Source organism: Hibiscus syriacus, unplaced genomic scaffold, assembly GCF_006381635.1.
Source record: "Hibiscus syriacus cultivar Baekdansim isolate YM2019G1 unplaced genomic scaffold, ASM638163v2 tig00110676_pilon, whole genome shotgun sequence".
Lineage (NCBI taxonomy): Eukaryota > Viridiplantae > Streptophyta > Magnoliopsida > Malvales > Malvaceae > Hibiscus > Hibiscus syriacus.
The window spans coordinates 3,362-75,450 of record NW_024062820.1 but is presented as its reverse complement, the minus strand read 5'-3'; the positions used below and the strand labels follow the sequence as shown (position 1 = coordinate 75,450).

The 72,089-nt window shown below is 35.2% G+C and overlaps 5 protein-coding genes and 4 pseudogenes across 6 annotated transcripts; 5 read left to right on the top strand and 4 right to left on the bottom strand.

Annotated features, from left to right (window-relative positions):
- The first annotated feature begins 7,443 nt into the window (after positions 1-7,443).
- LOC120137751 lies at positions 7,444-8,412 on the top strand (annotated as a pseudogene).
- A 7,282-nt stretch (positions 8,413-15,694) lies between these two features.
- On the bottom strand, positions 15,695-18,387 carry LOC120137852 (annotated as a pseudogene).
- Positions 18,388-24,789: 6,402 nt separating this feature from the next.
- LOC120137750 (auxin-induced protein 22D-like) lies at positions 24,790-25,820 on the top strand. Its single transcript, XM_039153436.1, has 5 exons — positions 24,790-24,805; positions 24,990-25,241; positions 25,347-25,432; positions 25,519-25,626; positions 25,740-25,820. The coding sequence occupies exons 1-5, from the start codon at positions 24,790-24,792 to the stop codon at positions 25,818-25,820; spliced, it is 543 nt and encodes a 180-aa protein (XP_039009367.1).
- Positions 25,821-26,742: 922 nt separating this feature from the next.
- LOC120137676 lies at positions 26,743-31,137 on the bottom strand (annotated as a pseudogene).
- Positions 31,138-41,147: 10,010 nt separating this feature from the next.
- On the top strand, positions 41,148-41,894 carry LOC120137953. Its single transcript, XM_039153589.1, has one exon. The coding sequence runs from the start codon at positions 41,148-41,150 to the stop codon at positions 41,892-41,894; it is 747 nt and encodes a 248-aa protein (XP_039009520.1).
- A 5,727-nt stretch (positions 41,895-47,621) lies between these two features.
- LOC120137656 (tRNAse Z TRZ4, mitochondrial-like) lies at positions 47,622-52,930 on the top strand. The gene is made up of 12 exons (XM_039153352.1): positions 47,622-48,035; positions 48,260-48,349; positions 49,168-49,212; positions 49,301-49,355; positions 49,504-49,547; positions 49,749-50,141; positions 50,248-50,516; positions 50,626-50,770; positions 50,871-50,921; positions 51,212-51,612; positions 51,701-52,343; positions 52,585-52,930. The coding sequence occupies exons 1-12, from the start codon at positions 47,658-47,660 to the stop codon at positions 52,891-52,893; spliced, it is 2,823 nt and encodes a 940-aa protein (XP_039009283.1). The 5' UTR covers positions 47,622-47,657; the 3' UTR covers positions 52,894-52,930.
- A 2,121-nt stretch (positions 52,931-55,051) lies between these two features.
- LOC120137662 (putative methylesterase 14, chloroplastic) lies at positions 55,052-57,690 on the top strand. Its single transcript, XM_039153361.1, has 5 exons — positions 55,052-55,519; positions 55,951-56,190; positions 56,261-56,404; positions 56,629-56,763; positions 57,211-57,690. Exons 1-5 carry the CDS (start codon positions 55,271-55,273, stop codon positions 57,481-57,483), a joined length of 1,041 nt encoding a protein of 346 aa, XP_039009292.1. The 5' UTR covers positions 55,052-55,270; the 3' UTR covers positions 57,484-57,690.
- Positions 57,691-57,807: 117 nt separating this feature from the next.
- On the bottom strand, positions 57,808-63,318 carry LOC120137661 (regulator of nonsense transcripts UPF3-like). 2 transcript variants are annotated; one of them, XM_039153359.1, is made up of 14 exons: positions 63,110-63,318; positions 62,512-62,618; positions 62,259-62,354; positions 62,028-62,126; positions 61,848-61,927; positions 61,361-61,456; positions 60,496-60,610; positions 59,641-59,741; positions 59,223-59,463; positions 58,963-59,124; positions 58,751-58,810; positions 58,540-58,655; positions 58,396-58,451; positions 57,808-58,238 (listed from the first exon to the last, which is right to left on the bottom strand). In XM_039153359.1, exons 1-13 carry the CDS (start codon positions 63,247-63,249, stop codon positions 58,413-58,415), a joined length of 1,452 nt encoding a protein of 483 aa, XP_039009290.1. In that variant the 5' UTR covers positions 63,250-63,318; the 3' UTR covers positions 57,808-58,238; positions 58,396-58,412. The 2 variants fall into 2 exon arrangements, with proteins under 2 accessions (XP_039009290.1, XP_039009291.1); XM_039153360.1 differs by having other exon boundaries at positions 58,751-58,807.
- A 1,646-nt stretch (positions 63,319-64,964) lies between these two features.
- LOC120137660 lies at positions 64,965-68,991 on the bottom strand (annotated as a pseudogene).
- Positions 68,992-72,089: the final 3,098 nt, after the last annotated feature.

The window sequence follows — 72,089 nt, the reverse complement described above, 5'->3', positions numbered from 1 at the left end:
CGACGAAAGGTTTGAGGGGTTTTGTTCCTCGATTGACAACGAACACGATGGTGGTTTCGGCTCGTCGTTTGGAGGTCGGACGGCGAGTAGATCGGAGTTGGAAGTTGGGTCAACGGAAGAGAAAAACTGGAAAATTATACATTCTGCAGCACGGGGAGGGGTTATAAATTCTCTCATAAAGGAAATTGGCTAAACCAAGAGTTTAGTCACTGAACTTCCTACACTTCTTAAAACGGTCTGCTAACTTTGAAATCTTACAATTTAATCCCCGATTCCTTCCAAAAATACCAATTAAATCCACCACTTTATAATTTCTTAAATTTAGCCCCTAAATTGGGGTGTTACAAGTCACCACCAATCACCCAAGGAATATAACCAATCTCACTCTCCAGAGTCCTCAGATGCTCCCAAATATCTCTCCTCTGCTGACTGTTATTACTCCCATATACTGCAGTTATAATTAACAACTCTATGACCAGCCACATCCCCTATAATGGAGATAGCTTGGTCACATCCCCTTAACACTGAAAAAGACAAGATTCTCTTCTACAGAATCCATAGTCTGCCACCATCAATGTAATCATAATTTGCAGCACTATGCCACTCATCAGTAACACCAGTAAACACCTTAGAATTATTTATGCTTCTAACCCTGGTTTCCATAAAACAAGCCACATCTACTCCAATATTCTCTAACCTCTTTATCACTTTTCCTTGCTTAAGGGTATTGTTAATACCCCTTACATTCCAAAAACAGTAGACCATGAAGCATGATTAGGAGGGCCTCCACTTCTAGCAACCTTCTCAATCATATCTTTCTTCTTAGCTTTGATCTCATTAAGAAGCAAGGAAACACCCAAAGCAGCAGCTCTAGGATTCCTAATGCCTTAAATCCCTCACACTTCAGCCAATTGTTCCAGCTTACTGGTAGAACCAGAATTATCTATCTTTCTCCCCTTGGACTTCTTCTTGTTCATAAAGTCTTGCAAGGAGGGAAACTCTCCACCATGTTGATTATGGGTAAGAATAACTTTAGGCTTATCCATCCTCACCACATCACCAGTATTAGCAGTCTGCTCTACCCCCTTATCATCTACCTTGACAGGACTTACCATTTCTTTGGAAGTGTCTTCACTACACTCTTGCAAGGCTTTCACAGTCAGCTCCTCAGCAGTGCCAACCTTGTAACATCCGCAATACCGGGTTAGTGACCAAATTGTAAAGTTTCAGAATTTAGTGACTAAAGTATAAGAATGAAATAGTTCAATGATTATTGGATATATAAGATGAAGGTTATTTAGTAATTAGTAAAGGAAATAAAGGGCAAAAGGGTCAATTGACCAAGAAATGAATAAAAAATAGGATTGGTAAGGATAAAGGCACGTGGAAAGGGAGAGAATTCTCCAGAGTTCTCTTTTCCTTTCTTCTTCTTCTTCTTCACGTGGAAGCCAAGAGCCAAAGGTAAGTTTCTTTGTTTATAATTGAATTGTTGATTTTAAGGTTGGGTTTTAATTATTAGATGATAACTAAGCTTAAGGAAAGCTTAAATCATCTTTAAAGCAAAGGATGGTGGAGTTAGGAGAGATTAAAGATTTAGAGTTTACAAATGAAATCTTGGAATAAAGTTCATTTCTTAGATTGGAAGTTAAATTTGACTTGTCAATGGTTAAATTAAGAGATTTGGAGTGATAGAATTGGATTTAGATCATATAGAAAATTTGGTATGATTCTTGAATCTCATAAAGAAGATAGGATTTTGAGGTTAAAGATGATTTACATGGATATAAGTTGGTTCAAGTTATAGTAGTTGAGTTTAATGTCAAAATAGGGGCTTAAAATAGAAGAATTAAGGGAAGAGTTGACGATTTACGTGTTAAAATGTCAGTTCTGGGCAATGTGCATCGATGCACATTCATTGTGCACCGATGCATCGATGATAAATACCAGAAATTGTTTAAGGTGCATCGATGCACATGCAGTGTATCGATGCATGAATTTAAATAGAAAACATCGAATAGGATTTATGCATCGATGCATAAGGATCGATGCATCCCCATTAAATAAAAACATCGAATGCATTTTATGCACCGATGCACAAGTAGTGCATCGATGCATACATTCATTGAAAGAGGAAATGGGCTTTTCTCTTAACCTAAGAAGTGACAGTTTAGAATATATCAATTGGAATATTGATATGAATCTGTGTATTGTTATGTAGAGATAGAAAGTGATCCGTTTCAGGATAATTGAGGAATTAGAATCGAATCAAAGCAAAGCTAAGGTGAGTGCAATTTATTTTGTACTTTTTTATTGAATTAACATTGGCTTGTGATGAGCCAGTGATGGAGTTACTATGGTAAGAAGTAACTTCTAAATTGTTATGTGATTACCATGTATGCATTAATACATAGAAATAGATGGATGCTATGTTATATGATTTATATGCTTAAGTGAAAATGCAACATATGATATATGTTATTTGACATGACATGCATGGTTACATGAAAGAAAGCTATGTGACTACATGTATATGTGAAAGAAGCTATAAGCTTATATGCACATGTGATATACGTGATATGAATTACATGAAATGATTTACATGAATACATGTATATATATAATACATGTGATATGATATGAGATATATGGTTACACATACATGTGATATGTGACAGAAGAGAAAGAACAAGTGATATGAAATGTATAAATAAATGCCCATAGTATATGATACGAGAGCTATAGGTATAGTTGGTATGCCAAGAGTCGAGGGTTTTACCTATGTCTTTCGAGACATATGGACAGTATACCTATGTTCTAAGGAAATATGGACAGTTTACCTAGGTTCTTTGGGACCTATGGACAGTTGCCGAGGTTCTTTATGACCTCTGGATAGTTACCGGGGTCTGTGTGACCTCTGGATAGGTCCTTCGGGACATTTATACGAGCTGTGGTGACAGCATTAGTGCACAACCTCAATGTACTCACATACCTCTATTCTCAATAATACATGGGCAATGAAATTGAAAGACAAATAAAGTGAAAGTGATAAAAGAAGGTAAGTTGCATGTGTGCATGACCTGATTGTATATTGTTATCATACCATAGATTCATGCATATTGATATGTAGTGATTCAATGATATGAATGCACATACATGAATTATATGTGTTATATGATGAGTATATGGTAAGTGGAAAGGATTATTGATAGTGTTTGTATGTATGTCTTTTATTTATATGAAATGATATATGGTTATATTATGTTTAATATGCCTCACTAAGTCTATGACTTAGCGTGTAAGTGATTTACACGTAGGTACCAAGAACGAGAAGTGAAAGAATAGAAGTGGCAAAGACAGTATCACTACTAAAAGATCAGATCAGAAGTATTTGACAAAGTATGTATTTGGTTATGTATAAAGTGTTGGCATGTAATAAGTCATTAAGTACGAGCACTCTGATCAAGTCTGTATTTTGTTTTAAATAAAGTTTTAAATTTCCCGGGATTTTTCTTAAGAGTCAAGATTTGAAAAGTCAATGTGACACGTCGGACTCGTATCCGGGTCGGGTACGGGTTGGGGGCGTTACATTTAATGGTATCAGAGCTATGGTTTAGCCGATTCTCGGCATAAACCAAAGTCCAAAGTGTCATAAAAGGTGTACATGCCAACATAGATTGAAAAATTTCTGATCTGATAGTGTAAGGAATATGTTATCTTGCTAATAGAATAAGAATAGTTTAATACAGTAGAAATCCGATCGTGATAATTTTGAAGTAAGTGAAAGGTGATATTCCTGATTGTGATAGCTTTTCATCTGCCCTGGCCAGGCATGATGAAGAGCGAACACCTCAGGAAATGCCTAGTAAGATCAAAAGTTGATTTCAGAAAGTTGAAATCATATCTGAATAATGATAGAAAGTTTTCATCGTTTGGAATCGGAAACACGATAGAGAGTAGTTTTGTTATTATGTGGAATAAGATAGAATATGGTGAACAGGTGTCACCATAAGAATTTAAAAGATCTAAGGATGTGATGAGTACGTATAGAAGAAACTCAAGGATAAGTGCATCAGTGACAAGGGTATAAGAGGTATAAAGTCAGAGCTTATGAGTTTGAAACGAAGTAATAGTATTGCGCATAAACAAGAGTATGTTTATGATAAGGGTTTGCAGTTAAGATGGAAAGAGTTATCATTGGCTAACTAGAGTATGTGATAAAACGTACTGGAATTATAAGATTATAAGATATTATCAGGATATGATAACCAGATCTGCAATGGATCTGGATATAGTTGCATGTTTGGATCATAGTAATGTGGTATAGTAAAGGAAAAGGAAGTAAGAATTTGTATATTTGAATAAAGCTGAGGATTGATAAGAAGAGTTTGAGAATGTGTATATCGATGATCAGATTATAGGACACAAGAAGTCAGAAAGTTGAGTTAATTGATTATGTTGTGAATTTGAATATAGTTGTATATTCTGAGCAGATAGCTATGATGTAGAAACAGAGATAAATATTTGCATGGAACCTTCAGGAAAGAAAATACAAGTATAAGAAATGAAAAAGAATGAAGTTATGTATAAGAAATGGGTTATCAGAGTAATGAGGATGCAATGAAGATTGGTACATAAAGAATAAGTTAGGGAATCAACATAAGAACATTAGAAGATATGTTCTTACTAAGATGTTCAGTGAAAATTCGAGGGCGAATTTTCTTATAAGGAGGGGAGATTTGTAACATCCGCAATACCGGGTTAGTGACCAAATTGTAAAGTTTTAGAATTTAGTGACTAAAGTATAAGAATGAAATAGTTCAATGATTATTGGATATATAAGATGAAGGTTATTTAGTAATTAGTAAAGGAAATAAAGGGCAAAAGGGTCAATTGACCAAGAAATGAATAAAAATGGGATTGGTAAGGATAAAGGCACGTGGAAAGGAGAGAATTCTCCAGAGTTCTCTTTTCCTTTCTTTTCTTCTTCACGTGGAAGCCAAGAGCCAAAGGTAGTTTCTTGTTTATAATTGAATTGTTGTTTTAAGGTTGGGTTTTAATTATTAGATGATAACTAAGCTTAAGGAAAGCTTAAATCATCTTTAAGCAAAGGATGGTGGAGTTAGGAGATTAAAGATTTAGAGTTTACAAATGAAATCTTGGAATAAAGTTTTCTTAGATTGGAAGTTAATTTGACTTGTCAATGGTTAATTAAGATATTTGGAGTGCTAGAATTGGATTTAGATCATATAGAAATTTGGTATGATTCTTGAATCTCATAAAGAAATAGGATTTTGAGGTTAAAGATGATTTACATGGATAAGTTGGTCAAGTTATAGTAGTTGAGTTTAATGTCAAAATAGGGCTTAAAATAGAAGAATTAAGGGAAGAGTTGATGATTACGTGTTAAAATGTCAGTTGGGCAATGCATCGATGCACATTCATTGTGCACCGATGCATCGATGATAAATACCAAATTGTTTAAGGTGCATCGATGCACATGCAGTGCATCGATGCATGAATTAATAGAAAACATCGAATAGGATTTATGCATCGATGCATAAGGAGTGCATCGATGCATCCCATTAAATAAAAACATCGAATGCATTTTATGCACCGATGCACAGTAGTGCATCGATGTATACATTCATTGAAAGAGGAAATGGGCTTTTTCTTAACCTAAGAAGTGCAGTTTAGAATATATCAATTGGAATATTGATATGAATCTGTGTATTGTTATGTAGAGATAGAAGTGATCTGTTTCAGGACAATTGAGGAATTGAATCGAATCAAGCAAAGCTAAGTGAGTGCAATTTATTTTGTACTTATTTTATTGAATTAACATTGGCTTGTGATAGCCGTGATGAGTTACTATGGTAAGAAGTAACTTCTAAATTGTTATGTGATTACCATGTATGCATTAATACATAGAATAGATGGATGCTTATATGATTTATATGCTTAAGTGAAATGCAACATATGATATATGTTATTGACATGACATGCATGGTTACATGAAAGAAAGCTATGTGACTACATGTATATTGAAAGAAGCTATAAGCTTATATGCACATGTGATATACGTGATAATTACATGAAATGATTTACATGAATACATGTATATATAATACATGTGATATGATATGATATATGGTTACACATACATGTGATATGTGACAGAAGAGAAAGAACAAGTGATACGAAATGTATAATAATGCATAGTATATGATAGAGAGCTATAGGTATAGTTGGCATGCCAAGAGTCGAGGTTTTACCTATGTCTTTCGAGACATATGGACAGTATACCTATGTTCTAAGGAACTATGGACTACCTAGGTTCTTTATGGACAGTTGCCGAGGTTCTTTATGACCTCTGGATAGTTACCGGGTCTGTGTGACCTCTGGATAGGTCCTTCGGGACATTTATACGAGCTGTGGTGAGCATTAGTGCACAACCTCAAGTACTCACATACCTCTATTCTCAATAATATACATGGGCAATGAAATTGAAAGACAAATGAAAGTGAAGTGATAAAAGAAGTAAGTTGCATGTTGCATGACCTGATTGTATATTGTTATCATACCATAGATTCATGCATATTGATATGTAGTGATCAATGATATGCACATACATGAATTATATGTGTTATATGATGAGTATATGGTAGTAGAAAGGATATGATAGTGTTTGTATATGTATGTCTTTTATTTATATGAAATGATATATGGTATATTATAGTTTAATATGCCTCACTAAGTCTATGACTTAGTGTAAGTGATTTACACGTAGGTACCAAGAACGAGAAGTGAAAGAATAGAAGTGGCAAGACAGATCACTACTAAAAGATCATATCAGAAGTATTTGACAAAGTATGTATTTGGTTATGTATAAAGTGTTGGCATGTAATAAGTCATTAAGTACGAGCACTCTGATCAAGTCTGTATTTGTTTTAAATAAAGTTTTAAATTTCCCGGGATTTTTCTTAAGAGTCAAGATTTGAAAAGTCAATGTGACACGTCGGACTCGTATCCGGGTCGGGTGCGGGTTGGGGGCGTTACAAACCTGCAGCTCCAATCCCTTAGTACTTCCCTAACATGCATTAATGTTGATAGCAGCATGGCAATCATAAGAGATAGCCTGACTCAAATCAGATCCCTCAATGCCCTCCAACTGCTTCTTTTCCATTGGTTATAAAAGAGTCATTAACAACTCTCCTCCAAATATGAGTTTCCTTGCTCTTTAAATGAGCTTGATTCTCAGTACAAGCACTAGATGGTGCCCAAATCCTACAGTGAGAGCAGACCTTAGGCAACCAAGGCACATACAAACGTATCTTCACAACAGAGCCATCACTTAAAGCCACAATTATAGTCTCAGGAATGACTGCATCTATCCCTATTTTCATGCAGACTTTAGCATATTCGAGTCTCTCCTTGGATGCAGTAATGGAGTCCATGTAAAGAGGACAACCCACAACACTCGCAATATAGTTGATTTATTGTCCTTTCAATTTTATTATTTGTCATATTTTATTCTCTTAAGTTGATATTTTAATTCTGTAGATTAAAATAGATTTAAAGTTTGTAAAAAGAAAAAATCAAAGCAGCCGCCCACAGATAGCAGAACAAGTCAGAGGAAAGTCTCCAATCGCTTCATCTTCGGACCCTGTAACATCACGAAATGCAAAGGGTCTGAAAATGGAGGAACAGGTACAAACTCCATGAAGTGGTTAGATGATCGATCAAAGGGAGACATAAACCAGAAGCTAGAGGCACTCACCCTCAAAGGACTGCAAGTCGTCCACGCCCAAGAGAGTTGCATACGCGCAGTTTCGTCGTTCCCAGTCGCGCATCAGTAAAACAAGTCTCAATCTTCACTTCTACATGTATATATTGGTCAAGATATAAGATGAGGGTGTGACTTATCTATAGGATCCAGATGGGAATTGGCATGTCGGGGCCATGGCAACGTTGATCGACGATGTTGCAGCTGCTGCCATTTACTCCGTCGTTGACCATGTCAAAGTCTCCTTGATTTCTGCATTTCGTTTCATTCGACGGCCAAGATTCAAGTCGTCCTCATTGATGAAATTTTAAGCTGTTTCGTTTTGTTTGAATTTCGATTTTGATTTTAACGACACAGGAAGAAGTGGAGATAGAAGCGAAGGTGGTGGCGACCAAGGGAAACTTTCACAGGCGGTGGTGGAGATCAGAAGAAAACGAAACGGAGAGCTAATTGCTTAGCTAAACAATGGATGGCTCATAAAGCAAGTGTTAAGCCACCAAGTTAGTAAATTTGAATTCAAATGAGCAAAACAACTTTTTCTTCTGGTTTTTTCAAACTAATGAATCTTGACATTTTTGTATGAACTCCTAATAGTTTCTTGAAGAATTGAAGAAACATATGTAGTGATTCGTTAGGTGTGCATAATCTGCGTGTTATGTTCCATTGTGCATTCTCTTCATATTAGATTAAAGTCTAAACCCAACCACCATCACAAACATCCATAACTTTTGTGAAAGCTCAATGATTCGTTGAAGCCACATGTTCAGCGACATCGATTATCTAACCTTCCTTTGCTTTTGTTTTTATCTAACTTGGTCAAATTATTTTTTACTCCCTCTACTTCAATTGTTCTTCTACTTTTAGAATTATATTACTCATACAAGATAGTATTTGTAATTAAATACTTATTAATATGTAAATTTATTTTTTTTTTATTACAGACTTTATTATATGTGAAAAACGCTGATGATCAAACACATCTTTTATGAATCTAAATTTTAAATTGAAATTCATTTGATTGATCACGCTTTATATATATCGAGAATATAAAAATTTTTTTTAAAATTTCTAATATTTAATTATATATATATATATATTTTAAAAAAATCATAGAAATCAAAAGTCGTATGTTTGACGAAGCTTTTGTTGGGGTTATTGGGACTACCTACACAGGGTAAGGGATGGGTTAGGCGGGCTTGGTGGGGTGTCGTCTTTTCTAAATATTTAAAAATATTATAAATTTTAAATTCTTTTATATATTTTTTATTTAAAAATTTTAATTTCGTTTTCTAAAAAATTTATACATTTAAATTCATCTTCTTAACATAAAATCATATGTATAGCATTGTCTATACCATAGATATGTAACAATATGTCGATTTATTTTGGGTTAACACAAAAATAGTGTTTAAATTATACTCAAAATTAACTTTTAGTGTCTAAAGAAATTTTCGTAAAAAATATGTGATTAAAGTTTTTTCTGTAACACTTTTAGGTACCTACCTTTAAAATACCGTTAAGTGACTTGTGTCATATCCAAAAAAAAATTTAAATCTTTTTTTTTATCAACTTAAATCCCATTAACCCAAACCATATGACCTAAAAGCATAACTTGCTATAACTAGAAAATAACAGCCTTGTGGTTGCTGATGGGCAAAATTAGGCCCAACAGGGTCAGGACCGGTTCAAGCCGAACCTCAACTCGTATCTCCGAAAGCAGTGAGTGGTGATGCTAGAAACAACGTCAGGCTTACGACGGCAGCAGAGGAGGCAAGCGGGTTGACCCGTCCCGCCCCGACCTAAAAGGTGATTTAGAGACCCCACCTGAGCCACCGGGAGGGGGTCCATTTTAGCATATTCGACCGGGTCTGGTGAGTGGTCTGGCAGTACTGCCACCGGGTCGTTCGTATTTCAAGCATTCCCTTTCCAGTCGGATATGGCTAAGAAACAAATAAGGATTGCAATAATGAGTATTCATGGAAAGTTCTCCTTTATTATTCAAATATTTCATTTCTTAGGAGGGACCGAAATGCATTCTTTCCATTATTAAAGATCCAATAGAGATTAAATTAAACTGATTAAATTTCAAAAAGGTTTACCATGGTAAAATTACCATTAACAAAAAAAGTCAAGGATAGACATTTGACCCGAACTCAACGGATTCCGACTCAATCCGATCGGGTCATTTTTTTTAAAATTTGAGTTTAGATCATATCGTGATTTTTAAGGATGAGATCATATTATCTCAAATTCTGGTTTAAGAAAAAAAAAACTAACACAATCTCATCTCGATATAATATCATAATTATCTCTTAATTTTAGAGTAATACTCTCTATATGTTATTTTTTTCAATTAGATCTTTATTCTACCTAATAAAAGACTGGATCGCATTTTTACCTCAGAAATTAAGTCGAATTTCGAATTGATGATATCCTTATAAATCAAATAGGGCCTGATGAACTCATGATCATTTCTAGGCCAAGACCCTACCTTATCTGTGATGCATATATAATATTAAAATTAGGTTGGAAAACTTATAAGCATACCCTAACTCCATTTATGAATACATAGCTAAACTTTTATTTTAGTATTAGGGAAATGGATATTCTTATCCATGATTCATGTCATCATGTGTTTTCTTTAGCTTTTCCCTTTAAATATTTATGAAGGAAGAATATATCAAATCATAACCAATTTTAAAAAGTGAAAGAAAATGTACAGCAATCATAATTATTAACCTAATATACATGTGGCTCGTATTTTAGCATTTTTTTAATAATAAAGTTGGTAGAGGTCATTTTAGGTAAATATAATAATAGTGATTGTATATACATATGTGTGTATAAATTGTTCTAGCTAAAGATGTCCTAACCAAGAGCATAATGAAAAGGTGAAAAGAAGGGAGAAAGAAGGTATAACTGAATGGTACATGGAGTGTACTCTCATTGTCAATGCCTAATTATTGTCAAATTGTAAAGTTTGTTTTAAGTGTGTGAAAGAGTTTGATGCTTTGTTTTAAGTGTGTGAAAGAGTTTGATGCCAATGCCCAATGTTCAAGAGGGATCATTATTTATTTATTTATTTTGCCTTTTCTTTTCATCACCATCATTGCTTTTCCAACATTCTTTCCCTTCAATTGAGATTATTCAATGCTTCCATATTTCAAATGGTAAAAGATTATTGCTTTGGATGGGGATATGGGCATAGTTCTTCATGTAACTTGTAAGTAAGTCTCTTTTTCATTTTAAATAATTTTTTATGAAAGTAAACATAAAAATAAACATAAATAGCTTATTTCATTTATAAATCAAATTTTCATAAAACTAAATATTGTAAGATGATCTGGATTCAAGCAACATAATCGACAAGATATACATTAATTTTATTCAAACCCATACAAACAAATACTATCACAACATCATTATTGAATTCAATTTCTACTATCATAAATCTTATTTAAATATCTACATGTTGTTTTCTTGCATAGTTAATGAAAATTATTTATTTAATGTAATGGAAATTCTTCAATTTTTTAAATATTAAATTTAATTATTAAAATACGAATTTATGTATTGCTTGTATACTATATGAGTAGGGGTGTAAATGACCAATCGAGCTCGACTCGAAAACTCTGAAATGGAGCTCGACTCGACTCAAAAACTCGCGAGCTTAAATTTTCAAGCTCGACTCGAACTCGAAATCCTGAGCTGAAACTCGTGAGCAGCTCGAAAAAGCTCAAATGAAAAAAAATTCTTAAACTTAACTCAATTGAAGCCTCTCGACTCGAACATTAACATTAAATACATGAAATCTTACTATATTTTTAAAAAAAATCAATACATAAATATTATTATTATATATTTTTTTTTAAAAATAAAATCTTAAATATTATATTTCGAGCTTCTCACGAGCTTTTTGAGTCGAATATCGAGTAGCTCGTTTCGGCTCTTAAGAACTCGAGTCGAGTCCATTCGATCCGAGTATTTATCGAGTCTTGATCGAGTCGATCTCGAGTAGCTCACGACCTGTCTCGTCTCATTTACAACCCTATATATGAGTATTAGGCTAATTAGAATTGCATCTTTCTTGTTTTGCAAAAGTTAATAACTCTACTTTAATTGGTCAGAATTTGATCTTCATATTTTATAATAAAAAAATGAGAAGGTTTAATGGTTGGAAAATACAACATTTTAAAATTTTACTTTTGCTAATTTGTTACTTATAAATTGTTGAAATATTGACTTTTGCTAATTTTAATACATATATTTGTTTCTCAGCAAAATTATGTTTTATTAAGGATTGAGGGAGACCCAAACCTAGATTGTGTGTCTCGTTAAAACATCCCTATACCTAAATGGAGAAAAGAGTACACAAACTAGGTAACAAAAACAACTGGACAATTCAACATATCACAAAAAATCACTTGTCGATACATATGACAATTCAACATATCACACTTACACCCATGATTATTACTAAAGAAGGTTCCTTAACAACATATAAATTATTAAAAGGTTAAGGGTTTCATAAGGCTTTAAACCTTTTTAAAAAAAATCAATTAAGTAGAATGATATAAGTAAAATAACTTATGAACAAAATATGAAGATACAAGACCTAGTTTGAATCACTATGCTGATGTGATTGGTAATTATAAGTTGAGTATCTTTAATTCGTAAAGTTATTGATAAGATTAATTCAGTGAACGACACACAGTTGACCATTAGGGTGCTACACGGAACCACTGAGTGGCTGACCAATTTTTTTTACTTTAAACGATTATTTTAAGAACCATTTTACAAGAAAAAGATTCATGAAAATATAAAAAAACTTTACACTCGGGAGCTCCCAAATAAATATTTACATTAAAAATATACAACCAACTCCTGATTACTTTACCACTCAATTTTACAACAAAGTTTACAAATATATATGCCCAAAAAACGTGAGACGTACTCTGGGTCTGGACCTTGGTCTCTCTGAGTCTCCTCGATGCTCTACCTAATCTGCATATGGAAACAAATTCCAAACGCTGAGCTAACTAGCTATGTCCACACTAGCAACTAAATCATACTAATTGTACATCACTGAAATGCTCAAACTATCAAGTCTACTGCTTTGATTTAGTGAGATACTTGTACACTCACTCTCTACTCTATGGTAGACATCATGGTGCGATTGAGGGTTCTGCATCTCAGAGCTCACACACCCCTCTAGTCTTCCGAAGATGGCCCGAATCTCTGCATCTGACATCACCCTCGACTAACCACCCCTGCGAGTGTTAGGCCTTGGCCTTAGTTAGTCAGCTTAAAGTATGTCTTGCGCGCTCCCTAAGGATATATTCGGACTGAATCTATAATTTCAACTCTGCTATTTTTCTAAAGGAACTCGAGTATCCTGATCGTTCCTAAGCATTCAAGCAGGCTAGTCTTATTTCATCTAATTATTCTCGTTGCTACGTTTGGATTAATCATTATTATTGTTCTCACTTGTAGTCTTATTTGGGAGTATTTAAAAGGTCTTGGAAACCTCAACTCTATTTAAAACCTTTAAAAATTCTTGCCCAAACATAACCCTTGTATCGATACCAGCCTTTTGTATTATATTGCCCTTTGAGTTCGATACTCCCACTAGGGTCTATACTCTACACTAACTTGAAAGGAAGGAAAATAATGGAAGTAGTATCGATATTCTCTTGAGTACCTAAGCGAAAAAGGGTATACTGGAATCTAAAATATGATCCGGTATCGATACCAACCCTGTAGTATTTATACTATTTGCACGAGTATCGATATTTCCCTTTACTTAAGCATGTTCTTGTTCTGCTGAAGAACATATCGGTACTGACTCATACAGTACCGATACCCCAGCTCGAAAATGCCCTATTTGGCTCGAAAATCATACTTAAACTTTCCATTTTGACTTTTTGAGGTTTTCAATTGTGATTAATGTCTTATGCGATATTAGAGGGCATAAATAAGGTTTTAAAAACATGCTGAAATACTTTATTAAAGAATCTACCATGGATTCTACTCAACATGCTTAAATCTTACTTTCTAGCTAAAATTCATTTCTAATGATCTACAACTGGTACAAGGAAGCTGTGAGTGTGTTACATGACTTTCTTAGCTGCTAGAATCCTCTCGAATCACTAGGATTCATTTTCTCTTTACCTCTAACCCTTGAACTTTCTCCTACCACTTTAGCTAGTAAAGATAAGAAAAGGGTTTACTAACTTATCTAAAGCTTAAAACAAGGTTAAAGACACTCCAAACAACTCAAATTTACTAGAATAAACTTGAATCCTTTGAATTCCTTAACTTTCCTAAAACTCATTTTCTAAAATCATGCTCAAACTAAAGATTAGGCTTAGATTAAAGCTTAAGGGGTGGGGATTAGGATTATTACCTTAGTTACTTCAAACTATGCTTGGAATTCTTAAAGCTTCTACATTTGCTTACTAAAGAAGAGAAAAAAGAAGAAGAAATGGAAGTGATCTTTTGGGTAAGGGTTTCACGTGAAATCCCTTTAAAAGGAGTTTCTATCCCTTTAAAACCAGCTATTGTTAAACTATTTTTTTGGTCCTTCTCCTTTAAAATCCTTTCTAAAATCATCACTTAACTTTAGTTATTGGGCCAAACTTAGGCCCAATACCCTCTTGCATAGGTTCAACTGACATAGGAGATCTAAAAGGCTTAATTTATGGGTCTCGGGTTGACCCGAACTACTAACCAAAATTCGGGGTATTACAGAGAAGGTCTAAAGTAATTGCAATCAATATATTCAAAAAGAATTTAGATAATTTTACGTTGAAATCAATTATCGAATCATCAATTAAACTTTACAATTTACCTTAACTAGGCACATCTCATCATTAAATTCTAATTTATTTTCAATTGTATTCTTTTTCATTAAGTATTTTAATTTGATTCGCATTACACAAACCTCCCATTTTTTGCTTATTTTTTTGATAAATTAATTTAACATCTCTCTTCAAGGGATCCATCATATTTATCTAGGGATGGGCATGGATCAGATTGAATCAGGACGAATCAGAATTTCGGTTTATTCGGCCCAAAAATTATGAATCCACCATCCGATCCGAGCCCGACCCAAAAAATATGCACATTCCACCCGACCTCAACTTGACCCGATTTTTTATAAAATCAAAACCCGACCCGAAATAATATTTATTAAAAATAGGGATTTAATTGAAAGAAAATAATATAGATATGAGTATTATTGTAATTATCCTTAAATATATAAGGTAAAATTACATTTTTTCAGGTCGGTTTTGGGTCGGATATTTTTACCTTAAACCCTAACCCATTTTTTTATTAAAAAATCGATCCAATCGAATTGAAACTCGTATTCAGATCTCATGTCCATCCCTATTTATCACTACTTTAAAGTTTATATGAACATGATTTTTTTTAAGGCTTCGACAACTTGTTACCAGCTTTATAAGAAAAGGTCAATTTAATCAAACAAACGTAATAATCTCTCTCTCTCTCTATATATATATATATATATACATAATAATATGATTTTATCAATCAATTCATCTAATAATTTTAAAATTAAAATTCAACCACCAATCAAAAATCATTAGAACAGATTAAATTAGTCAAAATTAAAAAAAACTAAATGGGTCAATATTTTAATTTTTTCAATCATAACGAAAAATTGTTCACCTTTACATTTGCGTGCTTTACCAACTTTTTCTAGAAGAATAAAAATTGAAGTGAACTTCGAATATAGATGAAGCAATGTCATATAGCTCAAAGGAAAGAACTAAATACAAGCTATCCTACATCATAATAATAATAAGGGAGAAAAAAAAGATACAAGAACAATCAATATTAGCTACTTGGGATGCAATAGCATCATGAGCAATCAGCCTTATGAATTTCAGCAGAGTGACTGCTCATGATGTTATATCATTCCATCCCATTAAACCATACTTTAATTCATATATATACATACACATACATCCTTAAAAGCCACCGCCCCCTAAAGCCGGCGGCGCCCAGTAATCGGCACCGTTTTCGCTTCCGACTTGTTGGGTGCAAGACACAGGAACCAAGCACAGCCCTCTACTCCTCAAGTCCTTTGGCTTATGCTCTTGCTTTTCCTGTTATTATTATTATCATCAAACGGATGAACAAATTTAAACATAGTAAGGGATAATAATAGCAGTAATGATGATGATGATTCATGCTTATGATAAATAAAGACAGTATAAATCATCAGTTAGTCAAATGCAAGAGAGAGAGGCTTCATGGCTAAGGAGCCATCTCCCTTTTACTTCTCTTTTTCTTACTTTTTTGTTCCTTTTTAGATTACTTATGCAGTTCTAAATTATGCTTCAAATGTGCTTTATCAGAAAAATCACTCCTTTTATTCGCTTAAATGTGTTTTATAGCTGAGAACAATGTTCTTTCAATGTTTTCCTTTATAAATTAAAATAATAGTTCCAAAAACATAAAGTGCTTTCCCATCTATCCCATCCCCTCTTACTTTGCCTTTGTGAGGTGATTGATCCAATAAAGTTTTTACCTGTCCATCTTCAGGAAATGCACAACCCCTTTCCCCTTGACCCTAAAAAGATAATCATCCGTTAACATAATTCTAAAAAGTATTCAAATTTGAATTAATCGACTAATGAATTGAATACGAGACGGTAACAACAAATATATATATAGGGGTACTTACAGATTGTTGGTTTCTCATGTTTGGAGTTGCAGTGCCCATGTAAGGGGAGCTAAGAGCCTGCATTTTCATGACTTCCATAACCAAAGATGATATTTTGAAAGAAGAAGAAGAAAAAAAAGCATGAAGCATTGGAACTTTAAAACTATGTAAGTGATGCATGCTTGCTTTCTTCATACTGATTTCTACAGAGAGCATGTTGAAGAAACATCACCTCTATTTGACCCTGAAGGAATCTGATATATCCAATAGCTTCCAACAACACAGATGCTGTGTCAGTCTGCAAAAAAACACAAACCCTCAAACCGCAGGTTTCCTTTATGTTAAAAGCCAATAAACCAGAATGAAAAAAAAGAAGGTAAAAAATTATGATTCCAACAGTAAAAGCTCTATTTGTTCACGTTAAAAACAACATATAAAAAGAGGAGAAATTTTTTTATGGGTTTTATCATAGAATAGAACTGCTTCTGCAAAAATGCAGTACATTAATATATAATATTATTCTTTTTGTAGGTGATGGAGGAGGATTAAAGGAATTTTTGTGTTTACCTTTCCAAATGGGGAAACTAACTGGTGAAGTGTTGTTATTCTATCACCAAGCTTCTCCTTTCTCACCTGGATTTATACCATATAAATATACTGATTAAGTGATCTGAATTTATTATTATGGGGTCTGATAAAAAGAATAAGATATGGTTGAAAGTGGACAATCAAGAACGACATATATATGTGCCATTAACGTTGTAGACAGACAACACAGAAAGCACAAGCATCCAGAATTAAAAGAGAAAGGAAAGAAAGATTCTGTGAGTTTATAATACTTTTAAAGGCGGTTGGCTTGAAGATGGTTGAACCCTAGCCTTCTTCCACACCCCACCACCTGTGCTGCTGCCTTTGCTATTACACTGCCCAAAAAAAAACAAAGAGATAAATGCATAGATGAACACGAGTTTAAGATTATCGTGTGTTCTGATTAATGCATTGAAAATGGTGATTTACCTCAGAAGAATGGTCTAGGGGTGGTTGAGTATTGGAGTTGGATCCATCTGCCGCCATGTTGTATAAGAGAAGTCTAAAATGTTGCTCCTTGACCTTGTAATACAAGACCCAGGCTTGGGGAGGAAACCGCCATGATTTGAGACCAAGCGGCGCCAGAGGCGGTGGCAGTGGAAGAGGAGGTCTAGGTGGCTGAAATTCTTCATTGGCGTGATAACCGTACAAGTTGCTATTTGATGTTGCTTTAGGATTGGTTCTCCAATTTTCCAACTTCTTCGGCTGGAAAGTACCCGGACCGTCGTACCGGTCTTCTCCGGTGAATCCACCCCTATAAAGTAAAAAACCACCAAACCCCATAATCAACATAACCATATAAAAGCAAGTCAAAGAGACAAAGTTGAGAGAGAGAAAAAACTCACAGGAGAAGTTGGCTCCATGATTGAGGAAACTGTTCTTCATGGTTATCAACCAAAGAATAAGAAGAAGAAGATCCAACAACATATTGAGGGAAGATAGATGACGATGATGGAGTATTCGTTAACAAAGCCGAAGGATGATGCAAATGCATGCTCCACCAGCTAGGGTTTCCTGCCATCATTTGTTTACAAAACTCTAAAAAAAACAAACTTTAATTCAATTTCATATCCCACTTATCCTTCAAAAAAACAACTTTAAGTTCTCCACAAGCGCAAGAAAGAAGAAAAAAAATGATCTTTTTTCTCTTCACTTTGGTGAGTTTCCTTGTTTATACACCCAACCAACCAAACAGGCCTTCGTTAAAGAAAGCTTTATCACCAGTCCCCTCGACCCTTTTGTTTGCTTTCTCAGATGAGGATCATGAAGAAAACTTTGAAGGAGTTTTTTTTTATATATATACAGGGGGTGGGGAGCCTTTGCTCCTTTATTTTTTTTTCATTCATTCTTTCATTTGTTTATAGTATTCTTTTTTATTCTTTGCTTTTGCTAAAGTGGGGGTGTAGAAAAAAAGGTAGTGGGGGAGTACTTTCAGTCCTACCATCTATTTCCTTAATTTGGGGTGCTCTCTATTACCTTGGGATTGTTTTAATTTTTGGGGTCTTTAGTGCTAGGGTTAGGGTATATAATGATGGGTTTCCTATTTTGTTGCAAATTATTTGTAATATGAGTCACAATAACATGGGAATGAGTGTGCAAATACTCATATGTGTATATTAGTTATCGATGACGGATGCTATAAATTTTATATTATTTAAGTTTTATTGACATTTGTTAAAAGGAATGAAATGGATTGTGACAGTTATAGTTCACTCTTTTCAATTTGGATGGAGATTTATGTGGTGAAAGATTTTATTTTTATAAGGAGACGGATGAGAAGAGTTAAGGTGAGATGATTGTTAGAACCAAAATCATATTAAATATAAAAAACAACTTGTAACACCCTAAACTCGATTGAGCTTAAATTATCACATTGACTATTGAGGCAACCCCTGATTTTCAAAACTTGTTCATTTCTTTTTCAAACATATGAATGGTATCTTAAATAAAACATAAATAGCTATTATAAAAATTTTGCAAAACCGGAGCTCCGTGACATATAATTTAAAATCAAATTAATATAAACTCTTTTTTAAATATGAATACATAAGTAAGGTCTTGTGAATATACATGCCCTCTAAACTACAACACAGTACTCAGAAAGAGATATTGGACGTACTGCGACGGTGCCCCATGAATTGCCCAAGCTACTGACTTGCCCACGGAAAACATCCGAAGGCTGAGCTTACAAAGCCCAACAGTATAATCGTTAATCTAGACCATCATTAAGAGTTTCATAAACATACATGATCTAGATCAAGTACTACTTACTTAAGACTTTACAGTTCTATCGATGAAGTAAGGGTCTCACGCTTCCCTTAGTCCTCAGACAAGGGCCTCGCCATGAGGATACCTCTAAAAGGTCTCTAACCCTAAAGAATAAAACTGCTACGCATTACCTAAATATGATATTAATTATGGTATGCATTATCTGAATGCAACACTAGCTCTGCTATGCTAGTATATGGTATCACATAGCATCAAACACTAGCCTACTAAGAGGGGTACCGATATCACATAGCATCGGTAAGGTCCAACTAAACTGCTAGATGATCTCCTGTATCACGTAGCATCAGGTATACCATCGAGAAGGAATCCCAGTATCACAAAAACATCGAATATTTCCCCTTAACTGAAGTATTAGCTTGGTATCACACAACATCAAGCCAAGCTTTTATGATAACTGAGGTACCAGACTGATGCAACTAGACATGCATATCTATAGTTCTTGAAGTGCCTCGCGTACTGACAATGGCCCACTAGGGCATCTAAGTTAGTTTGACTACACTCTAGCATAGCTAGGCACACTCTAGCATAAATAGCAATGCGAGATTGTCTATTTTTTTGTGATGATAATCCCTTATATAGTTGATTTAAGAATTGATTATTGTTTGTACTTATAACTCTACCCCTTATCGAATTATAGATACAACTTTAATAGTATCTACACTTTTATTTCCATGACACTTCTAATACCTTAGACTTTATAACATTTGGTCACTTAATTTATTCATATTTTATGATAACAATATACACTATATTGTGTACCATAATTATGGATTTTAATCCAACAATGATTTTATGTGGGTTTTATTTTATCTATCGATCTTACTTGAGATGTTTTATAGCGAACCTTAGTATGAATGTCAATCGTAGGGTCGTCATGACTAGAAGTAGGCTAACAAACTATGTGGATACGATCAACTAATGGTGGATTTGGCTCTGATGGGTCACATGGGTCTGTCAAAGGTCATGGCAACATGTTGACGCTTCCCAATGGGCGTTAGATATTCTAGATTCTTCTTCGATATGTTCTCTCTTTGTCTTTAGAAACTCCCTAGGTGTCATATATTTGAAGATGATGTTTACCCTTCAGAGACTATGAGCAGAAACACCATATTCTTATGTTAAGGGATGAACTTCTAAAATTTAGGAAGAACGAGGTTATAAAGTTCCAGGGGTGAAAATATAAAGAAAATATTAAAATATATTAATTTGATTTTTCAGGGGATTGTCCCCATCCAGCCCATTCAGTTCATTCCTGACTATGACACAAGAATGATACGAGGATGACTTTCGATGGGTATAACGACATTAAATGTCTAAATTTAAGAACTTTGTTTTAATATTCATGTCTCTTAAATATTTATAATTTCATATCCTAAATTCTACATTTCCTGCTTGATCCATTTGTATATAATTTGTTAGCCTGATTTCATACCTTGGTATTAGTTACCATGGTTTCTCTATTATCATGCAATTATTAGTTCAATTCATCATCCAAAATCGATACTTTTAAATTTTAATATATATATATATATATGGAGAGGATCCAAGTGCTCCAAACATTCTAAAAAGATGATAATAGTATCAAAGTAAACATTATTGGAGAAAATTTAGGAACCGTCAAACCAATAGTTGCACCATGTTTATCTTATTTTCGTTTGGCTTTGCTAGGTTTCACTTTATCCACCTGCTTCCAACATGGAAGTGGGATGGGTATTTATTAAATATCAATTTAATCAACACATTTTCAACATTTGGCTATTTAGTCCTCAGATGATTAACTCTCATTTTTCACAAACTAGATTTAGTTTATTTAATTGATATGCGTGCATGAATAATGAACAAGTATTGGTCCAATTGATGCTGTTATTATAGTAAGAATTTGAAGGGGTTATGGGTATTATTAAATATCAATTAATCAACACATTTTCAACATTTGGCTATTAGTCCTCAGATGATTAACTCTTTTTCACAAACTAGATTTAGTTTATTAATTGATATGTGCGTGCAGAATAATGAACAAGGTATGGTCCAATTGATGCTGTTATTATAGTAAGAATTTGAAGGCTATGAATTTGAGTATATTTGTTTACTAAGTAGAGAGATAATATATTCTCATAATCACTTGATTAACTATTTTTTAATTTAAGTTAACAACATACAATAGCATTGAAGCATAAAACAAAGGTAAAAATACTGGGGGACTCTGGAAACAAAGAAAAAAGAACGAATTAAAGAAACAAAAAACCACATTGCCAAAATTTATCAAGGAATTTTTAGAGTTTTCAATTATTTAATTTCTAGGTGAAGAAGATGGAGAGAATGGTTTTTTTTTGGGTTAATTAACTTCAAGTCCCTTAAAATATGTGAATTGAAAAAAATTGACAAAAAAAATAACACATAATAGGGGTTCACATATCCTTAATGTTAGAAGTTAACACTTAAACGTGTATTAAATACTTAAAGGTATACTTATTTTAAAAAAATAGACTGTCAAATTAAATGATTTGCTAAAGTATAGGGGACAACTGTTTATCATTCTTTTTAAAGTATTTTATTGAGTAAACTATTTTTATGGATTTATTTAATAATATATACTTTGTTATCTTTAAGTTGAAATTTGAAAATGAGTAGCCCTTTTTATTTGGAAAACAATTGCTAATTTTGAAATTAAAGTGTGCACCTGGGGCATGGAAAAAGCAGAACCAAGAGGGCCATCGATTTGATGTTGATTTATGTTTTAGACCGTAATCATCTTTAAACAGGGTAAGGGAAATATATACTATATTTTTCAAAATTGGGTTAATTGATCCTTACGATTGTGTTTTGTCCACTTTTGATCGATATTTTAAAAAATATAAGATAGGGTCCTCTTGTTTTTATTTATTAAGATATGATCACTTTCGTTTTATTTAATTAAGATGTGTACCCCGAGTTAACCGTCGTTAACATCAGTTAAATATTTGATATAATCACATATTTTGTCTATGTTATTTACATTCTCTCAATTTAGTCATACTTTTAAATCTATTATGTTAGTTTGTTAACTGTAAGATTTATTCGATGATGTATAATAAATTCTAATTATATTGTTTATCAACTATCATTTTATCACATTTCTCATATATTTGGTCACTCTAGACACATATAAATTGTTTTATTATCGTTTTCAATTTATTTTGTCAAAATATTTATAAAACTCACAAACTTAAGCACTTGTCTCTTTTTTTTTCCTTATAGGAGTAAAAATTTTGTTGGATTTAATGGTTTTGGTCATGGTCAACCGATAATTTAAATGGTAAGAAACATTATTTCAATAAGAAACATAGTTTGTTATGAAACTAACTTCATCGGGCCATTATTGATAGAGATTTGAGCATTAGAAGATTAAAATTCTGACTTGATTTCATGGATTTCGAATAAATTTTGAGAAAAAAAAAATTATTGAGAAGAAAATGGGGATAAAGGTAAACATTGTTGTATATCTATGTCACGCACGTTGGTAGATGATAATTGAAAGGATTTAAGATCTTTTATAAAAGAAAAAATTGCATCATAAACCGCGTTAAAATATTAACGGTTTGATGATAAAAAATAATTAGAAAACTTTAGTACTATAATGTTAACTTTTTATACATGGCATGTATCGTAGAAACTTCCCAACGAACAAATCAGTTAGCAACGGTGCAGATACACACTATCCCTGTTGGTGGTAGCTTGTTTGTCTGAAAAACATGACATGTTCTGTTGTTCTTCTAGCTAATTTGTAAGAACATAGAAAGATCTCCATGATTCTGTTTTTGTTTCTTTGTCCACTCATTAACAGCTGTGGTGTTTTATTAATGATATTCTTAATGAAATGATGGAAATGTCAATTTCAGGACTGGGGTGGGCTTCAATTATTTATGACTACAGTCAGAGCCCATACTTGTTGAATCAAACTATAATTGACACAGAGAAATGAAAGACAAGGAAATTCCAACCATATTATTACAAGCAATTTTGAATTTATATAGGGATAATCGTATCTTACGTCTGCAATCTATGACCCTCATTTTAAATTGGTTCTTACACTTTTAAACATTTTAATTCCGTTCTTAAACTATGAATACATTCTAAATTGGTCCTCAAATTTTGAGTATTTCATTTTCATCCCTAAACTGTTATTTTTATTCTAAATTGGTCCTCAATCTTTTGAATATTTCAATTTTATCCTAAATTATATGTATATGATAATCACATCTCGTGTTAATAAAATCATTAGGTCAAGTTATGTTATTATATGTTTTGGGGGAAAAAATAAAATTTAGGTTAAACTATAGTTGAAATGGATTACTTTGGATGGATTTGGGGATGAAATTGGAAGATTGAAAAGTTTAGGAACCAATTTAGTATGAGATTCATAGTTTGAGGATGAAACGGAATGTGCAAAAGTTTGATGACTAATTTAAAATGATAGTCGTAATTGAAAGATGAAATTGAAATGTCTAAAAGTTTAGAAACTAATTTAAAATGATATCATAATTTGAAGAAGTGTGATGCAATAAAAGGATAAGGGCAACCAAATATCAAACTCAAAATTAGTGTCAATTGAACACAATCATTACTACTCTACTTGTGTTTCAGACGGTAAAATTAAAGCATTCAATATACAAGGATTACAATCAACACACATCCTACATACGTAATTACTTGAATTTGAGTCCTTTAAAGAATAACATATGTACGCGAAAATAACGGCTCGATTTATGTTTTTTTTTGTTGATAATTTTTCCTCTAAAATCTTGTCTGTCCCTGTGCGTGAATCAAATTAGACCAGACCCAAGTTTCTACTTCCACCCCTTATTGAAGGGTTTACGTGCGTGCAGCCAGAAATTGAACACTACATCTTGCAGTGCAAATGAAATCTAAGTTCATGATTCATGGACTATAAGTAATCAATATTTTAGGCTGTAAGGGTTGCATGTCTGCTGAGAAACCCCCAAAGCCGGGAAAAAAACCCAGCAAAGATCTGCCAAATTTTCCCTGTTTGTTGTTTGGCAAGGATGGTACCTTTTATGTCTTGATTCAGTTCCCCCATGAATTAACAACCAAGAAATGTTTCGTTATCTCTCCATGAAACCAAGACAAAGTCCATAACTTCTGCTGATACAGTTTAGAATCCTCACAAGTTAGGGTTCATTTTCACTAGCTTGTCGTCCAAACTACTGTTTTAGATCAAACAAAGAGAAATCGATTAGTCATTTTAGAAAAGGAAGTTTGAAGGAAAGATAGTTGTGGCAATTTGAGGTATTCAAAATGAATTCCATATGCTTCATAAACAAACTGTTCATTGAAAGAAACAATACTGAGAAAAGATTGATGGAGAGAATGAATGAATGAATAATAATTAAGACATGATATAATATACAACTAAAACAAATTTGAATATACACAGTATATGTATGTGTATGACTGTATGTATATATAGAATTACTTACATTAAGGCCAAAGAGGCTTATTTTTCTATATCATGAAAATCCAGCTCTTCCCATAGCCTAACCTGACAGTTTCTGCAGATCTTTTGCTTTGAGTGTTTCAAACTCTGATGTCTACGCCTTTGGAACGGAGCTCTGAGAAGATATCTTTTTCCCCCTTCAGTTCAGTCCATTGAAGACAAAACCAGAAAAACAGCCAATAATACTTCTCTCAATCTCAAAGAAACTGAGTTGAGGCTTGGTTTACCAGGTTCTCATCCTCGTAGAAAAATCTGCCTTTTTGGCAAAGATTTACAGATCAATGATGATAAAAGTAATGGTTTTGCTGTTAGTCCTTTCGAGAACCTGGCGTATGGAGCCAAAAGGGGTTTCTCAGATGCCATCAAGAGGTGCCTGGTGTTCCTTCAGGTGCAAGGTATGTTCATCTTCAAAGCCTTCTTTTTCACCCTTTTTTATTTTATTTTGGGGATTGTTTTTCAATTTATTGAGCAGGATTTGTGAAACAGGGCACTGGTGGTAGGATGGCCACCGGTTCGATCATTCCGGAAGAATACAATGGCCAGCGATGAGGCCACTGCGGATGAAGGCCATTGCCAGTATGTAAAGGTGAGCATGGATGGAGCACCATACCTGAGAAAGGTGGACCTGAAGACGTGCAAAAACTACATGCAACTCTCATCGGCTTGGAGAAGATGTTCAGCTGTTTCACCATGTCTGAATACGTGGTCACTTATGAAGACGCGACGGTGATCAGATGCTTGTCGGCGATGTTCCGTGGCAGTAAGAATCTACGTCCATCGGCATATAAAAGAAGAATGATGTTAATTGAAATAAAACTCAATCGGTGTAATATTTATTTTAAGTACAATTATTCATATCTCTGATAGTGTTCTATCTATGTTTTGTTACTCAGGATGTCATCGATTCATGTAGGAGAATAAGGATTACGAAAGGTACTAGCTCCAAGGGCCATGTAGAAATGCAAGAATCATAGTTAATGCACAAGAAGAATCTTCAAAGGCTCCCTAAATTATACACATATCTTGTGAGATATCTTTAGTTTTATGTTTTTTTTTGTTATGTTTAACACGGGGTAAAAATATTATAGGTTATTTAATTTTATGTTTATTAATAAATGGCTAAATGAAATATTAGATTTTATAGAGTTATTTCAACGATAAAAATAAATATTCTTCTTAAATGATTCGAGTTCAAGCAATTACAAAAAATAACATGAAAATATTATAATATTTTTAGAAGTACAAACAAATTAGAAGAACAAGAGTGAAAATCATAGTTTTTAAATATGAATGATTAAATTAATTGAATTATTTTGATTTAGGATATTGATGATTAAAATTGTTATAATATCAATTCACGTTACTATTTATCTATGATTAAATTATCAATGATCCATTTATAATAATTTAATTGAATAATAAATTTATAAATTTAATAAAAAATAATTCATTTATTACCAAACATATAATTGAGTATAATTTTTTATTAAGCTAAGGTAATTACAAAGTAATATTTGTTCTAAATACTCTCAATCATGTGATAATAAATGCTCAATCACTCTATCACAATTGTCGGTGCTTAAACTCTTGACATCTAAGAACAACAAAAATTCCTTTAACCATGAGTAAGATAAGACATATTTTAATATTTTTACATATAAAAAATTGAATAAGCTTATTTATAATTAGAAAAATTAAAAATATGTTTAAGTAGTGGATATTTGAGGAAATTTCAAACATTACTTTCTCATTAGTACAAATCAACAAGTCCTTTATGAGAAGTGATAAACATTGATTCTCTCATCAGTAAATTACATTGGAAAGGCACCTGATCCTAATATTTACTACAAAATTTTTCTAAAAAAAAAAATAACAAGAAAATCATTATAACATGCTATGAAGAATGAAAACGTGTTTTCATCTACTGAAGTTAAATCAGATCTGATCCAGGATACTTTCAAGATTCAGGTTCAGAAATTTGCAGATATACCATCTGTGTATATCCGTTAAATACAGATCTCTCGAGCCTATCTAAACCGAGCCGTTGAAACAAGCGATATCGACCATCTTCGACAATAGGAGGAGGTGTACGGCCAGGATCATATCGAGTTTGGTGGGTGAGAGATGGGCCAGCCGTCGGTGGCAGCTCCCAATAAACATCAAGAATCGATTCAACGAACCTGCTGTTTGAAAATGCTCGCCATAAGAGATTATGGTCTATTGTGGTTAAAGTTATCCCGCATCTCTCTATAACACCCCACCATGCTTCATGTGGCCCACAAAGTCATCTGTATCCACAGCCTTCTCCCAGAATTCTTTCTTTTCGATCGAATCTGGCTCATCGCTGTCCCTAAAGCAGCTATGGCCACCTCCTGAATAAACAAAGCTCATAATCAGGGGCAAAAGTGCCCAAATAAGGCATGTGGGAATGTTTAATTCCCAAACTAATACATTCATCAGATTAATTTTTCATCTAGTGTATTTTTTACCGTACGTTTTCAGGATATCTCGGCGTCTTCAAGCCTAAAATTTTGTTCCATGGATTATCAGGCATCTTTTTTTTCTTCTGATTACTGTGATTTTTGGAGATTTTTCCGAAAAATCACATTTTCTTTAAATATTTACGTGTCAGACACCATTTGAAATAATATTTCTGATTTAACACTCTTTGTATTATTTAATTTTTTTAGTATTTTATTTTTTTCCTTAAATCATTATGTTAAAATCTGTACTGAAGTAATGTCATTCTTCTAGTACTTCTAAATGAACATCTTTGAAATCTTCATTATTACTTCCTCAAGAGTTATGTTCTCTTGAATGATATTTTAACATAATGATTTGATACGAAAACAAACGTCAGTTCATCTTCCTGAATTTCTCCATCATAATAAATATAGTGAATTCGCTTCATTCTTACACATTAACGTAAATAATTTAAATAATATAATTTTATAATATTACCGTATCGACAAAAATATTTCGACGTATGCTCTCGCTTTCTAATTTTACAACTACAAAAATTAATTGAAAATAATTACTATAATATTTTTTCAAATAATCATATATAATTATAAAAAATATTATATATTAAAAAAATTATCTTACAACGAAAGATCGAACGAACTTTTGAATCAAAGATAAGAGGATTGTCAGGTGATATTTAAGGAAATATTATCTCAAAGGGTGTCTGACATGTAAATATTTAATGAAAATGTGATTTTTTGGGAAAATTTCCAAAAAAATGGACAGTAATCATAAAGAATTTAACTAAAACGTTGGGTAATCCTATGGAGCAAAAACTAAAGACGCCGTATAATCCCATGGAGTAAAATTTTAACTTGAAGACGCCGAGATATCCTGAGAACTTTAGGAGGTACAGTAAAAAATACACTAGATGGAGAATTAATCGAATGAGTACATTAATTTGGGAATTAAATATTCCCGCATGCCTTATTTGGGCACTTTTGCCCATAATCAGGTATAGAACAAAAACACTTCAGAACGCACAATTTGAGTTATCGAAATTTCAGGGACCTTATGAATGAAAGTCGAGGCTGTAAATTACGACAAAATAAAAGAAGATAAAAGCGAATATGGGTCAAAAGCATGGCAAAAAGGGGGGGGGGGGACACTCACAAACCGAGAAATGAATTAAAGGAAAAAGTGTGGAAGGAGCATCTACCTCTTATGTAGAACTGGTCACAAATCTGCCTCAATGAGTAATGATCTCCAGTCCCAGTATCATAATTGTCTTCAAAAACAAGATGACGAAACCCAGCTTTCAATGCCTGCTTTAGCCTGTTCATGAAAGCGCATCATATCGGAATATGCACAACAACTCGAAAGTAAAAGGTAACCTTCAATCAGCTCCAGAAAAACCTAAAACTTGTTGGGGGGGGGGGGAGATCATCAATGCATAGATGCACCAAGTACCTTTTCACTTCATTTTGATGGTCATCAAAGAAGACAAGAACCCGGCTGAAATCGAAATTCCACGAACCTTTAGTACCTTCTAACACTTCCAAAATCCACAAAATCTTTTCCAGCAAAGTATGTGCAATTTTCATCAACAAAGCAGACCCCTTTTTCAAGTACTTCTCGGGATGCCGGGGTGTGATCGAGATAATTGGCGTGTCAGGCATTGCTTACCGCAGAACCCAAGTGGAATGTCCCTTGAACGCACCACTCTAATCATTATATCCGGTTTTAGCCACCGGGCAATGAACCAAAGCCCAAAGCTGTGGTCAAAACCCATCCCATACATGTTTTTGATTGGTCGCATTTCATATATTGGTACAAACTCCTCCAAGCCACTGATTAAATCTTTGGATGTTCATTCAACTGTTTTTCCATGTTTTGATCTGCCTTTTGCCAAGGATACAAATTAAATGGGCACAAACCATGCGAATTAAGAATCTAACACGCAATTGGGCCTTAGCAAGAAATAAAATAGTTACATAAAAAGTCAAGTTCCACCTTCAAAAAAGATTTCATCTTTAACACCATGAAAAACTTCCACAAACCAAGCGGAGGAGGATAACCAGGCTTGCAAATTTAAGAGGCGAAACATTGATAAAAGTAAAGAAAGTGGCCGCAATTTTGAGATGGGCAATTAAAATGCGTATGATATAACAATTGACCACAAGGAAATTGAAGATTAGTTCTTGACTTCTCGTTAATCAACAAAAATCAATAAAACAAGGTCAAATCTCTTATGAACCTAATACAGATTTAAGTGTCAAGAAGAGCATATTCAAATTAATTCTTAAAGGTTTTTACAATGAAAATGTAAAGTTTTAGCCAAATTTTGACAAAAGATAAGACAAGTTCGAAATTATCAACCCACTCTCCATTTATACAGCCCAGTGAATATTTCACCAAGAAATCAAATACACTAAGAGCGTGTTTGGTTCGGGGTATGTGGGATTACCATGAGAATGAAATCCTCATTTCCTCGTTTGGTTTGCCAGTAATCTTATTCCCGGTAATCTTTTATTCCCAACAGTGGATTTTTTGGGTATATTACCGGAAATGTGATTACACATTCCCTTAGGTATTGTTGGATTACCGACTTTTTTGATTAAAATGCCCTTAATTTTTTTTTCAAAAATATCATTCTTTTATCGTTAAATAATAAAAATTCTACGAATGTTAAATTACAAATTTATCCTTAAACTATTTTAAATTTATAAAAAAAAATCTATAATTAAATTTTATATGAAACTCAAGGGTTAAAATAAAATTTTACCATTTAATTAAACCTATTTATCTTTTTAATTTTGTAAAAATATTATATAAATTATATAAATTTAAATTTTTTAAAATATATATATAAATTAATTATAGTAATATTATAATAGAATTCTACTTGTTAAGAAATAAATATATAATAAGAATAATTTGATAAAATATACATTCCAATAATATTTTATTCCAAATAACAAACACTGTAACAAAATACAACATTCCAAATAATCTTATTTCCCGATAATCTTTTATTCCCACTTATACCTTTCATTCCGTGAACCAAAAGTAAGAGATAGTTGCATGAAAAATTAGTACAGAAGCTTAAGCTTTTAGGAAAACACCTAATCTTTACATTTAAGCTTTTGATAAATGCAAAAAATGGAAGATTTAATAGTAGAATCAAAATTTTCAGTTATATAATTACAATCGAGAAGAAATATTGAACATGTTAATAGAAACAAACAAACTTCTGAACTAATAATCAACTAAGAAACAAAAAGGAAAAATGGAAAATGCAGCAATGCGACCTAACGGCTACATCATTCAGCTAATGCAAAATGAAGGCAGCAAATAAACAAAGGAAGATTACAGATCCGATCTAAAGCCCATAAATACACCAGAGTAAAGCAAAACTTACACCAAGGAACGCCAAGGGAACCGAAATCGGAGTCAACACCATCGAGACCGAATAGACTGAGCCAAGAGATCGGGTCATAAGTCGAAACGCAAACGAAGGAGCGAGAGTTCAGCAGCAAAGAGAAGATCCCGAAAACGATGAAAATTAGGCAGAGAGAAAGGCAGAGGCACGTAGATTTGACAAGTCCGAAGCGGGAAATGTAATTGGTGGCCAAAAGATAGAGGTGAGGCTTCTTGGTTTTGGACTCGTCGTCAGAGAGAAAGGTGGGGGATGCGGAAGAGGAGGAGGCTGCTGCGCCGGCGGAGGATGAGGAGGGGAAATCGAAGTCGGACTGGGGCTGAGAGCGGCGGGAAGAGAGGGGCGGTTGGGGATTTGAGGGACGAGAGAGAGTGAGATGTTGGGTGGGAGTGATTACGGATACTCATTTTTAGGAAGCTAAACAGTGGTGTGTTTATATCAATTTTATTTTATTTTATATTTTAATTTAATAAATATTATATATTTAATAATTAAATTTGAGAATGTTTATTAATGTACATTTAATTAAATCGTTATGAAATATTTTTTTTATGAATCAATCGATAATGAAAGAAGATAAAGGAAGAGATTAATTGACTTTCTTTTTCTTTTATTCTTAAGCGATCAGTTAAATGTATATTAAAAATATCAAATGTGTAATATTTATTGCATTTGTGTATAAAACTAGACAAGATATTCATCCACTAAATGATGGATGCCTTTTAAAGAAAAAAATTGAGAGAACTGAAGGACCAAATATATATTTAACCCTATTACAGTTTATTTTCGTCCGGGAAAGTGAAATGGGTTCTTATCTTCGAATCAGAGTTGGCTTAAATATCTCGAAGCCGTTGCGGCGATGCCTACCAATTAGACGACGTGAAGATGGTAGTCCGAGGTTATGTTTGGTCAAGTATGAGCGACTTCTAACTTTCTGTTCTAGATGTGGTTGTATTGGACACGCGGTATTAAATTGTTCTCAGCCAGCAGATCCTAGTCAGGGTGTTCAATTTGGAGATTGGATGCATGTACCTTTTGCCATTAACACTAGTTTGCCACCAGTTCCTCGTCCTGGGATTGTGCAGTTCACGTCCTCAATGTCTTTTTCTCTTACTGTTCATGTTTCAGTTCCTGCTGTGGTTTCGGCTTTACCTCATTCATCTTCAGGAACGACAATTTCAACAAGTTCTGTACCAGTTTCCACACCATTGGCTATTTAGTCTTCTGACTCAGCTTGTATCCACTCAGATTCCTCGAAAGTGGCTGAACCTCGGGCTCGTGGTGTGCGCTCTCATCAGCGTGTGGCTTCCAGAGTTGATAATGGTGCCCTAGCTACATCCCCAAAAAGAAGTCGGGTTGCTGTGCCTGCTAATGACCCTACTGCTAAGCTGTCAAATGTATCTTCATGCTCTCATCTTTGTGTTCCGGTGGAGGCTGACCTTCAGCCCCACCGATCATTATAAAAACCTTGTGTTGGAACTGTCGAGGGCTTGGGATCCTTCGAACAGTTCGTGCTCTTGAGCAAATGATTGCTCTACAAGATCTTGACATCCTTTTTTTTTGTGAAACTCGACTTCAAAGGCCTCGGATTGATTCGCTGAAAAATCCGATTGGGGCAAAAGTGCCCATGGGAATGTTTAATTCCCAAACTAATACACTCATCCGATTAATTTCTGATCTAGGATGTTTTCTACAGGGTTTTGGGATCTTTCGGAATCTTCAGGGGTGTTGATTGTTTCTTGGGATCTCTAGGCGTATTTAATTAAAATCCAGGAAAAAAATTGGTATTTTTACACAAATATCACCTTAACAGAAATTAAATACTTGTTAGGCACTGTTTAAGAATATTTTACGGATCTAGAAAATTTTTAAATATTTTCTATAAAATTATTCCAGCATTAAATTACACAATACAATTATGTCTACCAATTACCACTTGACACTTTCTGATGCATTTTTTACCCTTTTAAAATCCTATACGTATAGTATATTCTAGGAAAATTTTGGGGGTAAGTAATTTAAAATATAAATAATTTTATAAAATATTACGAATCATCATCATCATTTTGAAAATAATTTTGCAGAAAGACGCGGTAAATGCACCGCATAGGATTTTGAAAAATATTTATAAAAGTTTTATAACTAATATTTATTTTTCAAAATCCTATGCGGTGAATGTGTCGCGCCTTTCTGCAAAATTATTTTTCAAAATCCTAGAATATATTATACGTATAGGATTTTGAAAGGGTCAAAAACGAATCAGAAAGTGTCAATTGATAATTGGTAGACATAATTGTATTGTGTAATTTAATGCATAAATTATTTTATAGAAAATATTTAAAAATTTGCTAGATCTGTAAAATATTCTTAAACATTGTCTAACAAGTAATTAATTTCTGTTAAAATGATATTTGTGTAAAACGCCAACTTTTTTTCTTTTTCTAGAGATACCGGGATTTCAACAATGAAATTCACCCTAAAGATGCCGAGAAATCTGGTCCAACTCTGAAGACGCCGAGAAATCCCAAAACCCTGTAGAAAACACCTTAGATTAAGAATTAATCGGATGAGTGCATTAGTTTGGAAATTAAACATTCTTACATCTTTATTTGGGCACTTTTGCCTGGGAATGTATGGATGTCTTTTTATGTGGCTAGTTGTTCTGTTGGGATCTTTTATTTTGGAAAGCTAATATCTCTATTCAGCTTCTGACTTATTCGGAAATGCATATTGATGCTGAAATTTTGTATCAGTCTTTGAGATTTCGTTTTACTGACATTCACAGGCGCAGTGATCGTCGACATCATTCTGATACGTGGTCTCTTATAGATCATCTTGGTGTGCGTTCTTCTCTTCCATGGGTCCTTTGTGGGGATTTCAATGAGATTTTATCTGATTCTGAGAAGGTTGGGGGTCGTAGGCATAATCGAATGGATATATTATGGGGGAGTTTGGGAAGGCTCTCTGACGTAATAATTTATAGGACATTCGACCCATTAGTGGCTGTTTAATTGGCACAAGGGTGGTTCTAACTCTGAAAAGATTTGTGAAAGATTGGATAGGTTTATTTCAAACTCGGATTGGCGGCAATTATTTTCGAATGTGGTAGTTTTTAGTGAATTTTCTGCAGCTTCTGATCATTGTCTATCACTTTAGATACTTCGCCTTTGTCATCAGGTTCTCTCCCATGTCGACAGGATTATTTCCGCTTTGATGTTTGTTGGGATTCTAATGTCGAGTGTGTTCAGAAAGTTAAACAAGCGTGGGCTCCTATTAGCTATTTAACGTTAATGAAAGTGAAGAACGTTGGAGCTGCTCTTCAAAATTGGCAGCGGAATCAATATGTGCAGAATAAAGGGAGAATTCAAGTCTTGAGGAAGAAGTTAATGCATTCCTTCATAGGCCTATGACTAATGACCAGATTTCTATATTTGCAAAATGTAAGGAGGATCTTCAGTTGCGGCTGAGGCATGATGAACAATATTGGCGACAACGGTCTAGGGTGTAGGGGCTTGCTCATGGGGATAAAAAACACTTCTTATTTTCATTCAAGGGCAACAAGTAGACGTAAGAAGAATCGTGTTGTCAGGCTGTATACTTCAACTGGAACTTGGGTTGATGAAAGGACGATGTTCATAGAGAGGTAGTTGCTGCTTTCTCCCAAATTCATCCTAACAAGGCGCCGGGTGTGGATGGTTTACCGGGCAGCTTCTATAGGAAGTTTTGGCCGATTGTAGGTAATGATGTTACTGCTCTTTGTTTGGATTTGCTTAATGGTCGGATTTAAATGTCTGAAATTAATCGAACGGTTCTTATTTTAATTCGTAAAGTTTTGGAGTTGCGGCTTATGACACAATACAAGCCAATCGCCTTTTGTACCGTGATTTATGAGGCTGTTTCCAAGGTGTTTGTGAATCGGCTTCGACCTTTATTGTCTGCTTGTATTGATGAAAACCAAGGAGTGTTTGTCCCAGAACGATTGATCTCTGATAATGTTGTTATTGCCCATGAGTTATTTCACTACTTAAAATGCAGTTCTCAAGCTTCTCCTAGGGGTTGTGTTGAAATTGGACATGGAAAAGGCGTATGACCGGATTGAATGGCCTTATTTGCGTGCAATTCTTCTTCAGCTTGGATTTGCTAAGAGTTGGGTGAATTTCATCATGTCCTATGTTTCTTCTGTTTCATATCAGGTTCGTGCTAACGGTAGCTTAACTGAATTATTTCATCCGAATTGTGGCCTTAGACAAGTTGATGAATTTACATGTTTGCAAGTTATTTTGAATTTATATGAAATGTGTTCTGGGCAAAAGGTGAATTATTCAAAGTCACGCCTTTTCCGTTGCCCTTCAATGCCTGCTGCCATGAGAGATACATTGAGTAATATCCTTGGTGTTGAGCTAACGGATGATTCGGGATCATATCTTGAGATGCCTCTGATTATTGGGCGCAATAGGACTGCTATTTTTGGCTACCTCCGGGCTAAAGTCGCCACTCGGGTGCAAGGTTGGACCAAAAATATATTATCATATGGAGGACGTGCAGTGTTTATAAAATCTGTAGGTTAGGCTCTTGCTACGTATACGATGGGTTGCTTTCTCATTCCCGATGGTATTGTGCATGAGATCTCAACCATTCTTCAATATTATTGGTGGTCGGAAGATCTTGGAAATCGAGGTTTGGCCATTAATTGCTTAGAACACTATATGCCAGTTGAAAAGAATGGGAGGTTTAGGGTTCATTGACCATGTTTTTAATTTAGCAATTCTTGCTAAACACATCTGGAGATTCCTTCGACATCCGCAAAGTCTTTTGGCTCGTTTTTTGTCGGCCAAATATTTTCCTTCGGGGGACATTGTTAATGCTCAATTGGGGAATAAACCTTCGTATGATTGGAGAAGCATTTGGACAGTGCTGCAGCACTTTTGACCGGGATTTTATTCATAAGTGGGAATTAACAGTAATGTCCGACTGCATCAAGACTTATGGGGAGGTATTGTGTCTGTTCAGCTTTCGGATGTTTATTTGGACAACCCGAAAAATCTGATCCGTGTAGGTGACTTCATGGTGACAAATGAGCCTCACTGGAATGAAAAAATAATCCGAGAAGTCTTTGCCGCGGAGGATGCATCTACGATATTGTGAACTCCGATCGCCCTAATCCAATTAGATTTAATCATCTGGGCTGGTCACTCTTCAGGAACGTATTCTGTCAAATCTGGTTATTTGTGGTTGTCCAAACGCAACAGAATTCAGCTTTCTTCATCACGTTTGTGGCTTGTGCATTCTCGTTTATAAATGATGCCTAGAATGCGTGTTTTTGGTTGGAGAGCTGCTCTGTTAAAAGTTTCAAAGTTTGGCAACCAACTTTGAAAAATGTTTTTTTCAAAGTTTGGTAAATGTTTCTTTGAAAAATGTTTTTCAAAGTTTGGTAAAATTTTGGTAGATGTTTGTTGAAAATAGGAATGGGTAAATTCACTTTAGTCATTGCACTTTAGGGTATTTTCAAAGATTAGTCCCTAAGTTTCTACTATAAATACCCTTACCCATTTAGCTTCAAAATCATCCCAAAACATTTCTTTCTTCCTATACTAGAGAGCTTTCTTGTGAGTAGTGAGTGTTTTGTAAACACCTGTAAATTTTCTCTCTTAGTAAAAGATCTGCAGCAGCCCGGAGACGTAAGCATAATTGGCTGAACTCCGTTATCAATTTCGGGTATTATTTTTCCGCTTTATTTTGCATTCTCACTAATCTGGTTATAGGGAAATTACTTGTACTCGGTTTATTTTCCTAACAACTGGTAATCAGAGCTTTTGGTTGTGAATTTTGCCAATTTTTCTGCGAGGTTACTATTCATTACTATTCACGTGAATAGTGAATTTCGTGAATAGTGAAATTTCGGTCGACGATACGAGTTTGTCGACAGTGGTGTTCTAATACACGGTGGTTCGCAAGAATTGTCAGAAACGATCCAAAAGAAGCCAGATTCGAGTGGAAGCGATGGCTGCAGACGAAGGGAAGGTGAAAATTGAAAGTTCGATGGTGCGGACTTTGGCTTTTGGAAGATGCAGATTGAAGATTTTCTGTACCAGAAAAATCTTTATCAATCTCTCTCAGGAAAGCAACCAGAGGGCATGAAGAATGAAGACTGGGCTCTTCTCGACCGACAAGCCCTCGGAGTTATCCGACTGACGTTATCCCGCAATGTTGCTTTCAACATAGCAAAGGAAAAGACCACGGCGGGTCTTATGGCGGCTCTCTCCAGTATGTATGAGAAGCCATCGGCCTCAAACAAAGTTCATTGATGAGGCGATTATTCAATTTGCGGATGGCGGAAGGGGCATCGATGGCACAACACCTAAATGAACTCAACACAATCACAACCCAGTTGAGTTCAGTGGAAATTGAGTTCGATGATGAAGTTCGAGCTTTAATTCTCTTATCATCTCTACCAGACAGTTGGAATGCTACTGTTACAGCAGTCAGCAGTTCGTCGGGAAACAGCAAATTAAAATTCGACGATGTTCGGGATCTGGTATTGAGTGAAGAAATTCGACGAAGAGAATCGGGTGAAGCATCAACCTCCTCAGCCTTGCACACCGAGTCTAGAGGGAGAACTTCAGAAAGAAATTCAAATCGTGGCAGATCAAAATCCAGAAGGGGAAAATCAAGAACAGGAAATAAAGATTTTATCTGTTATAATTGCGGCAAGAAGGGTCACTTCAAAAGAGATTGTCGAGCACTGAAGAAAGATACCGGTGCACAGGAATCTGCCAACGTGACAGAGGAGACAGGTGATGCCATGATTCTAAGCGTCAACAGTCCGATTGAATCATGGATCTTGGATTCAGGGGCATCTTTCCACTCCACCCCATACCAAGAAATCATGGAGAACTATGTCAGTGGTGATTTTGGGAAGGTTCATCTTGCTGATGATGAAACCTTAAAGATCGTCGGAAAAGGAGACATCCGACTAAAGTTGCCAAACCAGACCACCTGGAAGCTGACAGGAGTGAGACATATTCCTGGCCTCAAAAGAAATCTGATTTCTGTTGGACAGCTTGATGGAGAAGGATATAGCACAACCTTTTCAGGCTGTGAATGGAAGATTACCAAAGGAGCACTCGTCATTGCTCGTGGTAAGAAGACTGGTACTCTCTATGTAACCTCAAATTTAGAGAATATCATTGCAGTAGCAGATGCTGATGGAAAATCAAACCTATGGCACCAAAGGCTTGGCCATATGAGCGAGAAAGGGATGAAGACACTTTTGTCAAAAGGGAAGCTGCCGGATCTAAAAAATGTAGATGTCGGACTATGCGAGGATTGCATCTTTGGCAAACAAAAGAAAGTCAGTTTTGCAAAGATTGGCAAGACACCCAAGGCAGAATGGTTAGAATTGGTTCATACTGATGTATGGGGACCATCCCCAGTTCCATCTCTTGCAGGCTCACTATATTATGTCACCTTCATCGATGATTCAACAAGGAATGTGTGGGTTTATTTTCTGAAGAAGAAATCAGAAGTCTTCGATATCTTCAGAAAATGGAAGGCCATGGTGGAAAATGAGATTGGTTTGAAAGTCAAGCGGTTGAGGTCTGACAATGGAGGAGAATACAGAGACAGTAGATTTAGAGATTTCTGCGCAAACAATGGGATCAAGATGGAGACAACAGTTCCCATAACACCGCAGCAGAATGGCGTAGCAGAGCGCATGAACAGAACTCTGAATGAACGTGCCAAAAGCATGAGGATACATGTCGGATTGCCCAAATTTCTATGGGCTGAAGCTATCAACACTGCAGCTTACTTGATCAACCGTGGGCCCTCAGTTCCTTTGGATGGCGGAATACCAGAGGAAGCTTGGAGCAAGAAAGAAATAAACCTTTCATACTTAAGAGTGTTTGGTTGTATTTCTTATGTACACATAAACTCTGCTGAAAGAAGTAAACTTGATGCCAAGTCCAACAAATGCGTCTTTGTTGGTTACGGTGGTGATGAGTTCGGTTACCGGTTTGGGACTACGAAAATCGAAAGATCATCAGAAGCAGAGACGTCATTTTCAATGAAAATGTGATGTACAAAGATAGGTCAACCGCAGAATCAAGTAATACCGAAGCTGAAACAAAGGAATTTGCTGAGTTCGAGGAGATTTCTGGAAATGATGTTCAGATCAATCCTGAAGCAGTTCAAGAAGAACCAGGCACACCAGAACTGAGACGCTCCTCCAGAATTCCTAAACCAACCCAACGGTATTCTCCTTCTTTACACTACTTGTTGCTGACTGACAATGGTGAACCAGAGTGCTATGATGAAGCAATGCAAGTGGAGGATTCAGTCAAGTGGGAGTTTTCCATGAAAGATGAGATGGACTCGCTTATGTCAAATCAGACATGGGAATTAGCTGAATTACCACCAGGCAAGAAAGCGCTCCACAACAAGTGGATTTACAGGATCAAAGAAGAGCACGATGGGAGCAAACGCTACAAAGCAAGATTGGTTGTCAAAGGCTTTCAGCAAAAAGAAGGTATTGACTACAATGAAATTTTCTCTCCAGTCGTAAAATTGTCTACAATCAGACTGGTGTTGAAAATTGTAGCTGCAGAGAATTTACATCTTGAGCAGTTAGATGTAAAGACAGCTTTCCTTCATGGTGATTTGGAGGAAGAAATCTATATGAGGCAGCCAGAAGGCTTCATAGAGGCAGACAAGAAAAACCTGGTATGCAGGTTGAAGAAGAGCTTGTATGGTTTAAAACAAGCTCATAGACAGTGGTACAAGAAGTTCGATAGTTTCATGAGTAGCTGTGGTTTTATCAGATGCCAAGCAGATCATTGTTGCTACATCAAGAGGTTCGACAACACTTCATTATTTATTATTGTACGTTGATGACATGCTCGTTGCAGGCTCAGACATGCAAGAGATTATACACTTGAAGCAAAAATTTTCGAAGCAGTTTGCTATGAAGGATCTGGGCGCTGCAAAGCAGATTCTTGGGATGAGGATCAAGAGAGACACAAAGTCGGGGACTTTGATGTTATCACAGGCTGAGTACATCAACAAAGTACTCTCCAGGTTCAACATGCAAGATGCTAAACCAGTAAGTACACCTTTAGGTGTTCATTTCAGACTCTCCAAAGACCAATCACCAAAGACGGAGGAAGAACGTGCACACATGGTGAAGGTGCCGTATGCCTCAGCAATTGGAAGTCTGATGTATGCCATGGTTTGTACCAGACCAGATATTGCTCATGCAGTGGGAGCTGTTAGCAGGTACATGAATAATAAGGTACACTGGGAAGCAGTCAAATGGATCCTCAGATATCTTCGGGGTACCACAAACAAAGCACTTTGTTTCAAAGGTGGAGATATGATACTGACAGGCTATGTAGATGCTGACTTAGCCGGAAATGTCGACATCAGAAGGAGCACTACAGGGTATGTCTATACTCTAGGAGGAACTGCAGTGAGTTGGGTTTCTCAACTACAGAAGATAGTTGCTCTCTCCACAACTGAAGCAGAATATGTCGCTGTTACGGAAGCCATCAATGAGATGGTTTGGCTCCAAAGTTTCTTGGAAGAGTTAGGCAAGAAACAAGAAAACAATATCTTGTATTGCGACAGTCAAAGTGCTATCCATCTAGCAAAGAATCCGTCTTTTCATTCCAGGACAAAGCACATACAATTGAGATATCATTTTATCCGGTCTCTTCTGGAAGATGGGATTTTGAAACTTGAAAAGATTAGTGGAGCTCAAAATCCGGCAGACATGTTGACAAAGACGGTGACTACGGATAAACTGAAGTTGTGTTCAACTTCAGTTGGCATGCTAGAATAACAAGACCAGACATGCTGCTGCATTGATCGAGGTGTGAAGACATATTAAAATCAGTCTTCAAGTGGGAGATTGTTAAAAGTTTCAAAGTTTGGCAACCAACTTTGGAAAATGTTTTTTTCAAAGTTTGGTAAATGTTTCTTTGAAAAATGTTTTTCAAAGTTTGGTAAAATTTTGGTAGATGTTTGTTGAAAATAGGAATGGGTAAATTCACTTTAGTCATTGCACTTTAGGGTATTTTCAAAGATTAGTCCCTAAGTTTCTACTATAAATACCCTTACCCATTTAGCTTCAAAATCATCCCAAAACATTTCTTTCTTCCTATACTAGAGAGCTTTCTTGTGAGTAGTGAGTGTTTTGTAAACACCTGTAAATTTTCTCTCTTAGTAAAAGATCTGCAGCAGCCCGGAGACGTAAGCATAATTGGCTGAACTCCGTTATCAATTTTTGGGTATTATTTTTCCGCTTTTATTTTGCATTCTCACTAATCTGGTTATAGGGAAATTACTTGTACTCGGTTTATTTTCCTAACATGCTCATGAGGCTCTGCCGGTCGGACGTAGAATGTTTCTTGCTGGTATTGCTGATGGTTTATGTAGTCTTTGTGGTCAACGGGAAGAGACGGTGTTGCACGCTCTCCGTGAGTTCTCGGAGGTTCGGCCATTGTTTCAGGTTGCTGGTTTACCTTCATTTCTTAGGGCTGGGGAGTTTGATTCACGTGGATCATGGTTGGAGTCTATTCTCTTCTTAACTGATGCCAACAATTTCACATATTTCATTATCCTTCTTTCTCAAATTTGGCATATAAGGAATGTGCTCGTGCATGAAGGACGTCTTTTTCCTGGTTGGTATGTTGTATCATCGTCCCAATCCATGCAAACTGCTTTTGAACGTGCTGTTGCATCCATTCTAGAGAACTCCAATGTTGCAAGATATCAGGATTATTCTTCAAGTTGGCGTAAACCACCTGCTGGATATGTGAAAGTCAATGTTGACGATGCTTGCCCTTTTCAATCAGGTTATCTAGCAGTGGGAGTGGTTATCCGAGACTCGGAGGGTATGGTGCTCGCTGGGAGGGGAAGCCGTTTAGATTGTCCCCGAGATTCCATGCTTGTTAAAGCCCACGCTCTTTGCGTTGGTCTCCGTTTAGCGGTGACGTCAGGTATAGCCAGAGGTTTAAATAGCGTTCGCAGTCACGTTTTCGGTCACGTCGTGTTTATCACGGTTGCGGACATAACGGATGTCATGCGGGTATCGCGTGTCGGAACCGCCTTTCGGTTGGACCCCGAATTAGACTTCGACTTGGATTAAATGGTTAGAGTCGCCACCGACCACTTTAAAACAAATTTAGGTGGGTCGAACACCATCTTACCTGATCTGCGTTGTATCAAAAACGTGTCGGGTTTGGGAGTCGGTTACGGTCAAGGAAGGATTAGCACCCTTGAACCGCCCTTTCGGTACCAATTAATTTTCGGTTGTCTTTATTTGCGAAAATTGAAATTTAAATTGAAATTCAAAAATTTAATCCAAATTAATTACCTTTGATCGATTGAAAGTATCCCTAAAAAGTCAAAAGTGTTAGATTGTAAAAATGAAAATAAATATGAGAAAAAAATAACAAAAAATATTAATATAATAATATTAATATATATATATATATAACAATGTAAAAAGAAATAAAAAATATTAAAATTAGGAGAAAATGATAAATATATATAAATTAAATAAAAAATGAAATAAAAAGAATAAGTCAAAAGTTGTTATATCTTCCATGTTTTGCGTGTAGAGAAACTGGGTTTGCAATTAAAATGCTCTTTCACTCCTCGTGCTTTTAAATATTGGCTTTGGATGCTCCACGCTTATTTTTTGTCATTTTCTTCTCTCGGTTTTTTCAAATCATTGTCCATTCCTCTGATTTTGATTCCTCGTTTGTCTTTTTGTTATTGCCTCTTGATGCATGAGTCTATTTATAGTCTAAAAAAACTTATTTTTAGCTCAGATTTAGAGACTTGGACTCAAAATACTTCGGTTTTAGTGTTTCAATAGGATTCAAATACATTGATTTTAGTGTTTCAATTGGACTCAAATACATTGGTTTATTTTCTTAATCTCACTAAATCGAGATTGTTGAGTGCGGGGCCTGCAAAATAATAAAATAAAAATATATTAATAATAATAATACTATATATATAATATAATAAAATATTTTTGTAGACCCGGACAAAAACGGGTGTCTACATCATGGTCGTGAATTTTTTTAAATGTCGCACAACTTACCCTAAAATGACTAAATTAAATATAATTAAAATAAAATTGTAAAATTTAAATTGCATAAATTTAGATGACTAGAATTAAGACTAAATTAAATAAAAATTAAAGTTTACATTTTAAATTAGGGGTTAAATTATAAATTCTAAAAGTGAGAGGGATCTCAAATTAATATATCCTTTAAAATTATATTTTAAAAATTATTAAAAATAAATAAATATCCCCTTCCCCGATATTTCTGGTTCTTCCTCCCCCTTCCTTCTTCCCTATCATTGTCTGAAACAAAACAAAAAAATTATGCCACGGTTTAATAACGGTTGTTGCGTCCCATTATCGGCGTAATCGTCTGTTTCTCGTTAAATTGCAGGCACAATCGGCCGAGATTAGTGTGAATCTGTGACCCATCACAAAACCCATAAAAATCGATTTCGGACGGTGGCGTGACCGTAATATCACGGCCGCTATCACGTTTTCGGAATGCTATTTGATACCTTGGGTATAGCAGAGTTTTGGTTGAGAGTGATGCAGAATCACTTGTTCATCAGGTTCACCATTTTTCTTCTGATTCTTGGTGCTGCGGTTTATTCTTGGTGAAATGCATCATATCCTTCAATCCAATGCTCACTTTGAGATTCATTCTATAAGTCGTTCTGCAAACGAGATTGCTCACACTCTGGCTCATTTTGCTTCAACGTCTTCTTAAGATATTTCGTTTGATTATGATTATCTTATGTGATTAAATAGTTTTATTGTGAAGGATACTATTAATAGTTAATGCATGATACTAACAATCAGTTGGTTTAGTAGGATGAGGTACTAAGCCCTTTAAATAAAATCAGGAGTTCGAATCTTCACCTCTGTAGTACTCGATCTGAATTAATCGATCAATATCATATACTAGTGATTAATTAAAAAAAATAGTTAATGCATAGTGGGCACTCTTTTCCCTACTTAGGTTAGAGGGGGTTTTAACGAGTGCCATTTTATTTCCTTAACCTTCGTTTCCTTTACTTCCATTCTTTCATAATTTTCTTGGATAAACTAACCTAAGGTCACTAAACTATTGACTAAATTATATATTGAGCACTAAACTAAAGGTTTTATGAATTAAATCACTAAACTTTTGATTTGATTTTAATCAATACATTGGTCATTAACTATTAACATAATTATTAATATGACTTTTAATTAAATTTTTATAATAACACATTTGATCCTCAATGCTTATACATTCTATTAATGTGTTTAATGAGTAAGTAAATAGAACAAAATGTGTTATTATCTTATTATGACCAAATTGATAAAATATATAAATAATGAAAACCAAATATGTTATTATAAAAATTTACTTAACTATCACATCAATAATTTCATTAACAATTAAAGGTCAACGATATCAATGAAAATAAATTAAAAATTTAACGACCTAACTGATAAAAATTTTAGTTCAATAGCCGTAGTTTATTTTTTTATCCAAAACATAGTGTAAGATAAGTCGAGAGTTACTATTTTGATAATGTAAGGAAAATTCTACACCGTACGCATATCGCAATACACTATTAAAACAATACATTAAAACATACTACTAATAAAATTATATTTATTTAAAACTAAAAAATATAACGATTTATTTAAAATTAATCATTTGTTAAATTTTAAATTTAATTTTAATAGAACTCAAATTAAATTGTTATTTTTTTTATTAAAAATGTTAAGGTTTCATCTCAAATTAATCAACAACCACCGTCAGCCGCCACCGCGTTTCGTCGGGAAACCATTTTATACAATATTCAATGTTGTTGGAGAGTTGTACCAAGAGAAAACCAGCCTTCCTCCACCCAACCGACGATCGCGAACGATACTGTTTTCGTTTACAACACCGGATGCCCGATCATTTTCTCTTGTTTTAAATGCGTGTAGACGGTCGGAGAACCATCCACGACCGTCATCCATCCTAGCCGAACCGCCTTCCACCACCGCTGCTCATTCATCGGGAGTCTCAGCTTGAAGCTTCCTGTTCGTTGGCCTTGAGTAAACCCAGATTTGGATCCAACACCGTATCACGCCAGCAGCTGCTTGTGGCAAGATGGTCCCTCCTCGCCCCGTTGGAGACATGCAAGCAAGAAGACAAATCTGAGTTGTAATTTTTTTATTTGATTTCTTCCCATTAAAACTTTGTAAATGGATTATATAAACCCTAAAAACAATGAATTTTTTTTTCGATCTTTAAGAAAACCCACAAGCAATACACCAAAGCTTTTCAAAGGAACTTTCACCATTTACAAATTTCCAGTGCCTTTCTTCTTTAGTTTAAAGCAAAAATAGGGAGAAAGTCTGTGCTTTTACCTGGCGTGGGAACTACGAAGATGGGGTCTCAACGACCTTCCATTGTTGTTTGGGATATCATCCCGAAGGGGCGAACGGTGTCCCATTAGGGGTTGTCGGAGTCCGAGCAAACGAAGGGTCGAGAGTCATTTGTGACGTTTAGGGCTCGTTTCATTGGTCTTCAGCCTCGGATCTGGGTACTATTACAGTCAATCGAAGAGAATATGTTGGTTTAGATTTGTTTTGGGTTGTTCCCTACCGCCTCTGGTAGCAGTCAATCTGTCGTCGGTGGACGAAATAAACTTCTTAAATTAATTAACATTTTTAATAAAAAATTATTAATTTTAAATAAACCGTTATACTCTTTAATATTTACATAATAAAAATAATTTTATTAATGATATATTTCAATACGTGACTTTAGTAGTTCGTGACGTGCGATGTAAATTCATTTATCACTAGTATCTTCTTTTATGAACAAATTTATACTTTTCCTTTTTTTTATTCTTTTCTTAAACTTGGTGCAAGGAATTGTTAACAATCCTCTTCGTTAAACAAACATTATACTCTCTTTTTTCATTGCTTACAGCTGGTGCAAGGAATTGTTAAAAGAAAAACAATTCTATCATGGGAATCACTCCAACTTGTTTCATTGAGTTAAGGTACATTTATAAATTATTACGTCTATTTAAATTTAATCGGGATTTATATTTCTATTTATAAGCAAAGATTTTTACGCAGGAATTAATTGGAAGGAAAATTGCCCTCAATTATGTATTTATTGATTCATCTATATATGCATTGTATTTTATCTTTATTTTTACTTTTCTTACTGTCGGAGGTATCCCACGGAAGCTGCTCTCAACCTGACGTTGGAGGTAGCCTACTACCTCACCCCTAACCCCATTGCATATGGGAATAGGGTTTTGTTGTTGTTGTTGTTATAAATTATTATGTCTTTTTCTTTTTTATTAATATAGAGTAAGTATAAGACAATATCTTTTCAAAGATAACTCCCAAACAATTTACATCAAACGCTCACACATCTGATATTTCTAGTGCTTAAACTCAACATCTCAAAGAATGACAATAATTCATTTACCATCGAAGTCACTCGGTTTGTGCCATTTATAAACTATTCACATACTTAAGACATACCATTATTCCAACCTATTTATTTACTAAGCTAGCTAAACAATTCACATACTTTCACATACATGATACATCGTTGTTATACTTAATGTTCCGATCCAACTAAACTACCTTACAGGTGTTTCAGTTTCACTGAACTTCGATACATGTCTTCTTAAGGGAAGTAGGAATGCTATTCGTGATGTTTACTCTATAAGTTTCTATACATACTTAAATCTACCAAAATCCTCAACATTTAGATTCCTAATCTATAATCTCTTTCTAATCAAGCCGCTCGTTCCCCTCCCGACAACAAATTTTTAATGGAAGTAGGAATGTCATATGTCCCGTTTTCTCTTCAAGTTTCTAAACTTCATCAAAGTCCTTAATTTTAATTTTAATATGCGCCAACACATATTTTGACGTATGAAATATAAAATCTAACCCCAAAAAATGAACGATAAACAAACATAAAAAAATAATACAACATATATACAAATTTATAACTTATCATAATTTAAAATATAATATTAAAACCATTAAACTTTCTAATTTTTTTGCATAAATGATTTCAAGAATAAAAATATTTTGTATTCCATCATCATTTTTTAGGATAAATTATACGTTTAATACTTAAATTATCAGTTTTTGTCTGTTTTAGTACATAAACTTTCAATTTTTTTAAAATCATACCTAAAGTTTAGTGTTTGCTTCATTAGTACCCTTATTCAAAATTTAACATTAAATTTTGAATTTTTTAAAAAAGTTTAGGTACTAAAATGGACTAAAATTGATAGTTAGGTACTAAATGCGGACTCAGGGTCATGGTAGGGTTTTCGGGGGCCCCGTACAAATTCTTATAAAGGGGCCCATATTTTCTAGATATATTCAATTTCAGGACAACAATAGTGGCGTTTTTTTGACAGACGCCGTGATAGATCCATCTATAATGGTGTTTTATCAATAAAGCCGTAATAATAGTGGCTTTTATTGGAAAACGCCACTATATATATACTTTTTTGCCCCTTTTATTGGGGCCCTGTGCGGTCGTGAAATTCGCGCCGTCCCAGCCACGGCCCTGTGCGGACTAAAATGAAATAAAAACTAAACGTTAGGTATGATTTTAAAATATTGAAAGTTTAAGTACTAAATACGTAGTTTACCCTTTTTCTAATAATTTTGGTTATTTATTTTTAAAAATATATTTTGAAGAGATATAAATAAATAAATAAATAAATAAATAATTGGAAGAGGCTAAGAGTCCAATAAAACTGGTGGAAAACCTTGCAAAAACCTCGCAAAGTAATAAAGAAGTTGAAGCCTCAGCCAACACTTATCGTGTTAAAAAAAATGCCATGTGTTTCCCCGAATTTGCGCCTCCTCTTCTCCCCTCTAAAACCCACTCTCTCCTTCCTCTCTAAACCCAATCCAAAACCCTTCTCTTTCTCCACCTTTCTCGCTTCTTCATCTCCCGCGAAACGACCACGTTCCGTCCCCCGTCGTGATTCCCTCAACATTGCCAGAAGAAGTAGCAGCACTTTCAAAGAACGTAAAGGCGGAGGCAGAGAAATGGAAATGGAGGAAACCGCCGGGCAGTCAAGGGACTCTTCTTCTTTTGGGTTTAATAAAAGAAGGGCTGAAGGGAAAGATAAGAGCGATAGGCCTAGAAAGAATCCCCAGTTGAAAGAACGCAAGCTTAATCCTACTAATACTATTGCATATGTTCAGGTAATTTTTTTTAGGGAAATTAAGTTATTTGCTAAAATGGGTTTGTGCTTTTTTGGGGATCAAAATTGTGATTTTTGTGTAATTGATCCTAAAACATTTGTCTTTAGAAGTTTTGTTTCTTAAAGTGCAGAACGTTTGGATAACGAATTGCATTATTTGACTTTTAGTTCACTTTAGCTACTGGTTCGGTTTAAAGCGGTTAACATTTTCATTTCAATATGCAGATTTTGGGGACTGGAATGGATACACAAGACACATCACCTTCAGTCTTGCTCTTCTTTGACAAACAGAGATTTATTTTTAATGCCGGAGAGGTAAGCATTTCGCTGATTTACAAGGAATTTTATTGAGTGGAATTAGTCTTGCTTGTTAGCTATTTATAATATTTAGTTTCAGCTCAATTTATATGCATCCTCCAGCATGCTACAAGGTTCATATTTCATCTTTGTTTAAAAGAAATATTGTAGCTTTGCTTCATGTATAGATTCCTGATGTGAATGGTGGGGTAAATATTAATCAAGGAAATGACCTAGAGAAGTCGTGAGTATTTATCTATTGCGGTTGCTTCTTTCTTTGTTCGCTCAGAGAAGTTCCTGAAGGTGCAACCCTTTCAATCACCATTGTGGTGGTTTATAGACAGTACAGTAAACTCAGAGTTATGGTCCTTAATTAACTTACAATTGCCTAACGGTGACACATTTTTAATGCCTAACAGCGACCAGAAAGATAATGCTTCAGTTTCTTGTAGACTCAACTGTAGAATGTGGTCAATGTACTTTGGCATTGGCCTATCTTTCCAGGCAATATGCTTAGTTCTGCAATGGATGCAATGGCTTGTATAGCTATTCTAAATTTGTTCTTTTGCTGGCGCCTTCCTATCTCTTTTTAGGAGCCCTAACCTACCTTTTACATTTTTGGGGTTGAATTTCGGTGGCTAAGTTTCTTAATTGGTGTTTGGCTTCAATTTGAACTGTCTTACCAGTGATTTTTTGGGCCTTAGAAGCTAGCTGTATCTAGGATAGTTTGTAAATCTTATGCAACATTGACAGTGGCAAAGTATGAAATAATTTCTCTAGAAAGCTTATGAGCTCCGATTGGTGTCATAATTAATTATTGATCCCTTTTATGGCAGGGATTACAACGGTTTTGCACAGAGCATAAAATTAAGTTATCGAAGGTACAGTTCTATTTTTCTTTCATGAATATTTTTGCCGTTTTTTCACTTTCAGTCTAGAAAGATAGTCTGATGCGGATGCTTTCTCCAGATAGATCACATATTTCTCTCACGTGTCTGCTCAGAAACAGCGGGTGGACTTCCAGGTTTATCTTGAATCTCGTTTATAATGTTCTGTAGAAGTCGGATATACCATGCATAATGTTTAAGACTCTGAGGGATATGTTCTAGGCATGCAAAGTTGATTGTATTTGTATATCTCCTGAATTGTTGAGTTTAACTTCTTTCTTGCAGGTTTGCTGTTGACTTTGGCTGGCATGGGAGAAGAAGGGTATAGCGTGAGTATCTGCATATAAAATATTTCAAGGCACTCTTTCCCTCCTTCCTATGATTAATGACCTTTCTATAAGGTCCTTAGTTAAGAAGGGGGGTTTTAATGAGGCCTTTCTTTCCTATCAAAAAAAATAAAATAAAATATTTCACTTTTCCTTGACATTGTTGTGCCTATTACTCAAGTACTAGCCTATATTGCTGTAAAGGTCAAAATCTGGGGACCCTCGGATCTCAATTTTTTAGTAGGGGCAATGAAATCTTTCATTCCACATGCAACTATGGTTCACACACAGAGCTTTGGACGGGCACCATTTTCTGATGCTGCTGAAAATGTAACTGTACCAAATAAAGCTGTAGATCCCATTGTTCTTGTCAATGATGAGGTTGTCAAGATATCAGCAATTCTCCTACAGCCTCATTGCTCACAACAATCCCAAATAAAGCCTGGTGAAATGTCTGTGTTATATATTTGTGAATTGTCTGAGCTTATGGGGAAATTTGACCCAAAAAAGGCTGCAGCACTTGGCCTAAAACCTGGACCAAAATATAGTGAGCTACAACATGGTAAATCAGTGAAGTCAGACCACCTAGATATAATGGTGAGTGTGCTGTTAATAACAAAAATTCTTTTGTTCCTTCGCTTTTGATATATAAATATTTGTCTGGTTGTACTTTTTGACCCATGGTAAACTTTCCTATGTATAGGTTCATCCATCTGATGTAATGAATCCTCCTGTCCCTGGTCCTATTGTCTTCCTGATTGACTGTCCTACAGAATCTCATATACAGGACTTGTTATCCATAGAAAGCCTCAATGGATACTATACTGAAGTATCAAGTAATCTAGCAGAGAGTAGGAAGATGGTAAACTGTGTCATTCATTTAAGTCCTGCTTCTGTTGTAAGCAGTTGTGACTACCAGAAATGGATGAAGAAATTTGGTTCAGCACAACATATCATGGCTGGGCATGAAAAGTAAGTCTCTTTGCATCGTACGGGAAATAAATCTTTGCATCGTACAGGAAATAAATATTTGCACCCTTGCTTATGAACTGATGGTTTTCTTATGTATACTACTCTGCAGAAGGAATCTTGAGTTTCCAATTCTAAAATCAAGTGCAAGAGTTGCATCACGTCTTAATTACTTATGCCCACAGTTCTTTCCGGCTCCAGGATTCTTGTCCTTTCAGCACCTTAATTACTCAGAATCAGATATTAACTCACGTGAGGTCTGTTTCCACTCTAGAAGCGACATTTTTTAAGAATCAGGTTTATTATTATACCATGAAATGATTGGAGGCAACTGAGTATTATTTTCCTTTTTAACAGGGTTCCACTTTGAAGATCTGTGAAAGCATTCCTGCTGAAAATCTCTTAAAGGTATTCATTCTTCTTGAGGTCACAACTGCCCATCCCTTTCCTTTTCCTTAAATAAGGGGAAAACTCTAATAACCAATTTCCCTGCCATAAAATAGGTAATTCTGTTCCATGAATTAAGTGAATAATTGGATGGTTAATTGTTACTTGTTAGTGTAAAATAAGTATAAGTATTTCTATTTTGTATCTATTTTGGTAAAACACTGTTTATATTATATTCTGCTCTGGGCTCTTAAGAAAATTTAATAGTGCAATAGTTTCCTGTTAAAGAGTGTTTCTTACATCTTGGACAGTTCACGTTGCGCCCTTATGCTCAACTGGGACTGGACAGATCACAAATTCCAATTCCGATAGGCCACTCTCAAGTAATTAATGAACTGCATTTAGAAATTCCAGAGATTGCAGATGCTGCACAAAATGTCAGAGGGTTTTGGCAGGGACTAAAAGAAAGTAAGGAGATATTAACTACAAATGATAAAAGAGTTATGATTGAAGAACCATGGTTGACTGAAAATACTCTGCCTAGATGTTTGGAAAATGTAAGGAGAGATGACCTGGAAATTGTGCTTCTTGGTACGGGTTCGTCGCAGCCTTCTAAGTATCGCAATGTTAGCTCTGTCTATGTCAATCTTTTCTCCAAGGGAAGTTTGCTCTTGGATTGTGGAGAAGGAACCCTGGGACAACTGAAAAGAAGGTAGAATGTTATAAAATTTTCGTCGATAACAGTGATATCATTCCTTTATCCCTTTTAATTCATGACTGTTTGTCTATTGAGGAAACAGATATGGCGTAGATGGTGCAGACAATGTTATTAGAAATCTAAAATGTGTTTGGATATCTCATATTCATGCTGATCACCACACGGGTCTGGCGAGGGTTCTTGCTTTGAGGCGTGATTTATTGAAGGGAGTGCCTCATGAACCATTACTGGTTATAGGACCACGACAGCTTAAACGATATTTAGATGCATATCAAAGACTTGAAGATCTTGATATGCAGTTCCTTGATTGTAGGAGTACCACAGAAGCTTCATGGGATACTTTTGCCAGTGATGACGAATCAAATAATAATGGATCATCTCCAGAAAGTCCAATGCATTCAAATGCCAAAAATGGAACTTTGTTTGCTAGAGGTAGCCGCATGCAGAGCTATTTGAGGCAACCAGGCAGTCCAGTGGACCATTCTGCAGCTTATCCATTCCTAAGGAGATTGAATAATATACTAGGCGAAGCAGGATTAGAAGCTTTGATTAGTTTTCCTGTCGTGCACTGTCCCCAGGCATTTGGCATTGTTTTGAAAGCTGCGGCGCGTGTCAACAGTGCTGGAAAAGTCATCCCAGGATGGAAGCTTGTGTACTCGGGTGACACTAGGCCCTGTCAAGAACTGATTGATGCATGTCGTGGAGCAACAGTTCTCATACACGAGGCAAGTTAACTGCTATGTTTCATTGATTTTCAACATAGCTAATAGTTTTGCGATCATCATTCTAATTGATCCATATTTTCCATGTCTATTTACTGTTCAATCTCACCATTTTAGGATTCTTAAGTGGTCTACCCAGCTTCAAGTTTACTTTGAAACTGAATACCTCTTTTATACTTGCATTAACCATCATCAGCACTTTCACAAGGTTAATTTGATTATCTTACGCTTGATCATATTACAGGCGACTTTTGAGGATGGTTTGGTTGATGAGGCCATTGCAAGAAACCACAGTACAACCAAGGAAGCCATTGAGGTGGGAAACTCTGCGAGTGCTTATCGCATTATCCTAACCCATTTCAGCCAAAGATACCCGAAAATCCCTGTATTCGATCAGACACACATGCATAAGACATGCATTGCATTTGACATGATGAGTATTAACATAGCAGATTTGCCGGTGCTTCCCAGAGTCCTCCCATACCTTAAACTGCTTTTTAGAAATGAGATGGCAGCAGATGAGTCAGATGATATTGTAGAAGCTGTGGTGTAAGTTTCTTTACTAATAATGAATTAATTGTTTTCTTGTCTATACTGATTTAAGAACTTACGTGGTACAACCAGTATTTATACGTTTTAAGCTTGTCCGTCACAATTTGTAAACCGGGTGTCGGAGAGGAGCTGCCTTTGCTACTCAAATCAGATCGGAGAAGATATATATAAACCGGGGTTCGATCGAAAGTTACACAAAATAACTAAATGAAGTGTTTGGTTCTTCTCATCATACATCTTTTGATTATTCATATGAAATGGGAAGCAAACTGTTGCAGGTGTAAAATATTGTGGCACGAACATAGTAGTGAAAGAAACTGTAGACAATGACATTGTTTAAGGTCAAAATCATAATCAGGCATTCACAATCTCCATTATTATATGTAAAACAGCACGTGGCAGTATTCAAGTTGTACAAATGTGGAAATAGCCTTTTTCCTTTTGACCAAGTATAGACATTACCTAAAACCTTTTGATTTATAGCTTCGCCTCCCTCTCCTTCCTACACACTTTACCTAAACGTATCCTTTTTTCAAACAAAAAAAAAACATGTCGGAATTAAATATTTATCAGGAGAAATTATTTTATAGTCTAGAGCTACAAATTTTCGTTCTTTGCTCATCTTATCATTTATAGTCTAGAGCTACAAATTTTAAAATAGTTTCTAAATAACCATTCATTCTTTATTTACATGTAGGATTGAGGTAAATATTTACCTTAAAAAACATGAGATAGAAAATTATTATTGATTGGGATCGTACATGACATGGTAAGCCGAAACCATCTAATAATGAGATGTTATAATTGCAAGCAAATTTTGACATTGCAATCTAAAAATTACATAACTATAATATAAATATTTAAATATATTAAAATATAATAATTTATATGAACCCATAAGTAACTAAAAAATAATGTTATTCTATTTAGAAGTCTAAAGTTTTAGTAGGTGTATATGGTTTATTAATGACTAAAAAAGATTTCAAACATATATTATTTTATAACTATATTATATTATAAAAAAACAATTTACATCGTGAAAGTAAAAATTATTTCAAGTATATGACATTAAATTACTATAAAAATGAATAAATATCATATATATATATATATATATATATATATGAATTGCCGGATCTAATTGGGAACGGAGGGGCTGGCTGACAAACCAAAACAGCGACTGCTCCTTTAATTTAAATCACATAATCTCCCTTAGGATAGCACCGAGAAGGTTGTTTGATTGATTAAAAAAAATTCTAATAAAAAAGGGTAAACTACTTATTTGGTCACCCACCTTTACTTACTTTCAGTTTTGTCACTTAATTTTTTTTTAAAATCATACTTTTTTGGTTTTGTTTTAGTCGTTCATGGTTAAAAAACAATGATGCTGACATGATATTTGTTAATTAGTTTTCAATGATGATATGATATTACTTTATGGTGACACGCCAATACCACTGTTAAACAATTAACAACGGTTGAGAAGAAAAGAATTAAAATGTAACGTTAGGTATGACTTTAAAAAATATAATAGTTAAATGACCAAAATAGAAACTAAGTAATAGATGGGTGACAGAATAGGTAGTTTACCCATAAAAAATTACGTTATGATTAACAACGTTACATTTCACTGGATAATTTGTATCCAGAAGACACGTCTCTACAGGCAACCAGACTCTGGAGATCTTCATGTTTATTAAAAGCAATCAGCAGCAGCAATTAAAATAGTGATTCGGTATCAGAATAGTAATTATTATATAACGATAAACGTGTTATCTAAAATTATTATATAATAATATCTATTATTGTTACAATTGCGATATACGATTCAACCGAACCGAAGATACCAGCAGTAAAACTGGAAGAATCCTAATGTCAACACACTGTAAAAGAAAAGAAAAGAAAAAAAGAGGGAGAAAGAGAGAGAGAGCAAGGCGTTGAAAGTCTCTGTCTAGAGTTGAAATAAAAGTGTGTAATCTCAAAACAAAATAAATTGCATTTAAATTGAGTTGCCTCTGAATTGAGGAGCTGTTTTCACACATTTGTTTAATGTACCCTTTGTGTTTTTTGCATTTATAACCTACTTCTTCCACCTCTTTCTTCTTCTCTTTACCGACTCTTTCTTCTTATCTCTCATTCTTCAACGACTCCTTAATTATTTTATAGTAGGAAGAAATCTTGAAGTTGAAAGGGAAATATAATATGTACATACATAATTATATGTTTTTGCCACTTTTCACTCATTAAAAAACCATCTTTCCTCTGAAATTTCTTGACTTTCTTCCACCTTTTCTGGCAAAAATGATCCTTCAGTCTATTGGGTTGTGTTAAAAAATAAAAAAATAAAAGCTTTTTTTTCCCCAAGGTTATCGTGAATTATGGGTAATAGCTTATTTTCCAGGAGAAAGAAAGATAGCAAAGATAATTATGGAACAAGGAGTAAGAGGATGGGGGGAAGGTCCCAGAGGAAAATGCTTGCTGAGGAAGAGCTTTTGCATAGGCAAGCTTTGTCTATGGCTCTTCATCAGCACCAATTGTCTCAGAGATTTGATGGATCCATGTCCAGGAGAATTGGCTCTACCAGCTCCAGAAGACATACTGATCCATTAGCTAATAATGAAAAAAAGGTGGGTTATTTTTTATTTTAATTATTATCAAAGTACTTGGCCTTTCTTTGCTTGCTCACTGTGTTTTTTCAGCTTTTTCTTTTGCAATCATTATGTTTATCACTGTTTTAGTTGACTGGATCTATGATGAAAAGGTGAGCTTTTGATCATTGATTGTGTAAAAACAAGAGAAAAAAAGTTGTTAATCATGTTGGAGAACAGCTTGGTCGATGGTCCACCAGGTGAATAAATAAGGGACTAGAAATGTTTCTTTTTGCCTTTTAGCTGATTCACTGTGCTTTTAGCTTTACGTCTTCATGTTAGATCTTTGTGAAAAGCAATCTCAAAAGCATTGTTTATTCTATTGTGCTCTGTATTAGCATATTTGTTTTAAAAATCTTGGAACTTCTACTATAAGCTGATTTCTAGTACTACTTTCATGTTCATTGCAGGTGCTGGAATCTCTTGAAAACATCAAATTTAAGAGAATTGTTCTGATACATGGAGAAGGCTTTGGAGCTTGGTGTTGGTATAAAACCATTGCTCAATTGGAGGAAGTGGGCCTTTCACCCACGGCATTCGATCTCACTGGTTCCGGTATCGATCTGACAGATACCAACACCGTCACTACATTAGCAGAATATTCGAAACCTTTGATTCAATATCTGGAGACCCTTCCTGAAGATGAGAAGGTAAGTGGGCACATTTGATACTTCCCATGCATTTTATTTATCTAAGAAAGCATTGCCATCTTTTGTTCAGGTTATTTTGGTGGGTCATAGCAGTGGAGGTGCATGCCTTTCTTATGCACTGGAGAATTTCCCAGAAAAGATCTCCAAAGCAATCTTCCTCTGTGCTACAATGGTATCTAATGGTCAGAGACCTTTCGATGTGTTTGCAGAAGAGGTATTTTATCAATGCCTAGCTGCCGATTGTTTTACAGCGAGTAATTACACACGAATCTATGTTACTTTGGTTTTCCATTTTGCTTGAACCAAATGTATCAAAGAACTAATTTTATTAGGACGTTAACGATTATTGCTACTGAATCTTGGTAATGAAGGTTCTTTCACTGCTCCTTTGCTCTTAGTTTTCTGGCCTACGTGAGCTGATAAAAGAATTCGTTGCAGCTCGGTTCTGCTGAACGTTTCGAGCAGGAGTCGCAGTTTTTGATTTATGGAAACGGAAAAGATAAGCCGCCTACGGGGTTCATGTTCGAGAAACAGCTAATGAAAGGATTGTATTTCAACCAATCACCAACAAAGGTATTTTACCGCTTTATTTTCAAGCGAACTCTAAAACAATTAATTAAGGTTGTTGTTTTCAGTTTTTACATTTTCTTATGAAGTATGCATCTACATATGGCCCATTTTGGGGCTAATGTATGTTGTGTATGCCAATAGTTCTCTCCTCTGCTTTAGTCTGCATTATGGTTAAGAAAATTCATGCTGCAATGGTTTGCATTGACAATGCACTATAATGTATGTGAGATTCGACATACCATATCTTCTGATGATCTATGTCGGCCTGTCGGGGTTTAATAGTGAATGTTATGTTGCATTGTACGTTGTTAATACTGTGTCGAGGTATGGTGTAATGTTGAATTTATGGACTGATCACCATTATGGGAGTGAGGAGCTTGAGAAGTACTTGAATCTTTGTTACTTATTCATAGAATCATATATTCAACATGATATTTGATTCCTTTCCAGGATGTTGCTTTGGCCATGGTTTCCATGAGGCCCACTCCACTAGGTCCTATCATGGAGAAACTGTCATTGACCCCCGAGAAATACGGGACCGGACGGCGGTTCTACATTCAGACATTAGATGATCGTGCTCTTTCACCGGACGTGCAAGAAAAACTAGTACGGGAGAACCCACCAGGAGGAGTTTTCAAGATTAAAGGGAGTGACCATTGCCCATTCTTCTCAAAGCCACAGTCGCTTCACAAAATTTTAGTAGAAATTATTCAGATTCCTTAGCTTAATTTTCAGACAAGAAGAAAAAAGGGAAAGGGATAAATCATTAGTATTTATTTATATTTTCTGATAGAAAACAGTTTTTTCATTACATGGCATTTTATAGTCACAGGCCTTGCATGTAGAACTATGGGCTACCTGTCTGTAATTTATTCTCTCTTTTTCTTACAGGACAAAAGTTATGTTCATTACATGGCATTTTTTTCCTTGTATGTAGAACAGTACGGCTACCTTTTTTGTTAATTATGGAAATTATTTATTATATATATAAATTATGAGAGAGAAATAACCTTTCCCAAAAGTATTATTATTATTATTAGAGGCAGAAGCATTGTATATGCAACATATGAAAAGTACAAAATATTCCATCAATGGAAGAAACAACCATTGTTAAGACCAATATGGTTCAAGTAAACTTCTAAGCACCTTGGATCATTCAACAACATAAGAAAAAAACAAGACAGTCCAGCACGATGTCCGCTTCTGGGAACAACATCGATTTTATCACATTATGTTTGATCCGATCACTTCTTTCCAACTGTAGACTACATGGAAATACTTCCAACACAATTTCTCGCCGATGCTTGCCCTTGAGAGTCTAATAAGAGTATTTAGTGCCAGGTAAGGACTATTCAAGAACATATTACGGAGAATACAGTGATTATGAATCCAATAAGGCAAACAGATGTTGCAAATCATAGCAACAAGAGAGAAATGCAAACCCGAAAATTGGGTAGAAAAGGTTGTAGTTCAAAAGCCTGTGAATAAATAAAACAAGCAATTGATCAATCCTAGAACACTTCATTACTAGTGTGAATTTGTTTCACAAGGCCGGAAAGAAAACCAGATTGCTGAAACAAGTGTTAAAAAAGGTCATCAGCTAAATTAACGAAATCGAAGACAAAATGGGTGTACCAGTTTAGTTGGATTTTCTAAGACCCTGAAGATGACTTCTGAACCCAAACTTGTTTCTGCAAGTAAAGAGAGAAAAAACACAACAATCAAAGGTGAGCAATATATGACAACTATTACTGCTGATTCAGCACAAAATTTGCAAACCTCATGGAATGAGCTAGTAGCTCCTCTTTTGAAAGACTTGCCGTCCTTCAATATAACAAACCCATCATCCTTAGCATTATGGGTTGTTGTATGCCGAGCAAAATCTCTACTGGAACCTGTTGAATGTATCATCAACATGCATTCTACTATTCATGTGACAGCAATACCAAATCAATCAATTATAGATAGATTGATAGTCTGATAGACTAACCATTTTCTGACGGAATGTTACGTCCACTACTTCCATTAGGTATGCCGCCTTTCATTTCTCCTTGGATAAATAGAAGTTCATATGCAGAAGTGAGGTAAATTAGCTTTCCTCATTTTTTGCAAATTCAGTCCGAACAACTTGATAAAATAACTGTAACCCAAGCCTATCGACACTTGTAAACACCAGTTATTCATGTGTAGAAGCATTAATACCTTGACTGGGAATACGAGTGGGCTGGGCAGATTGTGACATGGTGGGTGTTGGGTGCTCCTCACTAGCTTGTGAAACTTCAGAACGAAGAAGAGGGGCCCATACACCACGATCAGGTCTATCCTTATTTCTTGTACGTTTTTCATGCTTCTCGCTTCCGAAACCTGAACCATGCAGTGCCTTTTCATGAACTTATTTGAAACTCTTTTTGTATCAAAACCAGATTTCAGCACAGGACTTTAATTAGAAACATGACCATTACCCAATCGTGCATTCGTGGGCCGGGGTGGTCTCTTGACATTGTCCAGACTCATAGTTTCATTTTTCTGCTGAGGCTGGACCACTGCAGAAGATCGATTTTGGCTCGATTCATTACTCAAAAGTATGCCCCTTATCAACTTTCCACCATCCTCTTGTCGCTGACGTTGTCTCAGAGCAGTTGAACCAGATGAAGTTGCTACAGGAGATGGTGCACCTTGCAATTCAGGTTCACCCTCCAATGCCTAGTAAATGTAAAGATCATCATAATTTGCATCCAAAAATTTGAAGGAAAAAATATAATAAAATACCCCAGCTCTACAAGCACATAAAAAACATCTCAATGAAGTATAAGAAACTTGAATATAAGCTAACAACGGATATGTAAGTGGAAAAGAGACAACAAAAGGAAAATCTACTACCTGAGGAGCCTTCCGATCTTTTGGTTTTAGGAGAAGGATCTTTTGCTTCCCAGAATCAGCAGCAAAATAGATTCCAATTACAGGACCATCAATGCCACAGACTGTAATGCAACTAATTAAGCCAAAATATGGAGGGATAAATGACAAGGACAAGTTAAAAACCAAAACAACCTGCAACCTAAGGATTCTAATATATCACCAACTTCTAGTCATATGAAAGATGATAATCCAAATAACAGCAAAGAGAAAGAATAAACACACAACTTAATTACACCGCTCACGCACATGCTATAAAAGAGCACATAAAATGACATGATTCATTTGCACTAACGCCAGTATAATAAATAATTACATGTAAACAAAAGGTCAACATTATTCCACACCTTCATCCATGCTGCTTAAGATATATAGATGAGTTTTAAAGACGAATACAAGTAGTCTAACATATGAACTCAGGTTGAGCTGAAGCTCCATCATGGTGGTATCAATTGAGGAAACTTAAGTCTGTTCCTTTTCATTGTTCCATGGGTCGGCTGTAATTGTAAATGGTGTAAAAGAAACTTGGGGATAAGAGCCCATATTCTTGCTATCATGGATCAACTGGAGTTTTCTGAAAAATTTACAATTAGCTTCACTGAAACACATTCATGAAAATATGCTAAGTTTTCTGGCTACAGATTATGGGATATGTACCATAACAAAAAAAGACGGATGTTTTCAGCAATTTCAAAAAGTCAAAGAAATTTATATAGATTTAATCCAAAACAAAAGGTCACAACGAGAACACAAAAAGCTTTGACGCAAATGCTAATAAAGCTAGTAGTTTATAAGCACTCAACAAAGAGTAATTCTCACCAGTTCCATTCTCTCTTATTTCTTTTGCAAAAGAAGTCACCAATTGATCCTCTTTCTTGGATGCTACCAAAGAATAGGACTTCTTCGCACCTTTTGCACCGTCTTTTAGAATATACTGCAAATCAAACAAGTTTTCCTTCAATGAAAATAGAAACTATTATTAACCTTCAAAAATTGCACATGCACACCTAAAGTAACAAATAATCACGGGCAAAAATCATTTAAAAATTCATGAAAAAAGGCCGTCCGTTTCATCTGTTATATGGAGCATTTATGACTATGATAAACTTCAAGTGCCTAATATAAAACTTTAAATTATCGCCTTAAGGCTTTTGCTAATGGAAAAACTTCCAACCCAATGGTTACACTGCAAGGTAAGGAAGTGATTAAGAAACATAATCATTGGCTTAAATTTTTTGAAATGTTACCTCTTCCTTTCCTTCCTACCAAACAAAGCCTAATTTTTTTATTTTTGGGGATAAACCAAACCTTACTAAGACAGTATCCTACAGGCATTATCCAAAGGAATCTTAAGACCCTTCAAATTACAGATACCAGTCCATTTTCACATCTTATTCCACCCTGAGTGCCTCCTAAAGGTGCAATTACCCTAGCATGTAAGGATAATAAAGAAAATCTATCAACTAAAACAGAGAGCCACAATTATAAAGAAGATGATCCAGATAAATAAGAGCTAAGTTCTTGTACAAGTACAAGGCCTCTAATTCACCAGTAGGTTGACTAGAAAAAAATGGTTACAACGCAATTTTTTTTCAAAGTACTGAAAGGTTCTCTTCAAGCAGAGAGTACCATATGCTAAAATATCCAGCAATACAATAAATAAGAAAGCTATTGACTTTGAGACCTTTTTCTTCTCAGAGCCACGCTTGCTACTTGATCCAGGCTTGCCTCTAGATGCAGCGGCAGCTTTTTTGCCAGACTTTCTTAGAGTGATTGACCCCTGTCACCAAAACAAAGTGGTCACTTAAGGATGACTTTTTAATTCATCTTTTGTTTCTTTTACCTTTTTCTAGGCCAAAGTACTAAAGGAAATAGTGACCAAGGACAGCATCATGTAACATGTTGAATAGAAACATGTAAGGCCAAGTCTCTCAGACTGTTGGACAATTTCTGGTCCAATTGGATAATAATTCATGAGGAAATTCACCGGGGAAAGGAAACCACGCAAATACCTTCTTCAGTCGTCAACGTCTCCATCATGTTTTAATGATGTTCAATGAACTAATAACAAAATAAGTAATGGGAAGTCGCATACGATGCCTAAGGTCATATAAAAAGGAAAAATGGCACCATGATGGTACAGAATTACACCCTTTCCCAAATTGAAATACCTGAGCTCCACACTCAGCAGCTCGCCTCTGACGTACAAATTCCATTAGTGGAGTAATGACAGGGACTCCTTTGGGAGCGCCTAAGAAAAATAAAATGGGACCAGAGAGATAATATTCATATTAGGGTGAAAAAAACCCATAAATAGAATTCACTTTTTTTATCATTCTATCATAACTAACCAGATAGTTCTGCTTCTTTTCTTTCCAACTGAACCTCAGCACTGGGAAGATTCTCAACAGGTTTTGCAATAATTTTGAGGAACTCTAGATAATCAGGGTCTAGTTTCATAAAAGAAAAAGAATAGTTAGTACAAGATAACAAGTTATAGGAGTCAACTCAATTTTAGTGCAAAAGCTTCCTATTAAATAATATCCCTAAAGATGAACTCATTTTCATTAAAAATAATGCACCTTTAAAAATGGTCCCTTCACGAGCATCCTTTTTAGTGTCTGGCTTTGGAACATGCTGTGAAGGAGCATATTCAACAATGGCTTTAAATTGAGTACCTGCAATAAATGGCATCCAACAAACATTTAGCGTAAGGGTCAACATATTATGGGTACATTTAAGTTAAAGAAGAAGAAATTATCAATTTGCAATCTAATTTGAAAAAACGCTAACAAAAGTCGTATCATAAATAATCAGAATTTAACCATAAACTACCCTTCTCGTTAACAAATACATGTCCACCGAAGAACTCAGCAAAATCGAAGACATCTTCTGGCCTCTTGAAGTTTATGTAGGCTCGAGAGTATCTCTGATGCTTATGGCTGCAAAAGTGTTTTGAAAACCAAAGGTAATCATCAAAAGACGAGGTAACAACAGGACTGCGTACTAAAGAAATTCTCAATAAGATTATTGAAGCTTTCTTTATTATATCTACAGAATCGATCATCATAATAATTTCTTCCCACTTCATGCGGTTTTCCACTAAGCAAAGAAATGAACCGTCAAACGGAAACCATAGTCCAAGAAATTACATTACACAAATAACCTCGGGAGTGCAAAATAAATTTCAAATTTCACTTTCAAATATTCCAACCTACCATTTGCTCCCCAGTTACTAAAGAACAAAACTTCACCATCTTTCTGCAGCAACTTAGCTACATCTTATCAAATATCAAACTTTTGTAATGGATAAGAAATCCGACAGCATAATCACAAAAACTCGCTCTGTTTGATTGCAGATACAAAATTTGAAGTTTATTCCGAAATGAAAAGAACTGGACAATGGGGACGTAAAAAAGTTAGAAACCCTTACGTGGACTTGCCGAGACGGAAGGAGAACCAATTGTAACGATCGGAGAAACGATCGTCGATTTGAGAGAAGAAAGAGGATTGGGTAAGTGACGATGGGAGATGCCTTATTACCACTTTCGTTCTTCTTAGCGGCTCCTTCATCTCTAGATTATCGCTTCCTCAATTCTCCTTTTCTGCTGTTTGGGATTTTCAATTCTCCTTTTGAAAGCATAATTCCTTTTTCTCCCTGTCATACACATGTCACTTTACAAAATTTCACGTATACAAGAGTGTGACCTTTTACTTTAGGGTAAATTATAAATTTAGTCACTAATATATATAATTATTTTATTATAAACCGTATAATTTTATAAGTTACAAAATAACCACTAAACGTATCATAAAGTTACGATACGGTACCAATGATTTTGCCCACAGCCTCTTCTCAAATAAATGCATTAAACATACACCATTTTATTTCTCCTTCCATTTCCAACCACGACAGCAACAGAGCAACCATTTGCTCAAGCTAACATTGATTGACATTTTCGAATTCAAAGCCTAGTTTCGGTTGCAATCGAGAAAGAGAACTGACCATGTTTCATAATTCAGGTTGCTAAGCAGAAGCTATACATCACTAGATTCCTTTTTATGAAGGATTTGCAGCCTGCTTACTGCATGGGTCTTAATGTTTCGAACTTTGAAATCAGGTTTTTTTTTTGGTCACAAAGAAGAACTGCACAGGCACAGCAGTTATTTATTCAGTATGGACACCGGCCATATCCTTGGAGGGGAGTTGCTGGAATCCCTCTGGCGGATGAGGAAGAATAGTTAGGTCCAGGCTTGCTGTGCTGTTGATGTGAGCTAAGGCATCGGCTACTTCATTCAAATCTCTTCTAATGTGGTTAAACTTGACCGTCCATTGATGGTGAAGAAGGCTTCGAATTCTTCGATAGCCATCTCGCGACCCTGAGTATATGAGTTGATTTCTTGAGTTGATAGGTTATTTAAGTATATGGAATAACAAACTTTCAAATGTATGGATATGTATATGTGTACGCATGTAAATAACAAATTTAAACTTAACCTGGTGTGGTTTAGTAAATTCAAGGCGTGGCATTTTTGTCCAATTGATCCTGGAGCTTAATCTTGTAATTTATGAGGGTGCAATAGAAAGTTAATGGAAATTTGTGAAGACAAAGAAGGATAAAGATGGGAAACTATTATAAAAAAGTTAATGGAAATTTGTGAAGACAAAGAAGGATAAAGATGGGAAACTATTATAAAAGAAATTGGCTTTCCATTGCCGGGAATTGAACCCGGGTCTCTTGGGTGAAAGCCAGTACCCTAACCACTGGACGACAATGGAATGACTTGCTAAATAGAAAATTTTGGGTCTTATAAAACTGTTGTTTTTACTGTGTTCAAATAGAAATGCAAGTTTCAAAAACAATTCAATTTCAACCAAAAGTTGATGTTTAAAAAATGATTATCTACTCAAACCAAGAAGTTGGGAAAACGATTCTTTTAGCATTGCAGAAACATTCCCTAACGAAGCAACAAAAGACAATTAAACAAAACGAATAATTTTCTTTTACTAAACGCTTGGACATTGTTGATGAAGCCAAGTAACTATTGGTATAGTCACCGTACATCGATAATGTATAAATATATGTTTTACTAAAATCATACAGCAATAAAATATAAATACTTGTTGACCCAAAAAAACCAACAATGGCTTTAATATTTATTAATTATGGAAAATAAATATACACATCCAATCAGTTGAGGTTAATAACAATTTATATAGCAAACTATAATGTGTTGCTACTATAAAGGTGACACGCAAATGGAAAAATTCCAGATATAAAAGAGATTCAATCCTTTCTGCAGCAGGGTTTGAGTCTGCAACACTTGTTTCCTTCCACAGAAAAATGGACTATCTGATCCTCGATGTGTCGCCAAGATGAACCAGCCCTTGAACCTGATGACCAAGCATTATATAAAGCTTCTGAATCTTGAATTGATAACCCATTATCACTAAGATCTAACAACTGCAACCGTTTAGCCATGCAGATGGCAACGGAAAGCTCTTGAATGAGGTTGCACTCTAGAGTTGAGTTTCTTTGGATTGAGCTTGCACAGCAGTCATTGAATCTAGATGGAGCTGTTTCTCCCCTTGTCTCGTCGTCTTCACTATCAGCGACTTCAAGCATATCGCAGTTGGTGTCAATTTCACCATTGGAAACTGCGTGGTTCGGCTGTAAGGATTCCAAACTCATGTTTGTTGGTTTGTCAGATTTTATAACCAATTGTTTATCCATATCGGCATAATGTGCAAGATTGAGCTCCTCAAGAGATTCATTCTCTGTGAGGAAAACCAACTTAGAAATTAGAATATTAGATTTTGACAAAAAAAAGCATCAAAAATCATACTGGAATTGGTAATATAACCTGCTAGTGCATGAACTATTTGAAGAATCCCAGCCATTCCCAGTTGACACTTGTTCAGGTTCAGAACTTTTAGACAACATTGAGGGTTCATAAGCAGTGATGCTAATGCATTGCCACCCTGTTTTCATAGCACCAGTCATATTCAATACAAACAAAGTAATCTTAAATTCAAATTCAGGGTTTCTAGGTTGAAGAAAAGAATATTTATAGCACAGAGCTGATCTGATACAAGACAAACCTCTTGCATAATGGGATTTCCTCGAAGATTCAGCTCAAGAATGCCATTAATGAACATTACATTAGTGTTAAATTCAGAAATGTATGTACATGCTACTCCACAAAAAGACAAATCAAGTTTCAAAGGCTCCTCAATCGAACTTAATAACAAGTGAGTCAAACCAAGTGCTCCATCCTATAAACGGCATAAGGAAGAAAATTAACTAATACACTCAAAGCAAACTAATATTAATGGAAAAAACATGGTGACATGAAAACTGCTTACAGTTCCTATACCGGTGCCCTCAAGCATCAGTCGTGATAAACATGAGGTTTTAGCTAGGTGACAAAGGTCATCAACAGCAGTCTTGTTTAGTTTTAAGCCGTTTAGACTAAGTTCTGAAAACCTGGAAGAAAAAAAGGAACAAGCTTTTCAGCTTAGGTGTTTCTCCAATTAAAAGTACTTAAAGAAAGACGAGAAGTGTACTGTTTATTGTAAACCTCTTCAAAGTAGCAAGTTTGCCCACTAAAGAACTTATGGCATTCCCAGATACAGGATTGTTATGCCCTGCAACAAACAGTGATGCTTAGAGAACTTCCCATAAAAAATAAGGAATTGAATTGAACTATTCATTGATTTGGTAAGCCTACCAATAAAAAGTTGTGATAGTAAAGAATCAGTATCCAGTGCATCAGCAACCTTTTGAACTGTTCTAGAAGTAATGGAGCACCTCTCTACATTCAAGCTATACAGGGCTAAAGATAAAAAAAACATAAGCTGATATACTCGAGCAAAACACAATTATTCTAAAGGAAATATGCCATTATTACATGTAACAGTTGGGATCGCAATTTACCTCTGCACTTTTCTATGATGGTTGAAAGATATGATCCACATGCATCAGTGAGACGATTACCAGAGATATTAAGCACTTCAAGTCGCGTGAACAGCACAGGGCACTCACAAATCTAATAATGAGGGAAATTTAAACATGTTAGGATGCCAAAAGGAGGTGTGGGCTACTCTAACTGCCACAAGAAAGAACTAGAAGTATATTTCTGAGGGGGGAAAAATCAGTTCTAGCAATATTTAAGAAAATTAAATATTTTCTTAAAAGAGTGTGTTCAAATATATGAGATAATGTCATAAATGGTCCCAGGAGTTCATCATGCACCAACGTTGGGGGGGGGGGGAATTAAAAGAGTGTGTTCAAATATATGGGATAATGTCACAAATGATCCCAGGAGTTCATCGAATGTTCATTGTTACTTTAAGTCTATTTTGGTACTTCAACTTTAATTTTGTGTTAATTTAGGACCCATAATTAAAACTGTTAAAATTTTAAATGATATGGCTTTTCTTTCCTATGATAAGAGCAACGTATGAAATATAAATGCCACGCCATATTTAAATGTCAGCATAACAATTTTGCTTTTTTTTCTAGTTTTTCCTTTCTTGCATTTCCCCCTTCCTCTGATTCCCTCTCTCAACATTTTCAGGCTTAATCTGTCCTACCAATGCCAAATTCGTCCTCAAATAGATAATATGAAGAGATCAAGAGAGGAGAGAAAAGAAAGAAAAGATTCTAATAAATAATTCCCTTTTATATTCTTTTAAAACTCAGATATTTATCACATATTTAATATGTGTATTTAAAAAAAACTTTTTTTGAAAAAATTTCACATTAATGCACAATCTGATAATACAATTAATGCATTGAAATTTTATTGAAGCAGATAACTGCATTGTAAAGTATTTGATAAACTTCAAGTCATTTATGACATTATCCCAATATATATTGAACCAATACAAACAGAGAAACAATATCAAAGAGATGGTGTTTCTTTTCAAAAGAGTGAAAAGAAAATATGAAGCGCTTAATTGCTGAGAAAATATGCTTATAACAGAGGCTACCTACCTGGAATAAAGCAGTTGAACCAAATCTATTGCAATGCAAGTCTAAAGTCAAATCACCATATGTTTGGTTCGATGATGAAAAAACTGCCGGAGTTTCTCCATTGTTCCATTTCCTGGAATAGAACCATCAAATGGACCACTAAGTATATAAAAGAAATGCAGGTTTATTCATTTTTAAGAAAAGCTAGGACTTCACATGATATTGAGTAACAACTTGTCATGTGAACAAAACTTCAAAACTATTTGGAAGATGGAACAGAAATGGGATATTATCACCTAACGCGTTGTGAGAAAGATCTAGCATTGCAACCCCTGTGTGTGTATGCAAGGCATTCAACAATGGAATTACTGATATATCTAGCAGTCCACAATCAGACACGTTGATTTCATCCTCTATCTGGTAAACAGAGAGTAGAAAATAGAATAAAACCATTTAGGCTTCCCAGTGGTAATGTAACAGGCTTACCATGCAGCAGTTTGTTGAATAAGTAACAATACGAAAAATAGCACCAGCAACAAACTACTGTTTAATCTTCATTCTTACCTCAGAAACATACAATTTTCTAAGCAACTTCATACTCGGTGTCTCGTGTAATTTTTTGCAGCTGTTAATATACAGCTTCATCAAGTGCTTTTGGACCCACCCTGTGAAGATTAATATGATTTTACATCACTTGGAAAGAAGTTCAAATGAGGAAAAAGTTGTACTGAGATTGTAATATTGAAAATAACATGCACTGATTAAGTTGGCTAACTATTTCTCTTTGAAAATGTTCAAGAAGTCTATGGCATCATTCATCTTGAACATTTGTTGACTGTAGAACATTAAGATCATAACTCAGCTAGGTGAAAATGGTTTAATTGATCTTTATTCAGAAACATATCAAAGAAGCATGCCCAGCGTTAACCATTTGATAGAGATTAACAATACAGGACTAAAAATCTAAAGGGTACTTTCCATGCTAAAATGGTGGAATTCTGTTCAGATAACTTGATTGAAACTACTCCACAGGAGATAGTGTTACCAATGTGACATGAATATGAATGAAACACGCTTCAAAACTGAAATAAATAGTTTAAACTTTAAAGACACAAGCATCATAATTCATACAACAGCAAACCAGGCTGCATGAACTATAAGAAAGATGAGATAAGGTCATTGCTTCAGATGACAAAAACCAATTGCAATACATACCACTGGTCAGCACATCAACCGGAACCTTCCTCAGATGATTCGTAAGAGAATCGAAGTTTTCAAAGGATTCTAAAGGTCTTCCGCCACATTCCATGTTTTGAATGATAGGGAACAGACCTAATAAGACAATTAACTGAACAGTTAGCGATCTGGGAATAACAGAACATAACTGAATAAGAGGAACAATGCAGTGATTATTGTTGGTAATGCTCAATCCCACATAGTGTTGGAAACACTATTGGGAATGGTATTTAAGGCTTGACATTCCACTTCCTTGTTGAGTGATAGAGAACAAGGGGGGCTCTCGCGCACCGCCGCCGCCGTCCGTCCGTCTCGTCTCGTCTCGGCTCGGCTCGGCTCGGCTCGGCACGGCACGGCTCGGCTCGGCTCGGCTCGTGGTCGTGGTCGTGGTAATACGTGTCTTCGACACGTCCGCGCGGATACTATCTTTTTAGAGAAAATTCTTGAGGAATTTCTCTTTGAAAGAAACAAATGGAAAATGTGAAAGATATCAACTGATTTATAGGCTGCTGAGGACTGTTTGAATTTCAATAATAACAGCTGAATTATTATTTTTTATCAGAAATTAAACAGTTTATTCCTAAATTAAATCAGAAACGTTAAGATGTACCTGGACTGATTTACAGCTTTGTACAGAGGAGACAAGCTGTTAATATCAGGAGTTACAGGAGTTATTTGATTTAATTCCAGGGGTTACATGATATAATTCGGGAGTTATAACAGCTGAATAATGATACAATGAACCTGGACTATTTCTGAGTCAGGTTCATCTAGACGTTTCAGCTGTTACAAATAAGAGGTTTAATCCTGAAATTTTATGGACGATTTAACCCTTTCTAGCCTATAAATAGAGAGCTATATTCATTCTCAACTCACTCCAAAACATTTTACAATTCACTTACAAAGTGTTTTCTAAAGTTCTCTCCGTGAGTTCTCTCTGAGTGCTTTCCGATCAGAAGTACAATACCACCAGCAGTCCACTCCGGTTTCGGGTGTACGGAATTTGGAGCGACCGTGTTAACTCGGGGAACGGTCCGCCTACTGCAGCGATTACACACATCGAGGCGAATTCGTTTCTAAGGCAGTGGTTCTTACCACGACACGGTTTACGAATCTGTTCTTCTTAATTACTGTTTATATTTTCAGTCAGTGCTAACGGTGTAGTTTTGCAGTTCATATATCCAACAATTTAGAAACGAATTCCATAAACTGCAATCATGTCGACACCTTTGAGCAAACTCATTCCCGATCTTTCCAAGCTCGATGCACTTGATGGAAAGAACTATAGAAGGTGGTCCCAAAGAATTCTGATATTCTTCGAGCAACTTGATCTTGATTACGTGTTGCTCAAGCCACCACCTACCATGCCACCAACCCCAGCTGTCGGTAATGATGCGGATACGATCCTCAATGATGATGCCTTAGCAACTGCCGCCGCCGTTCTCGCTACCTACGAGAAATACGAGAAGGATAACAAGACGGTACGAGGACATTTGCTCAGCCACATGTCAAATAAACTATTTGATATGTTCCTTAGAGAAAGGAGTGCCAAGACAATATGGGACACTCTCGACAAGAAGTATGGTGCGGGATGCGGGGATAAAGAAGTACGTTGTCGGTGAATGGCTCAAATTCCAGATGACAGACGACAAACCAATAATGGATCAAGTCCATGACTATGAGAACTTAGTCGCTGACATCATCGCTGAAGGGATGCAAATGTGTGAGGTGCTGCAAGCCAATGTACTCATTGAGAAGCTGCCCAAGTCCTGGTCCGATTACCGCAACTCTCTTAAGCATAAGAAGAGAGACTTTCGCTTGAAGAACTTGTGGGCATATGAAGATTGAAGAAGCCAACCGTTTAAAAGATAAGCTTACTAATTCTATGAGTAATTATCTTTTAGAGCTAACTTGGTTGAGTCTAAATTTAAGAAGATCATGAAACGTGGGAATCAAGACAAAAAGACGAACCCAGAAGGCTACCTTCAAGAAGTCAGGAAAGGCCAAATCGGAAGGAAAGACGTTCAAGTGTTATGTCTGCGGTTTACCTGGCCACAAAGCTTACCAATGCCAACACCGCTCAGACCGCCAAAATGACAACAAGCCACAGATGCACGTTGTAGAAGAAGATGATGATATCATTGCTGCGGTGGTCTCAGAAGTTAATCTGGTGGAGAACAGTTCAGAATGGGTAGTTGACACTGGCGCTTCGAGCATTTCTGCGCAAGGAAGGAGTTTTTCACCGAGTTCGAGGATGGAAACACTGGTGAACGTGTGTACATGGGGAACTCTAGCAGCTCTGAAGTGCTAGGCAAGGCAAGGTTTTACTCAAGCTGACTTCTGGTAAAACTCTGGCTTTAAATAATGTTCTGTATGTACCTGCCTTGCGTAGAAATTTGATAAGTGGTGGGCTTTGAATAAGGCAGGCATTAAGTTAGTTTTGAGGCAGATAAACTTGTACTTTCCCGAAATGGTGATTATGTGGGGAAAGGGTTTTTAAGCAATGGTTTATTTGTCATAGAAACTCAATTTAATGAAAATAAAGCTACCACTTCTGCTTATATTGTTGAATCCATTGATATGTGGCATGCTAGATTAGGACACGTGAATATTCATGCTTTAAAGAAATTAATGAATATGAATGTTCTGCCTAAACTAGACACAACTAGCTTTAACAAATGTGAGATTTGTGTAGAAGCTTAACATACTAGACCTCACTTTAAGACTGTTCTAATAGAAAGACTGAACTGTTAGAACTTATTCATACTGATCTAGCAGATTTTAGAAACACTGAAAGTAAAGGAGGAAAACACTACTACATAACTTTTGTAGATGATTATTCAAGATATACAAAAGTTTATCTCCTAAGAACTAAAGATGAAGCTGAAAACTTCTTTCTTATTTATAAGGCAGAAGTTGAAAATCAGTTAGAAAGGAGAATCAAACGGGTTAGATGATAGAGGTGGTGAATATGGATCTAATTTTTAAAAGATATTTGTGAAAAGAATGGCATATTCATGAAACATCAGCCCCTATTTTCCTCAACAGAATGGTATAGCCGAAAGGAAAAATAGAACTTTAAAAGAGATGATGAATTCTTTACTAATAAGTTCCGGGTTATCTGATAACATATGGGGGGAGGCCATTCTATCAGCAACTCATATTGAACCGAGTTCCTCATAAGAAATTAGATTCTAC

What these genes read in the sequence shown, in the direction of transcription:
- LOC120137750 (XM_039153436.1), top strand. An exon ending in GGTGTTCCTTCAGGTGCAAG is followed by an intron (nt 25,242 to 25,346) that starts GTATGTTCATCT and finishes CACTGGTGGTAG; the next exon opens with GATGGCCACCGGTTCGATCA. An exon ending in GCCATTGCCAGTATGTAAAG is followed by an intron (nt 25,433 to 25,518) that starts GTGAGCATGGAT and finishes GGCTTGGAGAAG; the next exon opens with ATGTTCAGCTGTTTCACCAT.
- LOC120137953 (XM_039153589.1), top strand. Translation starts at nt 41,148, where the DNA reads ATGTTTCTTGCTGGTATTGCTGATGGTTTATGTAGTCTTTGTGGTCAA.
- LOC120137656 (XM_039153352.1), top strand. Translation starts at nt 47,658, where the DNA reads ATGCCATGTGTTTCCCCGAATTTGCGCCTCCTCTTCTCCCCTCTAAAA. An exon ending in CAGACCACCTAGATATAATG is followed by an intron (nt 50,142 to 50,247) that starts GTGAGTGTGCTG and finishes TCCTATGTATAG; the next exon opens with GTTCATCCATCTGATGTAAT. An exon ending in ATCATGGCTGGGCATGAAAA is followed by an intron (nt 50,517 to 50,625) that starts GTAAGTCTCTTT and finishes ACTACTCTGCAG; the next exon opens with AAGGAATCTTGAGTTTCCAA.
- LOC120137662 (XM_039153361.1), top strand. Translation starts at nt 55,271, where the DNA reads ATGGGTAATAGCTTATTTTCCAGGAGAAAGAAAGATAGCAAAGATAAT. An exon ending in TAGCTAATAATGAAAAAAAG is followed by an intron (nt 55,520 to 55,950) that starts GTGGGTTATTTT and finishes TGTTCATTGCAG; the next exon opens with GTGCTGGAATCTCTTGAAAA. An exon ending in TCAACCAATCACCAACAAAG is followed by an intron (nt 56,764 to 57,210) that starts GTATTTTACCGC and finishes ATTCCTTTCCAG; the next exon opens with GATGTTGCTTTGGCCATGGT.
- LOC120137661 (XM_039153359.1), bottom strand. Translation starts at nt 63,249, where the DNA reads ATGAAGGAGCCGCTAAGAAGAACGAAAGTGGTAATAAGGCATCTCCCA. An exon ending in TGTATTTGTTAACGAGAAGG is followed by an intron (nt 62,355 to 62,511) that starts GTAGTTTATGGT and finishes CATTTATTGCAG; the next exon opens with GTACTCAATTTAAAGCCATT. An exon ending in CTACTAGCTCATTCCATGAG is followed by an intron (nt 58,452 to 58,539) that starts GTTTGCAAATTT and finishes CTTTACTTGCAG; the next exon opens with AAACAAGTTTGGGTTCAGAA.